This window comes from Aegilops tauschii, chromosome 7 (assembly GCF_002575655.3).
Source record: "Aegilops tauschii subsp. strangulata cultivar AL8/78 chromosome 7, Aet v6.0, whole genome shotgun sequence".
NCBI lineage: Eukaryota > Viridiplantae > Streptophyta > Magnoliopsida > Poales > Poaceae > Aegilops > Aegilops tauschii.
In genome coordinates this window covers 21,819,145-21,891,045 of record NC_053041.3, presented here as the reverse complement: position 1 = coordinate 21,891,045, position 71,901 = coordinate 21,819,145, and the positions used below count along the sequence as shown (strand labels likewise).

At 45.3% G+C, this 71,901-nt stretch overlaps 3 protein-coding genes, 1 non-coding gene and 2 pseudogenes across 6 annotated transcripts; 1 reads left to right on the top strand and 5 right to left on the bottom strand.

Annotated features, from left to right (window-relative positions):
• The first annotated feature begins 36,444 nt into the window (after positions 1 to 36,444).
• Positions 36,445 to 36,586, top strand: LOC120970114 (small nucleolar RNA Z247). Its single transcript, XR_005764860.1, has one exon. It is a non-coding gene; the product is annotated as a small nucleolar RNA Z247 (small nucleolar RNA).
• Positions 36,587 to 41,970: 5,384 nt separating this feature from the next.
• Positions 41,971 to 44,832, bottom strand: LOC109772108 (disease resistance protein RPM1-like; annotated as a pseudogene).
• Positions 44,504 to 50,702, bottom strand: LOC109772085 (disease resistance protein Pik-2). 3 transcript variants are annotated; one of them, XR_012190269.1, is made up of 6 exons: positions 50,459 to 50,627; positions 47,721 to 49,784; positions 46,266 to 46,563; positions 45,384 to 46,096; positions 45,102 to 45,262; positions 44,504 to 44,904 (listed from the first exon to the last, which is right to left on the bottom strand). XR_012190269.1 is itself a non-coding variant. In XM_073505890.1 (3 exons), the coding sequence occupies exon 2, from the start codon at positions 49,691 to 49,693 to the stop codon at positions 47,744 to 47,746; it is 1,950 nt and encodes a 649-aa protein (XP_073361991.1). In that variant the 5' UTR covers positions 49,694 to 49,784; positions 50,459 to 50,627; the 3' UTR covers positions 46,129 to 46,563; positions 47,721 to 47,743. The 3 variants fall into 3 exon arrangements, 2 of the variants coding, with proteins under 2 accessions (XP_073361991.1, XP_073361990.1); XM_073505890.1 differs by lacking the exons at positions 44,504 to 44,904; positions 45,102 to 45,262; positions 45,384 to 46,096 and having other exon boundaries at positions 46,129 to 46,563; XM_073505889.1 differs by lacking the exons at positions 44,504 to 44,904; positions 45,102 to 45,262; positions 45,384 to 46,096; positions 46,266 to 46,563 and having other exon boundaries at positions 47,512 to 49,784; positions 50,459 to 50,702.
• A 6,746-nt stretch (positions 50,703 to 57,448) lies between these two features.
• LOC141026673 (disease resistance protein Pik-2-like) lies at positions 57,449 to 58,883 on the bottom strand. The gene has a single exon (XM_073503516.1). The coding sequence runs from the start codon at positions 58,355 to 58,357 to the stop codon at positions 57,449 to 57,451; it is 909 nt and encodes a 302-aa protein (XP_073359617.1). The 5' UTR covers positions 58,358 to 58,883.
• A 4,604-nt stretch (positions 58,884 to 63,487) lies between these two features.
• On the bottom strand, positions 63,488 to 66,241 carry LOC109772088 (disease resistance protein RPM1-like). Its single transcript, XM_073503118.1, has 2 exons — positions 64,216 to 66,241; positions 63,488 to 64,152 (listed from the first exon to the last, which is right to left on the bottom strand). Exons 1-2 carry the CDS (start codon positions 66,236 to 66,238, stop codon positions 63,488 to 63,490), a joined length of 2,688 nt encoding a protein of 895 aa, XP_073359219.1. The 5' UTR covers positions 66,239 to 66,241.
• Positions 66,242 to 67,362: 1,121 nt separating this feature from the next.
• On the bottom strand, positions 67,363 to 69,579 carry LOC109772109 (disease resistance protein RPM1-like; annotated as a pseudogene).
• Between the last annotated feature and the right edge of the window lie 2,322 nt (positions 69,580 to 71,901).

The following is a 71,901-nucleotide window of genomic DNA, read 5'->3' as shown; positions in this document are numbered from 1 at the left end:
ATCCCTATTCACAGCATGATCTTCGTACGACACTGCCACATCTGATATTATATACCAATAAATAAGCGCACGACGCAACGATGGCCGTCGGATTTGCTGCTCCCATTTTTTAACGTGCTATGTATATGAAATAAATCTATAAAAATACGAGCACTAGGACTTTGACATTCTAACCATCCAACCACAGATTGGTAATGTAAATGTGTCATGCCCCTGCCCATGGGAGCTTGCCCCGGATTCTAGTGACTGGGTTGTTGTCATTCTGGATCCATGGCCAGTGCGCTCGTGGTCCCTCCCTAGGCGCGCTGGCTTTGCTCGGGTGCAGTGGTTGGTGGTTGCGGCGCCCTTGCTGGCGCTGACGTCGGGATGCTAGGCACGGGGGTCGTGGGTGTTGCGGCCAGGTGGGCTGCGGCGCCCCTCTTTCTTGGTCGCTTGCAGATCTGCCTCTCATGCGTCATCATCACGGTGGCCCCTCTCTGACCTCTCCGGGAAGGTTGGCTGGGATCTCAGGCATGGAAAAACAAGATGGTTTTCGTCCCTTTGTCGGTGGGCGTTGGACGGTGACGTAAGTTTGCGTGGTGTGGGGGCAGGGCTTCGGATGTCGCAGCGACGCCCCAATGGTGAGGTTGCGCGGATTGGCTCTGTGGTGAGCAAAGCGACAACACTTGGTGGCTCCTGTATTGGCTATGTGGGTATCAAGGAGAGGAGGCGGTGGGTGATCACAGTGTTGTTGTAGCTTTGGCGGTGACCGATCCTTGGCCCTAACCTGGGGGCCTTGAGCTGGCTGCAACGGTCCTCTCCTCGGGTTGGATCGGCGACCTTGATACCTAGTGTAGTTAAATTTCTCAAATAGAGGAAACATAAATGACATAAATTGTACCATAAATAACTTTTAATTTAGTTTACCTGGCATGCAAAACTCTAATACTGATTTAGTGTGTGTTCTTTTCCTTTTTAAAAGGTTCAAAAAACTCCAATGCAAAAAAAAAACAAATGCTAGTTTTATTTGCCAAGCTTTGATATCCTTGTCGAGAACAACTCACCAAACCGGGTCGACAATTCCAATGGTCTTTAGAAAAAACAGGATTGTGTCGCTTAGTTGATAAGAGCATTTCTAGAAGACTAAAAGTCCGAAAATTCTCTCGAAAAGGTCAAAAAATATAAAGATTTTTTTCATCCAGCAGATATCATGAAACATAATCCCAAATTATTTAAGAGATTAAAATTTTCTTCATCTAGAAGATTCCCTAAAACTTAATCTCATAAAAACATTTCAAGACAAATTCATTGAAAACACATATGTAGACGACTTCTTTTCATAATTACAAAATGGTACAATCATCAAATCTAGCGCACTAGTATGCAATACTGCAGTCTACAATGTTAAGGCAGTCGAACTGACTCTTCAGATGACCCACGCGCGCCTTCTTCACTTCTCGCCGACCCATGCACAACGAATCGACTCCCATGCCTCCTATGCGGTACTGTAGTCCGCAAACTGTAGCATTCCATGGTCCGGAACGGGCTGAGAGAGTGCTCTGAACTCCCCCTCATCCACTGCTTGATCGTACTTGCTGGAGCCGTTGATCGCCAACTAGACCCAAAGAACCTTTATCAGCACTATCATCTTAACAACCCACAGGGAGTAATTTAAGTCCGTCAACATCGGATACTGGGCCAGCACGTTGGTGACTCTTGATGGAGCATCAAGCACCATGATGCCTTCATCGTCGAGGTTGATCTTCCTGGCTGGCTGGGATGCTTACTTTTCCACCGCTGTCGCTGCTACTCTTGTTGTCGCTCTTCTTTGGAGACGTATCTACCATCGCCGCTGCCAAACGCTGATTACCACCATCGACCTTCGTATGATCCCAATGGCTCTGATACCAACTGTTAGCTCTACGACGTGATCCTCCCCCCCCCCCCCCCCCCCTCTTTGGCTGATTTGTCTGATAAAATCAAGTAATCAACACGTGCGCAAGTTGGAAGAATGCCTAGAGAATGGTTGCCGTCAACAGAGAGGGAGACAGGTTTATGCGACGTGTAATTCTTGCCTTTTCGCCTTTCCTTTCATTAAATCTACCAACAGATTCAGCGAAAACGTGCCAGTTGACTTGATACATGGACGTGGCCTATAAACAGAAATACTACGAAATGGTCACAACGTGTACAAAATATGCTTCTAACCTTTTTTTTAGGGAGTATGCTTCTCACCTATGTTTGTCTATGACTGAAACTGTCTAACATGACAACAGGGAGGGAAAACACCTAGCTAGTGGAGCAGATATGATGAGTTGGGTCTGATCTTAAACTTGAGGTGTCCGCCTTGTTACCAATTAAATCCAAAGAACAGCCAACATATGTACCTGTCTTGAAATGGCAAGGAAAACTACTCATTTCTCCATCGACCTCGTAGCTACTCAGGAGCAAAACCAAATTAAGGGGCAAGCACCTGGACCTGTGGTGACCTCCTCCTTGTGCGCTTGCTTCGGGATCTGAAATCACCAAAGCAGAGTCATGGCTTGGTGAGAGCAGGGACTGCAAGCCAGTCTTGTTGTGGGACCCGTTCCTCCCCCTCGCGTCGCCCCGCGCGCGACCGAGGGGGAACCCTAGTCGCCGCCGCCCAGGCCCCCCCCTCCACCTCTCCCTCCTCCCTCGCCGCCGCCCAAGGGCGTGGTCGGGCGAAGCCCGGTCGCCGCTGGCGGCGGCGGGGATTTTCTCATCCCCTCGTTCGGCTTCCTCGGCTCGGATCTTGGCGGCGGGCGGGGGTGCATCGCTGACCGACGGGCGGTGCAGCGCGGCGGCACGCCGGCGCCGTAGGGTGGTGGTGGGCTTCGGCCTCGTGTCGGGCGTCCTGGTGGCGGAGTACTCGTGGTGGCCGGCTTCATCGTCTTCGGCCGTTGGGGCGCGCGAATCCTGCGGTCGATGGGGTGCGCGGATCTGGCCCTCGCGAGGTACGGATCGCGGGTGGCCTGGGCTGCGGGTAGCAGCCCCCTGCCTTGGCGGTCGGCTGGTGGGGGTAGCGGCGTAGTGGTGGTGGTGATGGTTCGTGCTGGTGGTGGCGCCGGCGACGGTGTGGGCTTCGGTCAGACCTTGTGCACGGCGGCCTTTGGTGACGAGGGTGGTGGTGCTCGGCTCGGGGATGGCCCTCGAGGTCCCGACATGGATGTGGGCTGCCACGGCATGGTGGTGGTCTGGGTCGTTTCACGGTGGCGGCTGGACTTCTTCGGCGTCGGCCTGTCGGTGAGCGCCCTTGGTGACCTTCGATTCCTCTCCTCGTCATTTGGACGCTACCTTCATCGAAGGGTTGGCCCTCTCCCAGCTGCGTCCAATCGCTCGTCTCGCGCCCGACCGCAGGACCGAGCTCGTCTCGTGCCCGGCAGCAAGACCGGACTCGTCTCGCGCCCGGCAGCAGGACCGGACTTGTCGTGGTTTTGTCACGGCAGATGTCCTAGAGAAAGGACTTAGTCGTGGCGCCATCGCTACGGGTTGGCTTAAAGGGGTTAAAGCGGACAAGGGACGCAAGAGAGTTTTATACTAGTTCGGCCCCTTACGATGAAGGTAAAAGCCTACGTCTAGTTGTGATGGAATTGATGGGGTTTCGATTTCCAGGGAGCGAATACACTTTGCCTGAGTCTCGAGTTCTTGTCTGTTCTTGAACCGCCGCCGGGTCGTCCCCTTATATACATGGGTTGACGCCCGTCGGTTTACAGAATCCGAGGCCGGCTCATAATCGTGTCCGGCTCGGTCTCTGCTACTTCTATCTTACAACACAAGTTTACATATCAATGCCGGTTTATGTCTACAGGCCTTAAACCGGCTTTGGGCCCTGGGCCTACTTGAAGCGTCACCGTCTGTCTTCATGTACTTCAGATACAGAGGAACTACTCATGGGGTTAACCCGGCCTCTCCTGGCCGGTTCACGCCCAGTGGTAATATCCCCAACATTAGGCCCCATATTGATTTGAACTGGTTCATGTCAATCCTCAATACTTAAGAAATTTGCTTCTTCAACATCTTCACATAATCTTGTAAACCGTCGTGACATCATCTTCTAGGATCATGGTAAACCGCCGTGATGTCACCTGCTATTTAAAACTATGTATAATCCACCTTCATTAATGAGCCTCCGACAATCGAGGCGACAACTCCGCCTCATATCCAAAAATTCGGCTCCTAGATTTTCGCGCCTGTCGTTTATCTCCCTTATAAATAGGGCTAGGGGGTCTTTCCATTTTCCCCTCGTACCTCTTCGCATCATCGTCATCCTCGCGACACCCGAGCCTTCGACCTCAGCCGCCGCCGTCAACCTTCGACTGCTGCACCAACCTTGGCCGCTGCATCGACCTGAACGTACCAGAGCTCCTCCGCGCGCCGCCGCTGCTCGACAGCCTCCGTAAGTCTCCCCTTTCTCTTACCATAGATATGCACTTAGGGTTTCTGTCGTTCATCAGTGTTCTTCGCCGCCCTTCTTTATCCTTACTTATATCCATGGATTAGATCCAAAAACCACATAGATCTCGCGCGGTAGTAGTTTTAGCACCTGTTTGATATCCAACTCATCTCGTTTAAGTAGAAAACCCCATCTGAACCTTCATCGACTGCTTCGGTACCAATATTTAGGTCTGAATATATTTTCATTTTCTGACATGCAGTAGATCCAAAATTACAATGCCAACTTGTGAAACCTGTTTTTCCCTTCACTTATACATCTTTAATACCAGATTGGGCGGTTTAACTTCACATACAAAATGATGACCCAGTAGATACCATTAGTCCCCTGTTGAACCGCCAATGCTTTCATCATTGTACTGTTTCCATTGTCAGACTCCGGTTTACGAATAACCAATTCCGGTTTATCAATATGCTTGTATCCTTATACTGCTATATAGTTGTCCACTGTAAATCTTAAACCGGCAATAATCATGTTTCAGATTTCCATTGTCATGGGCAAGCAAGTGTATGAATGCAATTGGGCTCCTTCTCCAGTAACCGAGGAACAAGTAAACAATCTTGTTAAAACAGGCGCTTTAGCCAAGAAAGATGTCATCCACTGGAGGGTCCCTGGCCCGGAAAGTACTCCTACACCCAAGGACGGAGAGGTAGTCGTGTTTGCTGACCATCTCGGATGAGGTTTTAGCCCTCCCGGTTCAAAAAATTTCCGGGATGTACTGGCCAATTTTCAACTGCGCCCTCAAGACATCGGCCCCAATTCTGTAACCAACATCTGCCACTTCCAAGTCTTTTATGAGGTTTATCTGCAAGAGGAACCTTCAGTCGAACTGTTTAGGGATTTCTTTCACTTAAACCATCGCACAGAGTTCTCAGATGGACCCAATACGGAATTGGGCGGAATGGCGGTTCAGAAAAGGAAGGAAGTCACCTTCCCTCATCCCAAACTCCACAGTCACCCCAAAGAGTGGAACCAGACTTGGTTTTACTGCATGGATACATCTCCATCTGATGAAAATCCTTTGCCGGGTTACCGCCCTGAACGTCTTAGCAACACACATCCTTTTCCTCAGAGGTTGACAGCAAGAGAAAGGGCCAACTATGCTCCCCAATTATCAAAGCTTAGAGCCTTCATGGCAAACGGTTTGACAGGAGTTGATCTTGCTCGTTGATGGATAAGCCGGAGTATTCTGCCCTTAAGCCGGCGCCCCGGTTTGATGTGTGAGTACACGGGGAGTTTGAAGGATGCCCAGCGGCACATTGACATTCAGCTTACAGATGCAGAAGTCACTGAGGCTGTAAAAAGATATTGAACGAACCGGAGGCTGTCTATGCCGAAACCGGACTACTCCCTTTCTGCACCTTCAACAAAACCGCCAGCTGTAAGAATCATATAATCTTTTTATCTGAAGTTGCTTCTGTCCAAATATTCTCTGAAAGTGTGATTCTTTTCTGACAGGGTGATGCATGATCCGTTCTGGAACAAGAAACCGTCACAAGACAAACCGGCGAAGCCACAAGACAAACCGGTCAAGCCAGTTCGTCCAAAGACCAAGGTTATTAAAAAACCTGCTAAGAGAAGGACTACTGCATCCTTCGATCCACCAGCTGATGATGATGTGGGTAATCCGGAACTAGAGGTAGAACTTGACTCTCTTGGTTCATTTTTCGTACATCTCATTGACAATGATTATTATCAGGACGACGCTGAAGGCAGTCATGCTGAGGACGTAGAGGTAATCATTCTTTCCTCCGATTCAGATCCTCTGCCAACATCAAAAATCCGTCAAGCAAACCGGAAAGTAAAATTTTCTCACCCTCTTGCTTATTTGGACCCAAACTTTCTTTTGAAGACGCAGCAGCACGAGGCTCGCCGTATAACCCGGCACAGCAGCCAGGTAGTTACCTCCACCGGTTTACCGAACAGTCCGGTTCGGAAACGCCGATCAGAGGTCTCTTATCCCATTGATACTTCATGCCCAAAAGCAGGTTGTTTTCGCCAGCCTCTTAACCCGTGTGATTCAAATTATCAGGGTACTTCTCACTCATCCTCTGGTGAGTCATCGGCCACACAGCTTCCACCCCTCAAAACAGTTCCTGGGTGAGCTATGCACATGTCTTTATTCTTGATGTGTTATCTTTACATACTGTACTGATCCTTATGTCTATCTCTTCTCAGCGCCAAGCCAAGACCCAGCAAGAAGGCTCGGTTAAGCAAACCGGCTGATGAAAATGTAGCTGCTGAACCGGAAGCAATTCCAAATCTGGAGGAAACCGAAGCTGACGACATGCTTAATGATCCGCCGCCTCAAGACCATGACTTCCTTTGCGAACAAGTGCAAGTTGACACTACCAGCCATGCAGACCGGCCAACCAGCCCTGTCCGAACTGATGACAAACCGGCCAGTCCGGTTAAGGGTACTGATAAATCGTCAACTCCAGCGAAGGCTGCTGATGACCAAGACAATGACATTATGATTACTGGCACTGGCCACACCACTCCTGGCAACCCTGTCGCTTTGTCAAAGCATACTGCCAAGGACGAGCTTTCTGCTATCGGCAAAGGCAAATGGAATGCCGATTTATCAAGCTACGCCAATCTCAATGCTCAAGACATTCACTCTGGCTTCTTGAACCGTCTGTATACCAGCCGTGACTATGAAGCTAGTTTGGTAAACTTGATGAAGGAGCGATATGAGGTAACTACTATTTTTCTCTTTTGTCCAATTGCAGTTTATCAACTCCTATTAGCCCCCAAGTGACGGTTTATGATACCAATCTAAACCGGGACTTTTTTCATAACTTAACTTTGCATACTTAGCTTCCAGGGACCGGATTACCTTTTTAAGATGAACCGGTTCCTTAAAATTTGCCATACTGCTCTTTCACCGGTATAGCCCCCAAGGGCCGATTTAACTTTATAAAGATGAACCGGGACTGTAGAAGAATTCCCATACCAACAGTTTTTGAGCAAACACACATTAGCCCCCAAGTGCCAAGATTAATACTTGTATTGTGCTTGGGACTTGTAGAAATGTCTGATAAGGAGCAAATATGCATTAGCCCCCAAGTATCAAGGGGATAACTTGTTATGTGCTTGGTACTTCAAATATGTACTATCAACTCATTATGTATCTGTCTCTTAGGCTGAGCTGAGCAAGAAGGAAAGCCAAATCGCTGATCTGCAAGAGAACATCAAGTCCCAACAGGCCGAAACTTCTAAAGCAAAAGATGAACTGACGAGCGCCTTAGCCGCTATTGAAAAGCTAAAGGAGAGCTTTGCCAAGGAGAGGGCGGATTGGAACACAGAGAAATCCACTTTGCGGAAAAGAGCTGAAGACGCAAAAGCAGCTCTCAAACCGGTGGTAGACGAGCTGACTGGTGTAAAGCGGCAAGTACATGCGATGACCACTGCTGTGTTTGGTAAGCATCTTTTCCTTAATACTTTCAACATATCTTCCCATGTGTTGCCGGTTTACTGATGTTTGCAATGATGCAGGAACTCGCATTAGTCATCTGGGCTCTGATGTTCAGAAGAAGCTGAAGGCTGCCTACGCGCTGATAGAACAACTGTATACCGGCGCTCAACGAATTATCTGCACGGCTTCTCACAATAAGCCACCCCCAACGTTAATCAAGGATACCTTAGACAGGCTATCTATGCTGCCTGCCCGGGTAGAAGAGCTAAAGAGGTCTGCTGCAAGGGCTGGCGCTCTGACCGCTCTAACCCGGGCAAAGGCGTGGGTGCCTGATCTTGATCCGGTGGACGTGGCTAAAGGCTTCCCAAGCTTAAAAGAAGACAGATCAGTATTTGGCCAGGAGGATCTCCGCGCCATAAACCGGGAAGTACGTCCACTGGCTTGTCGATTGGCTGAAGAAGTTGATCTCTCACACTATCAGGCAAGCTATGATGATAAGAACAGATGGGTTGCGGCGCCAATTCCAGAAGCGCAAAATCTGATCCCTCCAATCCGTAAGCACACTTATGCCCCTGATATTGAACCGTCAACCCTTATAAGCGACGAAGCTGTGTTCCAAGCTTTAACTGGGATCGACTGGACAACTATTGACTTCCAGCCGCTGGGTAGAGATGAAGAAGATGAACCGGTGCAAGGTGATCCGCAGCCGTCAGGTCAAGCTGATAAGCAATCATAATCCGGGGGCCGGTTTAATATTCCACGCTACAATGCTTAGTGAGAAACAATTATCCCTTTGGGCATTGAAACGCCTTGTAATAGGCTAGTTAAAACACTTGGTCTGTTATGCCTTCGTGCATATTTTATCTGCAACTGATGCGTGTTAATCCGTCATGCTTAAGATATGATGTTCATAATCCATAGCTATTTATTTAATCTGTTCCTGCAGATAAAAAGCTTAAAGCGCCCTGGCGGTTTACCACCAGGCGGGTCATGATACCCAAATATATATATGACCAAGGTTTGTAACCAAGGTTGTAAAAGATAACCAAATATGGAAACACATGATACCTGTGACCTTTAGGCATAGTGTTGGCTGATCAACCTTGTAATGAGGGTAATAACCCTAATCCGGAGTAAAAGTAACTCCTATTATATGATGCCGGTTTACAATAAAACCGTTCCGGGTTGTGATAAACCCCGGTTTATTCCATACTGGTGACTTTGAGTCAAAACCAGACCGGGCTGATAGTCTCCGGATTATAACTTGAATATGTACTGACAACTTGTAGTAGACAGCCTAACCGGGTTGATAAACATCGGTTTGAAAACATCACAAATTTTATTAAAAGAAAGAGAAACTTAGCAAAAGGCAAATAAAACCGTTGTAGTCGAAGCTTTTCACGGGCTGCCAGGCCCTAAATTCGACAGCAAAGAATCTCCAAAAAACATTGTGAGCTGTGCTCAGTGGGTGCCTATGTTTGAGCTGTTGTTTTACAACACTCACTTTGGCCCCGAATTGATTTGGCTTTGAGCCGATCAAGATGTGTGACTGTGGTTCGGATACGACCCAGCCCCCAAGTGATGATGTGGCATTGCGCCGATCAAGAGGCGTAGCTATGGTTCGGGCTCGACCAAGCCCCCAAATGATGCTGTGGCATTGCGCCGATCAAGAGGTATAGCTATGGTTCGGATACGACCAAGCCCCCAAGTGATGCTGTGGCATTACGCCGATCAAGAGGTGTAGCTATGGTTTGGATACGACCAAGCCCCGAAGTGATGCTGTGGCATTACGCCGATCAAGAGGTGTAGCTATGGTTCGGATAAGACCAAGCCCCCAAGTGATCTAATATCAAGCTTTGAGAAGCTAAATCAAGGGGTAAACCGGACGCCGCTTTGTAAGCTCCATGTAACCACACATGATGTAAGAAAACAATAGATACCCCGCTTTAGCTGAGGTTCCGGTTTATTGTATTGATCATAATATATACAATGTCATAATATGTACATAAGCAGAGCCTGTAGCTCAAGTATAGTAGGGCTGAAGATGAGCAATATTCCACGGCCGGTTGGTCTCCTCCTCCGATTTACGTGAGTCTTTGCGCTCTCGAACATCGATTAGGTAGTATGACCCGTTGTGCAGATTCTTGCTGACCACAAAAGGTCCTTCCCAAGGGGGGGATAGCTTGTGCATGTCCGTCTGATCCTGGATGAGTCGAAGCACCAAATCTCCTTCTTGAAAGGTTCTGGTTCTAACCCGGCGGCTATGATAACGACGCAGATCTTGCTGATAAATCGCCGAACGGGCTGCCGCCATGTCACGCTCCTCATCTAACAGGTCAAGGGCTTCCTGCCGTGCCTTCTCGTTGTCAGCTTCAACGTAAGCAGCTACACGAGGTGAGTCATGACGGATGTCACTAGGAAGAACCGCTTCCTCTCCATAAACCATGAAGAATCGTGTGTATCCTGTTGATCTGTTGGGTGTGGTATTGATGCTCCATAACACTGAAGGTAGCTCCTCAACCCAACAACCCGGCGTCCGTTGCAAAGAAACCATAAGCCGGGGTTTGATGCCTCTCAAGATCTCTTGATTGGCCCTCTCTGCTTGACCATTGGACTGGGGGTGAGCCACTGATGACACGTCAAGCCGGATGTGCTCACGTTGACAGAACTCCTTCATGGCACCCTTTGACAGATTGGTACCATTGTTTGTTATAATGCTGTGTGGAAAGCCAAACCGGAAGATCACCTTTTTGATGAATTGAACCGCCGTGGCTGCGTCACACTTACTAACTGGCTCTACCTCCACCCACTTCGTGAACTTATCAACCGCCACCAAAAGGTGGGTCTTCTTGTCCTTGGACCTCTTGAAAGGCCCAACCATATCCAGCCCCCAAGTTGCAAACGGCCAGGTGATTGGAATCATCCTCAATTCTTGAGCTGGTACATGAGCGCGCCTTGAGAATTACTGACAGCCATCACATCTTTTGACCAAGTCCTCGGCATCAGCATGAGCTGTCAACCAATATAAACCGTGCCGAAACGCCTTGGCCACCAAAGATTTTGAACCGGCGTGGTGACCACAATCTCCTTGTGGATCTCACGCAAAATTTCACGGCCTTTCTCAGGAGACACACGGCGTTGAAACGCCCCTGTCACACTGCAATGATGTAATTCTCCATTGATAATAGTCATGGACTTGGACCACCGGGTTATCTGCCTGGCCAAAGTTTCATCCTCTGGTAACTCGCCCCGGTTTATATACGCCAGATAAGGAACCGTCCAATCCGGGATAACATGAAGAGCCGCCACCAACTGGGCCTCCGGATCAGGAACAGCCAAATCCTCTTCACCAGGGAGCTTGACGGACGGATTATGCAAAACATCCAGGAAGACATTAGGTGGAACCGGTTTACGTTGGGAACCCACGCGGCTTAAAGCATCCACCGCTTCATTCTTCCCCCGGTCCACTTGATCCACCTGATAACCTTTAAAGTGGCCTGCAACAATATCCACCTCACGACGATATGATGCCATTAGTGGGTCCTTGGAATCCCAAGTGTCGGACACTTGTTGAGCCACCAGATCCGAGTCACCGAAGCACTTAACTCGGCTTAGGTTCATCTCCTTAGCCATCCGAAGACCATGGAGTAAAGCCTCATATTCAGCTGCATTGTTAGTGCAGGGAACATTAAACGAAGAACATAACAAAACTTATCACCTCGTGGGGAAGGTAATACGACTCCAGCCCCCGAGCCCTCCAATTGCCTGGACCCATCAAAATGAATAGTCCAATAAGTATGATCCGGCTTCTCTTCTGGTGCTTGTAGTTCTGTCCAATCATTGATGAAATCCACAAGTGCCTGAGATTTGATCGTCGTCCGGGGTATGTATTTCAACCCGTGAGGCCCGAGCTCTATAGCCCACTTAGCAATCTGGCCAGTTGCTTCCCTGTTCTGGATTATATCCCCCAAAGGAGCGGAGCTGACCACCGTGAAAGGATGACCTTGGAAATACTGGTTAAGCTTCCGGCTTGCCATGAAAACCCCATACACCAATTTTTGCCAATGCGGGTACCTCTGCTTGGACTCAATAAGCACCTCACTGATATAGTAAACCGGCCACTGAACCGGATATTCCTTTCCTGCCTCCTTGCGCTCCACCACAATAGCCACACTAACACCCCGAGCATTAGCTGCCACATATAGCAACAATGGTTCTTTGTCCACTGGAGCAGCGAGAATCGGCGGATTAGCCAGCTGGCACTTTAAGTCCTCAAATGCTTCATTAGCAGCGTCACTCCAGACGAAGTTATCTGTTTTCTTCAGCATCTGATATAAAGGTATGGCCTTCTCGCCAAGGCAACTGACAAACCGGCTCAATGCGGCAATCCGGCCTGCCAGGCGTTGAACATCATTGATACACTTCGGTTTAGCCAAGGAGGTGATGGCTTTGATCTTTTCTGGATTAGCTTCAATGCCCCTGTTAGACACCAAAAAGCCCAAGAGCTTGCCTGCTGGTACACCAAAGACACACTTGGCCAGATTAAGCATCATTTTATAAACCCGCATGTTATCAAAGGTTTCCTTCAAGTCATCAATCAATGTCTCCTTCCTTGACTTTACCACAATATCATCCACATAGGCGTGAACATTGCGTCCGATCTATTTATGCAGACAATTCTGCACACACCGCTGATAAGTCGCCTGAGCACTCTTGAGCCCAAAGGGCATGGACACATAGCTGAAAGCTCCGAAGGGAGTTATGAAGGCTGTCTTCTCCTGGTCCTTTAACTGCCATTTTGATCTGATGATAACCAGAATATGCATCCAAAAAGCTTAAACGCCCGCAACCCGCCGTAGCATCAATAATTTGATCAATACGGGGAAGGGCAAAAGGATCTCCTGGACAAGCTTTGTTGAGATCTGTGTAGTCCACACACATACGCCAAGTGCCATTCTTCTTAAGGACCAGCACAGGATTAGCCAACCACTCAGGATGGAATACTTCAACGATAAATCCAGCCGCCAAGAGCCTGGCTACTTCTTCTCCAATAGCTTTGCATCTTTCTTCATTGAACAGGCGGAGAAACTGCTTGACCGGTTTATACTTGGGATCAACATTGAGAGTGTGCTCAGCGAGTTCTCTCGGTACACCTGGCATGTCAGAAGGCTTCCATGCAAAGATGTCCCGATTCTCACGCATGAAAACTCGATGAGCGTGCTTTCCTATTTCGGATCCAAGTTAGCACTGATGCTAAACTGCTTGGACGAATCGCCCGGCACGAAGTCAACAAGCTTAGTCTCATCAGCCGATTTAAACTTCAGGGCCGGATCATGCTCTGTAGTTGGTTTCTTCAATGAAGTCATATCTGCCGGATCAACATTGTCCTTGTAAAACTTCAACTCTTCCGTTGCACAAACCGACTCAGCATAAGCCGCATCACCTTCTTCACACTCCAAAGCAATCTTGCGGCTCCCATGCACGGTTATAGTTCCCTTGTGACCCGGCATCTTGAGTTGCAGATAGACATAACAAGGTCGTGCCATAAACATAGCATAAGCTGGACGTCCAAATAGGGCATGATACGGGCTGCTGATTTTCACCACTTCAAAGGTCAAGGTTTCTGATCTCGAGTCATGCTCATCTCCAAAAGCCACCTCCAGAGCTATCTTACCAACAGGATATGCCGACTTACCAGGCACCACGCCATGGAATACCGTATTGGACGGTTTAAGATTTTTATCTGTTAACCCCATGCGACGGAAAGTTTCATAATAAAGGATATTGATACTACTCCCTCCATCCATGAGTACCTTAGTGAACTTATAACCTCCCACCTGAGGTGCCACCACCAGAGCCAGATGACCCGGATTGTCAACCCGGGGTGGATGATCTTCTCTACACCATACAATCGGCCGTTCGGACCAACGTAAATAACGGGGCATCGCCGGTTCAACGGCATTCACCGCCCTTTTATGAAGTTTCTGATCGCGCTTGGCCAAGCTAGTGGTGAAGACATGATACTGTCTGCTATTCAACTGCTTCGGGTTGCTCTGGTAACCCGACTGCTGCTGCTGATTGCCCTGATGATTATAGCCACCTTGGTTACCCTGATTACCTTGATTGTTATGTCCACCCTGATTACCGTGGAAGCCTGAACCGGAATTTCCTCCACCATAACCCCCCATGAGACCCGGGGCCCGAACCGCCTCCTGCTCCATGATCATACCGGAAAGAATCAGAATTTTTGAACCTGAGCTGGCGGTCGCACAGGGCCTCCTGCCCCGGCCGCTGCCGCCGCTGCTGATCCGAAAATCATCGCCGCTGCAGTCGAAGAGTGGAGCGCCGGTTGCGTGCCGGCCATGAAGATCGCAACCCGGTTTGGCAGATCAAAGGAGTCCGGAATACTGTCGCCATCGGAACAGCCCTCAATCCGGCCATCTTGTAACTGATATAACGACTCGGTCTCTCCGGTCGATGACTCGTCGCCGGAATAAACGACGGTCTCATCACCAGATTCCGATCTATCCTCAGATTCCCCTCCATGGATAACTCCTACGAAGGCATGCTTCATGACAGGCTTGACCCGGGCAGATCTCGCACGCTGAGCCGTTTCGACGAGGTCGGTGCAGATGTCCGGCTTAGGGCCTGGTTCGCCGATCTTGCCAATGAAGACGTGTATGCCACCAAAGGAGACCCGGTACCCGTACTCGATTGAGCCGGCCTCGGGGCCCCAGCCTGCATCGTCGATGTAGAGCTTGCCGCGACGACTCTTGGTCATCCGGCCCACAGAGTAACCCTTGAGTCCTTCGAAGTTCCCCTCCAAGAACTTGAGACCATCGCGCGATAGCCCCACGGTGGGCGCCAACTGTCGTGGTTTTGTCACGGCAGATGTCCTAGAGAAAGGACTTAGTCGTGGAGCCATCGCTATGGGTTAGCTTAAAGGGGTTAAAGCGGACAAGGGACGCAAGAGAGTTTTATACTAGTTCGGCCCCTTACGATGAAGGTAAAAGCCTACGTCTAGTTGTGATGGAATTGATGGGGTTTCGATGACCCGGGAGCGAATACGCTTTGCCTGAGTCTCGAGTTCTTCTCTGTTCTTGAACCGCCGCCGGGTCGTCCCCTTATATACATGGGTTGACGCCCGTCGGTTTACAGAATCCGAGGCCGGCTCATAATCGTGTCCGGCTCGGTCTCTGCTACTTCTATCTTACAACACAAGTTTACATATCAATGTCGGTTTATGTCTACAGGCCTTAAACCGGCTTTGGGCCCTGGGCCTACTTGAAGCGTCACCGTCTGTCTTCATGTACTTCAGATACAAAGGAACTACTCATGGGGTTAACCCGGCCTCTCCTGGCCGGTTTACGCCCACTGGTAATATCCCCAACAGGACTCGTCTCGCGCCCGGCGGCAGGTCTGAGCTTGTCTCGCGCCCGGCGGCAGGACGGGTCTATTAGGTCTCGATGGTGGGTGCAGCTCAGGGGTGCGAAAGGCGGGGCCTTTCCACTCGTCTCTTTGGTTGGGGTAATGATGGGTGGCGGGTGAGGTGGCTTCAAGATCATGGATGCCGGGGCGGCGGCCCTGGTGGTGGTGTCGCGGTGCTCATGGCAGGGCCCGTGGCTTGGTGCTGCTCGGTGACCATGATCGTGTGGGCGACATGGTTGCCGGGGTGTGGCAATCGGTGGCGGTGAGTTCAGGCAGGGGTGAAAACTTGTTCTATCTACGTACAGACCGACGCGGCGAAGCTCGTTCCATTCTTGAAGGCGTCGTCGCGGCCATCATTGCCTGTTGTGTTGCTCCATGGGAATCTTTGACCCTCAGGTCGGGCGGTGGCGGCATTCCGATATCGCATCCTTCCTGAAGGCACCGCCTTGGAGCCCACGGTGCGTCATATGCAGCTTCATATCTTCGCGGTGGCATGTTCACGGAGGAGGACCCCGCTTGCTCTTGTGGTACTTGGGGTGTTGTTGTTGCGACCAGCGCTTATGTATCCTGCCTTGGATGTGTGTTGTGGTGACGTGTGTTTGTACCGGATTGTGGATGATCATTGCTTTTCGGTAAGCCAGTCTTGTTGTTGTAGAGGCAGCCAGCTGAAGCTCTAAGTCAAGTCTTCTCGTGGTGGCTGAAGCTCAATTATTTTCCGACAAGCTGCATTGTTTGAAATCACTGTCCCTGTGTCCACATCCAACGTTTTTGGACCCAACGCTGTGTGGTACAGGTCTCTGTGCTCAGCTGTCCGTACTGTGGCATGCACACAGTGACACAGAGCAATAGCTCCAAGCCTCCAACAGCCCATGTGCAACCATGTACTGCTGCTTGCTTCAGTGCTCTGCTTGGACGTTCGTGTGTATGCTCTTTCTGCTCTGTTTTTACCAAGGGCCTAGGAGAAGACATAGAAATTTCAAAGGTTTGGAAATGACACGAGAGACAGCATTCTTAGAATTTAAGCACATACACATCACACATACAGTGCATGTATTTTGATAACGAAGAGCACCCAGTGTTGAGTAATAATAGTGATATATTCAGATATGCCTGAGCAGTACAGTAGCTCAGAGTACACTAGCAACAAAGTAAGCTATACACCTACAGAGATCTAAAAGCAAGGAACAGCTATATTACCAGCACAAATTCTTGTACATAAGAGCAACTCCAATGGGGCGACCCATTTCGTCCGCGGCCGTCCGTTTGGGTCGGCGCGGACACAAAAGACGGCTCAACGCGCCGACCCAAACGGACGCGCGTCCGTTTTTCGTCCGTGGGCGATTCATTCCCGGTCCATTTTTGAGCCGGATTTGCGTCGGCGCGGACACGCGACGGACGCGCACACTCGCCTACTCCTTTCCCCGGGCCCGCTGGTCTGTGGCACATTGGCCTCCCGTCTCACCCTGCGGCCAACAAGCAACACTCCCGCCTCCTCCGTCGCCGACGCCGCCGCCCATTTTTTCCGACGACTCTTCCAGCTGCCGCCGCCTCCACATCCGCCCAGCAACGCCGCCCTCCCCCCGTCGCCCTCCGCGGCCATTTTGCCGCCAGGGAGCAAACTGCTTCCCACCGCCGCTTCCCCCACCGCACAGCCGCCCGCGACCAAGAAGCCGCCTCGCCGCCCCTGCCACATCCGACCGGCACACTCGTCGGACGCCGTCACACTCGTCGGACGTCGGCAAGGCAGCTAGCTTGTCTGTGGGCGCCGCGACTCCCCTCGCCGGCCGTCTCCAACGTCGACGCCCGCAAGCTGTTCGACAGTTTGCCAAGGTACGAAATGGACTCCGCCGACGAGTTCTTTTTCCACAATTTCCTTTGCGACTCCGACGATTCGTCGTCCGACGACGAGGAGGAGATATTGGCTGCCGTGTTGGTCCATCACCATCTCAACAGCCAGCGGCCATTGTTCCGTGGCTCCATTCCGGGCCACCTTCCGGCGTTGAATCGCAACCGAGAGAGCGGGCATTTCCTTCTCTGAAAGGACTACTTTGATACAACAAACCCGTTGTTCAAACATCACAAATTCCGCCGCCGGTTCCGTATGAGTAGGCATGTTTTCAACCGTATTAGAGAGGGAGTAGTCGGCTATGATGACTACTTCGAGTGCAAAGAGGATGTCGTCGGCAAGATTGGTTTCTTCTCTTATCAGAAATGCAGTGCCGCCATCCGAATGCTTGCATACGGAGTGCCCGGTGATCTCATTGACGAGTACATCCGTATGAGCGAGTCTACATGCCTAGAGTCTCTGTATGAGTTCTGCAAGGCTGTTATTGCTGTGTTTGGCCCTGAGTACTTGAGAGAGCCGACAGCTGAAGATACAGCCCGTTTGTTGGCGATGAATGCCAGCAGGGGTTTCCCGGGGATGCTTGGCAGCAATGACTGCATGCACTGGGAGTGGAAGAACTGCCCTACTGCTTGGCAAGGGCAGGATAAGGGACATGTCAGGGCTTGCACTGTCATACTAGAGGGCGTGGCGTCTCAAGATCTTTGGATCTGGCACTCTTTCTTTGGCATGGCTAGATCACACAATGATATCAACTTGCTTCAGCGCTCGCCAGTGTTTGCTAGGCTTGCAGAAGGCAACAACCCACCGGTGAACTTTACTGTCAACGGCCACAACTACGACAAAGGGTACTATCTGGGTGACGGTATCTATCCTCAGTGGACCACTATTGTCAAGACAATACCCAACACTGTCGGAGAGAAAAGGAAAAGATTTGCCCAAGAGCAACAGAGTGCTAGAAAGGATGTCGAGCGTGCCTTTGGTGTTTTGCAATCTCGATGGGGCATCGTTCGGTATCCTGCTAATACTTGGAGCACGCAGAAACTGTGGGAGATGATGAATGCTTGTGTGATCATGCACAATATGATCGTAGAAGACGAGCGCCCGGAACGTCTGTACGATCAAGGCTTTCAGTTTCAGGGTGAGAATGTTGTGCCTGAGCATGGAGTAGCGGCAACATTTGAGCAGTTCACTCAATTTCATGAAGACATGCATGATTGGGAAACTCACGTGCAACCGCAAAATGATTTGGTTGAGCATACGTGGGCTCATGTTGGCAACCAATAGATGTATCTTCTTTTATTCGTTTGAAAAACTATGTGAAACATTTTTATTTGTATTTGGCTTGTAAAACTATACTATTTATTTGGGCGCCAGACTATTTGGCTTGTTAACATTTTCATTTGACAATATATTGAACGTGAATCATGTAAAATTGGGCGACCAGCCGGCCACGCCAGCACATATGGGTTGACGCGTTGGGCTCGCTGCCGAGTCATATCAAAAACAGGGCGGGCGCCGGGCGGGCGGCCGACCCAAACGGACAAAAACGAACGAAATCGTCGTTCGTTTGGGTCAGCCGTTGGAGTTGCTCTAAACTCTTCCATCTATTGCTCCCTCTCTTTTCGACCATTCCAGCAGCCAAACACCTGCGTTGGCAAGTATGGTGAAGATCTCAGTTTAGTATGGACTCACACTTTTGTGCGCTTTAGGATAACCGCTTTCTCAAGCACAATTCGTCAGTGGAGGAAGTACAAATCAGAACAAATAATTTCCCTTGGCTAACGGTCGCAATTGGAGCTAACGGCTCAGGATGGCAATTATTTGGGGATGCTTAATCATGGTTGAAGGTAGAGCTCCAGATTTACTTAGTGCAAATTCTCTATCGGATTAATTGTAGCCCATGGATTACAAGGATAAATCATGGCTGGCTGCCTGGCTTACCTCGTCGTCGCCCCCGGGCGCCGGGCCGGAGGTTCCACTTCTCAGCGGCCGCGGCGAGCGACGTGGGGCCTTGGCCGGAGGCGAAGCATCCTCCTATCCCTAACCCTCGCCGGCGGCCAAGTCGTCTGCCTCGCCCCCTCACTCCCTGACCCGCTCTCCGGCCCAGTTGGTATGCCACAGTGCCTGGCCCAAGCCATTTTTTGATAGTCGTCAGATCGTTAACCCTGGCCCAAATGGTTACCCCTTGCGTGTTGGGCTCTTCTTCTGAATTTTGGTTTTTTTTTCTGTATGTGTTTTCAGATTTTAGATGGTTTTTAATCTTTTTGGTTTTTGTCTAGTTATCCCTAGATTTTGGAGTATTTGTTTTTGGCAAAGCACAGCTATGCTATCGGAAAGGGAAAAGGAGAACTTTTTTTGTCTTTTCTGAATTTTGTCTTTTCAGGTTGCGACAGGTGGCGCAAATTGCTTAATCATGGGAATTGCACTCGCTCGGGCCTAAACCCAACCAGACAACGGTTCTCATGTCACTGTGTCCTATCCAAGAAAGGCAATGAGCCACATTGTTGCTCACACGATGCACCGTCGTGATAAAATGTTGATGATCTAATTGGAGGAGTCACTTGATCTCACCAACAAATAGAAGGATTCGGTGATCCGACTTCAATTTGCACGATCGCTTTAGCCAACAGAATCATTCTTGGCAACGAAAGGTTTTGTAGCTTCATTCATATGGTGGTGTGACATATGGTAGTGTGTTGCCCTCCATACATGCAGCAGATTCAGCTTGAAGAGGGCTATGACATGTGTGCAGGTATCAGCAAGAAAAACACATGAGAATGAGGTGTCCCTTTACATCACACAGAACCATGCCAGCTCCCCCGGTTCCAGCCTCCTCATCAAACGCATCATCAGCATTTAACTTGTTTCATCCTGATGACAGTGTTACTCATCGAACCAGCGGTCACCCACTCGTCAAGCTCGACTCTTCTGCACCTTCTTCCGAGCATTGCAATTGTGTCATTATGCATCATAGGGCAAAATTATATGTCGCTTAACGCGGTAGGTAAGGGAGCATCGCTCATGATTCCGCTCCCGCACAAGGGAGCACTCCTGTAAGTGGAACTGGTACAACGAGCGATAAGCAAGCAAGCGTCCCCCAAAGGCCAACAAGCGGGAGTAGTTTTCCTTTCCATATTTTCACTATGTTTTTTATTTTTTATAATTTTTTATTTAATTTAATATGTCCCCCAAAGGCCCCACGTCGCTCGCCGCGGCCGCTGCGAAGTGGAACCTCCGGCCCGGCGCCCGGGGGCGACGACGAGGTAAGCCAGGCAGCCAGCCATGATTTATCCTTGTAATCCATGGGCTACAATTAATCCGATAGAGAATTTGCACTAAGTAAATCTGGAGCTCTACCTTCAACCTTGATTAAGCATCCCCAAATAATTGCCATCCTGAGCCGTTAGCTCCAATTGCGACCGTTAGCCAAGGGAAATTATTTGAAAAATAATACCGTGCATCAAAATAATGTTTCAGGTGTATACAAAAAATGTACAATATGTATGAAAAAAGTACTCATCAAAATAGTATTTGAAAAACAAATCATGTGTATAAAGTTGAATGTTTCAGATGTATATGAAACATATACAATGTATTTGGAACAAATGTGAATCATGTATTTGAATTTTTTTAAAATTCTATAGAAATAATGTTTCAGATTTATTTGAAAAAATATAGTGCATGAAAAGAAGTGGACATCAAAACATGTATTTAAGAAGAAAAACAAATGTACAACATGTAGTTTCAAAATCTCTAACATGTATGAAAATAATATCTCAAATAGATACGAAAAATGTACAATGTGTATGAAAAAATACACAACAAAAATAGCTACTTGAAAAAATCATGTATTTCAGAAAAATGTTAAATGTGTTTATCAATAATGTTTCAGATTATATGAAGAGTATACAATGTCTATTGGAAAAGTAGATACCAAAAAATGTTTTTGAAAAACATGTTAATATTGTATCTGAAAAATGTTAAACATGTATAAAAATAAATTTTCAGATGCATATGAAAAATATACTGTGTGTCTGTAAAAAATAGACATCAAAATATGTATTTAGGAAAAAAATGTACATCATGTAGTTCAAAATTTCTAACGTGCATAAAAAATAATGTTTTGGATGTATAAAAAAATTGACAAGGGTGCATCGTATTTTCTTTCCAAATCGATATAATCGTGTTTGTCCAAGCCGGTATATATTTACATGCAGCTATTTTTAAATTTTGACGTTAATTTCTATTGTTAACGGAATTTAATGGATCAGACAATTTCTTGTACGCATGCTCCATAGAAAAATGAACTTGTACGAAAGTTTATTCGTATTCTTGATTGTCTTTTTCTTTGACTTTTTTCCTTATATGTATGTGTCCACTCAGACCATTAATGGACATGTGGTTGTTAGGCAGCGCATGTACTTTGAATCCAAATAGACGCCTAACTAATTTTTATGTACGCATCTTGGACTACCCATAAAGGAACTCTAGAAAAAAGACTGGCCAGACATGTTTATTTCCAATAGTTGGTCTATATGGCAAATATTTCTGCCACCAGATGCTGAAGCTATATTGGCAATGCCGAGACCAAGAAGAGGTAGAGAGGATATTTGGGCGTAGGCGTGGGAGAGTCAATTGACAGAAAATGAAATGTGCCGGCCATGATCAGATCTGGAAGAACCGTTGGAAGTTACAAGTGCTGCCACAGATCCATGTCTTTTGGTGGCGGGTCGTAAAAAATGTGCTACCCTGCCTGAAGGAATTACAACGACATCAGGGGGAGTCCCAAGGGTCCCACTAGCTGAGGTGGTCACCCATCTAGCTTGTGCGCCCCCTAGGCACCTTGTGGTCATTCCCCGAAGCTTCCACAATCTCTTCTTGTCCATCAAAAACCACCATTCATTATTATCACGTTTGCACTTCATTTGATATTGTTTTCCAGTGAAATAAAGAAATAGGAAAAAAAGAAACTATCACTAGGCGCTAGATTAATATGTTAGTCCATAAAAATAATATAAAAGTGCACCAAAAGCATTTAGAATTACTGTAAATAAGGCATGAATACATAAAAAAATTATAGATACGTTAGAGACATATCATCTGGCACCTACACCCAGCCAGGCACGCAGCAAGACTACACCCAGGTCGGCATCTGTAGCTAGCCAGACACGGACACACAATAGCAGGATTGGGCCATCAGACAGCAGGAGAAGGAGGACGGTAAAGACAATGATATGGCTGATTATGTTGCCAGTCCAAAGAGGGGGGTATAGGAGAAAGCATCAACATTCACGAGGAAGCAAAAATGTTTACCTTAATTTGGGTGGATTTACATGACGACACAAGAGTGATGGGGCAAGCCGTCCATTTCAAGATGTTGCAGCGACAATAGCATGAGTTGGAGAGGGCAGAGAAGCATTGGCGGAGCTACATCAAGGCTACATGGGCCATGGCCCACCCAACTTTTTACCACATGCCTCTGTTACAGCTAGCACATTTGCTGAGGAAAGGCAACCATGAGTATTTTCTTGTAGTTTAGCCCACCCAGCCCGCCCAATATTTGTCTGCAAGCTCCTACACTGCGGAAAACGAGGAGATGGACTTAGCGGATAAGGGCGCGGAGGTGGAGGTAGCTTACCAGGCGGCAAAGATTGAGCGTTGTGGCTCAGAATGCTGGTCTTGCAGGGCACAAAATCCTATTTTTTGTATGGAGTACCAGACTCATTTCTTTTTGCGAGCAGGCTTGTAAAAACTAACCATACTTACCTTCTTTCGATATTAATCTGCCGATGATGTGATCTGGTGGGCGCTATGGTTCGAATTTACTTGTATTTCAAACTTGAGGATATATGAGTCATAACATTGGATGGTCGGTTCGCGCATCCGTGTTCATGAACTAGTGCCGTCTCACATCCTCTGAACACGATGTCTGTTTTGTGGGTCAGAGTTGAAGATGCCCTAAGCCGATGACAAGGGTGCATCGTATTTTCTTTCCAAATCGATATAATCGTGTTTGTCCAAGCCGGTATATATTTACATGCAGCTATTTTTAAATTTTGATGTTAATTTCTATGGTTAACGGAATTTAATGGATCAGACAATTTCTTGTACGCATGCTCCATAGAAAAATGAACTTGTACGAATGTTTATTCGTATTCTTGATTGTCTTTTTCATTGATTTTTTTCCTAATATTGTGGATGTTAGGCAGCGCACGTACTTTTGATTCCAAATAGACGCCTAACTAATATTTGTGTACACATCATGGACTACCAGATGCTGAAGCTATATTGGCAATGCCGAGTCCAAGAAGAGGTAGAGAGGATATTTGGGCGTAGGTGTGGGAGATGTCCGGTGACTTTACTGCTAGGTCGGCTTACCAAGAGTCAATTGACAGAAAATGAAACATGCCGGCCATGATCAAAACTGGAAGAACTGTTGGAAGTTACAAGTGCTGCCACAGATCCATGTCTTTTGGTGGCGGGTCGTAAAAAATGTGCTACCCTGCCTGAAGGAATTACAATGCCATCAAGGGGAGTCCCAAGGGTCCCACTAGGTGAGGTGGCGCCCAAGGTGGTCACCCATCTAGCTTGTGCGCCCCCTAGGCACCTTGTGGTCATTCCCCGAAGCTTCCACAATCTCTTCTTGTCCATCAAAAACCACCATTCATTATTATCACGTTTGCACTTCATTTGATATTGTTTTCCCGTGAAATAAAGAAATAGGAAAAAAAGAAACTATCACTAGGTGCTAGATTAATATGTTAGTCCCTAAAAATAATATAAAAGTGCACCAAAACCAATTAGAATTACTGTAAATATGGCACGAATACTGGAAAAATTATAGATACGTTGGAGACGTATCATCCGGCACCTACACCCAGCCGAGCACACAGCAGGACTACACCCAGGCCGGCACCTATACCCAGCTGGGCACGGACACACAACGGCATGATTGGGCCATCACACAGGAGGAGGAGGAGGAGGAGGAGGAGGAGGAGGAGGACTGTAAAGATGATTATCTGGCTAATTATGCTGCCGATCCAAAAAGGAGGGGTAGAGGAGAAAGCATCAACATGGACGAGGAAGCAAAAATGTTGACCTTAAATTCGGTGGATTTAGATGACAACATAAGAATGATTGGGCAAGCCGTCCTTTTAAAGATGTTGCAGCGAAAAGAGGATGAGTTGGAGATGGCGGACAAGCACTGGCAGAGCTACAGTAAGGCTACATGGGCCATGGCCCTCCCTTCTATTTACCACATGCCCCTGTTACATCTAGCACATGAGCTGAGGAAAGCCAACCATGAGTAATTTCTTCTAATTTGACCCACCCATGCCGCCCAATATTTGTCTGCAAGCTTGGCCACTACGGAAAAGGAGGAGATGGAGTCAGCGGAGAAGGAGGCGGAGGTGGAGGTGGCCTACAAGGCTACTAAGAATGAGCGTGGAGGCTCAGATTGATGGTTTGGCAGGGCACAAAATCCTTTTTTTTATGGAGTACCAGACTAATTTCTTTTTGCGAGCGGGCATGTAAAAACTATGCATACTTAGCTTCTTTCGATATTAATCTGCCGATGATGTGATCCGGCGCGCGCTATGGTTCGAATTTACTTGTGTTTCGAACTGGAGGATATATGAGTCATAACATTGGATGGTCGGTTCGTGCATCCGTGTTCATGAACTAGTCCAGTCTCACATCCTCTGAACACGATGTCCGTTTTGTGGGTCAGCGTTGAAGATGCCCTAAGCCGATGACAAGGGTGCATCGTATTTTCATTCCAAATCGATATAATCGTGTTTGTCCAAGCCGGTATATATTTACATGCATCTATTTTTAAATTTTGACGTTAATTTCTATGGTTAACAGAATTTAATGGATCAGACAATTTCTTGTACGCATGCTCCATAGAAAAATGAACTTGGACGAATGTTTATTCGTATTCTTGATTGTCTTTTTCCTTGAATTTTTTCCTAATATGTATGTGTCCACTCAGACCATTAATGGACATGTGGATGTTAGGCAGCGCACGTACTTTTGATTCCAAATAGACGCCTAACTAATTTTTATGTACGCATCTTGGACTAACCATAAAGGAAATCTAGAAAAAAGACCGGCCAGAGATGTTTATTTCCAATAGTCGGTCTATACGCCAAATATTTTTGCCACCAGATGCTGAAGCTATATTGGCAATCCCGAGACCAAGAAGAGGTAGAGAGGATATTTGGGCGTAGGCGTGGGAGAAGTCCGGTGGCTTTACTGCTAGGTCGGCTTACCGACAGTCAATTAACAAAAAATGAAACTTGCCGACCATGATCAGACCTGGAAGAACCGTTGGAAGTTACAAGTGCTACCACAGATCCAGGTCTATTGGTGGCTCGTAAAATATGTGATACCCTGCCTGAAGGAATTACAACGACATCAGGCGGAGTCCCAAGGGTCCCACTAGCTGAGGTGGCGCCCAAGGTGGTCACCCATCTAGCTTGTGCGCCCCCTAGGCACCTTGTGGTCATTCCCCGAAGCTTCCACAATCTCTTCTTGTCCATCAGAAATCACCATTCATTATTATCACGTTTGCACTTCTTTTGATATTGTTTTCCCGTGAAATAAAGAAATAGGAAAAAAGAAACTATCACTAGGCGCTAGATTAATATGTTAGTCTATAAAAATAATATAAAAGTGCACCAAAACCATTTAGAATTACTGTAAGTATGGCATGAATACTTAAAAAATTATAGATACGTTGGAGATGTATCATCTGGCACCTACACCCAGCCAGGCACGCCGCAAGACTACACCCTGGTCGGCATCTATAGCTAGCCAGGCACAGACACACAACAGCAGGATTGGGCCATCAGACAGCAGGAGCAGGAGGACGGTAAAGACAATGATATGGCTGATTATGTTGCCGGTCCAAAGAGGGGGGTAGAGGAGAAAGCATGAACATTAACGAGGAAGCAAAAATGTTGACCTTAATTTGGGTGGATTTACATGACGACACAAGAATGATGGGGCAAGCCATCCGTTTCAAGATGTTGCAGCGACAACAGCATGAGTTGGAGAGGGCGGAGAAGCATTGGCGGAGCTACATCAAGGCTACATGGCCATGGCCCGCCCAACTTGTTACCACATGCCCCTGTTACAGCTAGCACATTTGCTGAGGAAAGACAACCATGAGTATTTTCTTGTAGTTTAGCCCACCCAGCCTGCCCAATATTTGTCTGCAAGCTCCTGCACTGCGGACAACGAGGAGATGGACTAAGCGGAGAAAGAGGCGGAGGTGGAGGTAGCTTACCAGGCGACACAGATTGAGCGTGGTGGCTCAGAATGCTGGTCTGGCAGGGCACAAAATCCTATTTTTTGTATGGAGTACCGGACTAAATTTTTTTTTTGCGAGCAGGCAGGTAAAAACTAACCATACTTACCTTCTTTCGATATTAATCTGCCAATGAAGTGATCCGGCGCGCGCTATGGTTTGAACTACACTTGAATTTCAAACTGGAGGATATATAAGGCATAGCATTCGATGGCCGTTTCCTGCATCCATGTTCACGAATTGGTCCCGTTTCAGGTCCGCTGGATACGTTGTCAGTTTGTGAGTCAGCACTGAAGACGCCCTTAGCTGATGACGAGGGTGCATCGTATTTTCTTTCCAAATCGATATAATCATGTTTGTCCAGCTGGTATGTATTTATGTGCATCTATTTTTAAATTTTGACGTTAAATTCTATGGTTAATGGAATTTAATGGACAAGACAATTTCTTGTACGCATGTTCCATAGGAAAAACAACTTGTACGAATGTTTTTTCATATCGTTGATTCTCTTTTTCCTAGACATTTTTCCTAATATGTATGTGTCCACTCGGACTATTAATGGAGAAGTGGTTGTTGGACTGCGCACGTACTTTTGATTCCAAATAGACGCCTAACTAATTTGTAACTACGCATGTTGGACTACCCATAAGGCAAATCTAGAAAAAAGACTGGATATAGATGTTTATTTCCATTAGTCGGTATGTATGCCAAATATTTCTGCCACGAGATGCCGATGCTATATTGGTGGAGAGGATATTTGGGTGTGGGCGTGGGAGAAGTCCGGTGTCTTTACTGTTAGGTCAGCTTGCCGAGAGTCAATTGACAGAAAACAAAACTTGTTGGCCATGGAGGGGCGCTCTCAGGTAGATGATCAGATTTGGAAGAACCTTTGGAAGTTACAAGTGCTGCCACAGATCCAGGTCTTTTGGTGGCGGGTCGTAAAAAATATACTAACCTGGAAGGAATTATAACGATGCCAGGGGAAGTCCCCAGGGTCCCACTAGCTCAGGTGGCGCCCACGGTGGTCGCCTCTAGCGCTTGTGCACCCCCTAGGCACCTTCTGGTCATACCCCGAAACTTCCTCGGTCTCTTCTTGTCTATCAAAAACCAATACTCATTATTATCACATTTGGACTTCATTTGATATTGTTTTCCCATGAAATAATGAAATAGAAAAAAAGTAACTATCATTAAGCGCTAAATTAATATGTTAGTCCATAAAAATAATATAAAAGTGCACCAAAACCATTTAGAATTTCTGTAAATATGGCATGAATAGTTTAAAAATTATAAATACATTGGAGACGTATCATCCGGCACCTACACCTATGTGTACACGCTGCAAGACTACACCCAAGCCGGCACCTATAGCCAGTCGGGCACGGACACACAACAACAGGTTTGGGCCATCAGACAGGAGGAGGAGGACGGTAAATACGATGATCTTGCTGATTATGCTGCTGATTCAAAGAGGAGAGCTAGAGGAGAAAGCTTCAGCATGCACAAGGAGCCAGAAATGTTGACCATAAATTCGATGGATTTAGACGACGACACAAGAATGATCGGGCAAGCCGTCTGTTTCAAGATGTTGCAGCGACAGCATGATGAGTTGGAGAGGGCGGACAACCACTGGCGGAGCTACAGGAAGGCTACATGGGCCATGGCACGCCCATCTTTTTACCAAATGCCCCTATTACAGCTAGCACATGGGCTAAGGAAAGCCAATCATGAGTAATTCCTTGTAGTTTAGCCCACCCAGCCTGCCCAATATTTGTTGCAAGCTCCGCCATTGCAGAAAAGGAAGAGATGGATTCGGCGGAGAATGAGGCGGAGGTGGTGGTGGCCTACAAGGCGACGAAGATTCAGCATGGAGGCTCGGATTGCTGGCGTGGAGGCCTGCTTCGGTACACCCCCCTAAACACATCAATGGCTGAGATTAACCCATACCCCTTCATAATAAAGGGCAGGATGGTCTTTTTTGAAAGTACGTGATATGCGCCGATACACTACATTTCCACCTCCGCCATGGGCTGGCCCATTTACGCACGCTTTACTTTATGGTTAAAATTTAAAAAATCAGCGTCCAAACGTGATTCGAACTCAAGACCACCACACAAAAATACTAACCGTCGTAACCAACAGGACACCTTAGTTGTGTTGACTTTATTACTCCCTCCGATCCTTTTTATCTTGCCTATAGTTTTCTTTTTTGCCTATTTACTCTGCTCGTTCCCGGTTTGTAGCACCTTTTTCCCAAGCCTGCTCCTATTGTTGTGCATGCGGTTGGACTCATGCATCCATGCTTCGAGTAGAAGATAAGAAAATTGTGGGCTGCTTTGAAAGGAAGGAAATCAATATATATTTCTTGTTTTATTTCTTACCATGCAAGGAGTACAACACGTACATGTTCTGTTGGCAACGAATACTCCCTCCAATCCTTTTTTATACTCCCTCCAATCATTTTCATTTCTTACCATGCAGATTTTTGAACTTGGCATGCTGCCTTAGAATGGTGATGCAAGGCCTTCGAAAAATTTCGTAAATTTGAACAATGTCAAAAAACTGTACTCTGAGATGGAACCTTCCGCCCGACCCGAACGCTCTACCCGAATATTTTTCCATTTAAATTTGTGAACATTTTCTTAAATTCGTAAACTTTGTTTTTAAAGTCATGAACTTTTTTCCATATACGGGAACCCTTTTCAACTTTTACAAACGTTTTATAAAAGCCCATATTTTTTTCAAATTCATAAACATTTATACAAGCACGTTGCGTCATGTTCGGTTAGTGTTTTGGTGCTTTTCACGGGAAAACCCCTAGAAAATGCAAAAAATGCCAGAACTCAATGAAATTTATCATGGATGCTTGGCATGGTGATGCTAGTGTGTGAAAAAATCTAGGTCTATTTTTTTGATGTAAAAAAAGTACATCCAGACTTGCCCTACCGCCAGCCTACCCGAACCACCACATTTGAACAGGGCGGCCGGAGGAGGAGGGGGGAGGAGGGAGGAGGGAGTACCTCGGCGAGGAGTAGCACGGCGGCGGCGGACGACGTACGGGTTCGGCGCGGGCGAGAGCGAGTGAGAGGGTGAACCGCTCTAGGATAAGGTAAGTAAGTAGTAGCACGTTTCAGAGAAACGCGCTACTGCTACGGTCCGTAGCAGTAGCGCTTGTCAGTGGTACGCGCTACTGCTAAGTGGGGCTAGCCATCTGCGCCCAGTACAAATATAGCAGCAGCGCAGTTTCGCAGAACGCGCTACTACTAAAGTCGTAGCAGTAGCGCGGTCTATTTAAAAACACTACTACTAAGTAGCAGTAGCGTCCTGTTTTGTCCAGCGCTAATGCTAAGATGATGTGTATAATGTTTTCCCTAGTAGTGATGTATATATGCTACACCATCTTATTAATTTTGTATCGCACATGTCTCTATTTTACTTCCTGCCCAAAAGCATGAAGCTTGGGTTACACAATAACCAAGAGGTGTAGGTTTCACGAAACATTTACGCTTCTACACAGTTCAACAAAATTTCGGTTAGATACCATGCTTCAAACAACAGCACACTAGGCTTCCTATGCGCCCAAATAAATGAATTTCTCTTACACACTAATCACGTATACTTCCAGCATTACTGCCTGATGCTTCAAGGGATTACATGTTGCCAACAACCCAATGTTTCAGTATATATGTGCATCAATGGCAGTTTTCAGTTTAAGAATCACCACCTTAGGGTAACTCTTGAACACTTTTTTCACATGCATATTTCTTAAATATATGAAGAGTTGTTAAAAAGATACATAATTTTTAATCATAAAAAGAGATTTTTATTTTGAATGGAAAAGAACATTTTTGTGTGATTTCCTATGGACGTGGGTACTTGCGCCCCCTATTTCATCACTATTTATTGACATACATGTCATAGGTATTGGACCCTGTTTCATCACTATTTATATCTTATCAAACTTGTCTTTTATTTTAATTTTTGTCATGCTTGCCTTCTTTTTACTTTTTGCATGTCCCGTCTTTTTTCTTCTGATATAGGAGAATAGTGCAACATCTCATCTTTATCGGATCTCATCTACATTTTTCTTTTTTATTTATTTTGTAGCGGACATCCCATTTTTATTGGATCCTTCTTTTATTTCTTGTCATGCATATCCTTATTTATTGGGTGTCGCTAGCAAATGTTCTTCAATTTCATGTCTAATCTTGATTTTGCTAAGGTGTTCATCCCCAATCTGAATCAGTACCTGTATGAAAAAAAGAATAGCGCAACATCTCATGATTAACATTGCAGCCTAGATAGTATTTTTTAAATTGTTAACAGGTAAAATAACATCATATTCAGATTCTACATATTTTCCTAATCAAATTATATATATAACATGTTAAATTTGAAGTTACGGTTTAGAAGATATAAGTATTTTAAAAAACATTTGATATCTACTACGGGTTTAATGTTAGAAAAATCAAGGGGTTTTATATAAAATAGCGTGATGGACTAAGAATACCTATTTCTTTTATTAGTAGGTATAGATAGTCAGACTGTTCTCAGTGACGTACTTAGGGCAACTTTAGCCCATCCCCCAAAAATAGAGTAGTAAAATGGCGGAGTAAACTTAGTGGAGGATATTTACTACACTATGTTTTGTCCTGACCTAGCCGTTCTCCAAAATAAAATGAAGTAAAAGAAAATTGTCATTACATTTCATTTTCGGCCATCGAAACAAATTTCATTGCTTCTCTATTTCATGGAATGACATTTTCATACATTGCATTACATGATTCACCAATTATTCGCTATGAGAACGAAACCAAAGAAAACAAGAACCACAAATAGATAGATATTCAACTTCCATAACTTCTCCCACTAGTTGGATTAATATTTTCACTATGTTTTCATCGTTGATTCTCTCGATTGGATTCTCAGCTTGCACAATTCTTTCTTCTTCGGTTCCGGCAAATTCGACATTGCGTCACATTTAGTCTCATCTCTAGTTCCTACTCTAGCAAGGATTGCACGAACATCTATCATATTTCTCTCTATCAATTTATCAATGTAATCTTCTTCCCAATACCAAAAGATGCATCCATCCTAAACACAAATTTGAGCAAACAGTGAGCTACAAATTGTGTCGAATCTAACGAACAACCGAAACAACACAAACACTCAACCCATATTTTTGCACTTGAAGAACACCCATCCGAGATGCTCTGGTGCGGTCAAAACTCGGCGCACCACCTGTCGCCGGAAGTCGTCGCACTTTATGACCGGCAACAAGGAGCTGACGAGCTAATGCGCCACTGCGGGCAAGCCGATGGCCGGGCGTATCTTTGCCGCCGACGAGTGAGATCCGGACGGCTAGAGGAGGAGGCGATACATACATCCAACGCAGAGGCATTGCCGGGGTTGTGTGGTTCGGAACTTGGCCAATCCATGACAAAGGCACCGCCGCCGCCGGCTGGATGCGTCAAATCCGGCATCGACGGCCGTATATATGCCGATTTCGGCACCGACGCCGACGAGAGAGGCTCACATCCAGGTGGACGGGGCCTATGGAACGTCCACGGTGGTGGGTGGTGGCCTGCAGGGGCAGGAAGGATGGCGCCAGCGTAGATGCGGCGTGGGAGTGGGGTAGGTGAGGCAGCGCCCAAGGGAGCAAAAATTTTCTCTAACGGTGGGCAAACAAGTAAATATTGGTGTCGGGTAGGAGGCAGACTAAAAAAATACTCCTCTATTCGGTTTAGGTGATCGGCTATGTGCCGGTTAGAGGAGTAAAACCAAATTTTAACTCTAATGCTTAGGGGACAGATAGAGTTGCCCTTAGAAAGATGAGACTCCCAATAGTCATGTCAACAATGGAATGTGTACATGCTCTATACTTTAGGTAATCTTTTCAGCTTTTAATATTAAATGTTAAAATAAGAATCAATGAAGTATATATTTTAGCCGTGTCAACAAGGGGGGGGGGGGTGTACATGCTTTATTCTCCAGCGGTGGGCAAACGAGTACTTTACCTAACTTTTTCAACTTTGAATCACAACAGTTAAAATAGGAATCAATGCAATATATATATTTTTGCCTTATGTGGACGATTGTGGTGGCTCGTTTGACTCTTGTTTAATAATATAATTGATTCTCTTGCAATAACTTGTTAGAGCCATTGTCATACTGCACATCCTCTCGTAGGTTCGATAAATCAGGGTCACTTATTGGGAAAAAGGCAAGGAAATTTTCGGCAATCCAAACCAGATCTTCCAGGGAAATGGCAGTCCATGGCCCAGCTCGGAGCAAGGAGATCATCTTGGTGTACAAATCGAGAAGCCCTCGATGCAAGGTCGGTTATGGACTTTTTAGACCCTACTCTCATCCCCTATATAAGGAGAGGTTAGGGGTAGACATTCCCATCTATTACATAGACCATACTCTCGGTAGTCACATTCATCATCATGTTGTAACACCCTCAGATGAGGTGCTCCCACATAAATACAAAAAAGTAGGACGTAGGGCATTACCTTACCATGAGGGCCCAGACCTAGGTAAACCTGTTGTCCAAACTTCCCTCTGGTACTTTCGACCACATTCACCACCCTACCGAGGGTACTAATAGTTTTCTGCCACCGTGAAACGTAATTATTTATTTTATTGTAATACTTATTTACCTTTACTTTTATACTTCACGCAACCTTTTCAACTTTTAATATTAACCGTTAAACTAGATGATTATGCTACAGATCCAACGAAGATGTTGACCTTAAATTTAGTGGATTTAGATGACAACACAAGAATGATCGGGCAAGCCATTCGTTTCAAGATATTGCAGCGGCATAAGGATGAGTTGAAGAGGACGGACAAGGAGGAGATGGAGTCAGCAGAGAAGGAGGCGGAGATGGAGGTCGCCCACATGGCGGCGAAGATTAAGCGTGAAGGCTCGGGTTGCTGGTGGCACAAAATCCGATTTTTTGGATGGACTGTCGGACTAATATTTTTTGTTATTGAACATGTAAAAACTAAGTATACTTGCCTATTTTTCGTTGTGATCGACCAATGGTATGATCTGGCAGTGATGTGATCCGGCGCGCACCATGGAACGGACTTATTTGAATTTCAAACTAATGGACATATAAGAGATAGCATTGGAAGACCGGTTCCCGCATCCATGTCCGCGGACTAGTCCCATGTTCCATGGACGGATGAGGTTTCCATTTTACGGGTCAGCCTTGGAGATTCCCTTAGCCAATGACAATGTTTCATCATATTTTCTTTCCAAATCGGTACAATCGTGTTTGTCCGAGCTGGTATATATTTACGTGCATCCATTTTAAAATTTAGCCGTCAATTTCTATGGTTAATGCAATTTAATGAATAGGTAATTTCTTTTAAGCATGTTCCGTGAAAAAAGGAACTTGTGTGCATGTTTTTTATATTCTTGATAGTCTTTTACGTAGCTATTTTTTTTAACATCAGTATAGACAAGTGCTCATATACACGCGCATACACTCATCCCTATGAACACACACACGCACACCCTACCCCTATGAGCACCTCCGAAAGACTGGGCCGGCATATCATCTTGAGATTTATGAGCAAATTGTCAAGCTGGCCATAAAAGGAGACCCACACAAAAATGCCGAGAAAAGTGAATCAGTGAAAACAAAAGCAAAAAACTGTATGTGAACAAGTGGAGTAGGCAGTAGGTAGATGTAGCATTTCAATGAAATTGGACCTAGTACCTTGTGGGCGGCCCCTTCGCCATTTAACGCACGACCAGACCTAGACTATAATCCAATTAATTCTTGTCAGGTCCTAAAGTGTGGGATTATGTCAAACAAGAAAAAAAATCACATTAATGAAGCAATTATCAATTGAAGTGATCCAGAATTGAAGACTGCTAAGGGCTAACCATCACTCCCTTGTCCAGAGATCACATTTTGCAACTCCTAAAAAACAATACAGAAACCAAAGTTTCCAGATTGCAGGGGAAATTGCACTGCCTACAGCAAGATGGCAGCACATCTAAGATTTAACTACATATATGAAGAAAAAAAAACAATTAAGCATACTCGGTCTCTTCTCGGCTGTGGCTACAAAGAATTGTTTCATGCAGAACATCTAAGGAATCGAGGAGAGGAGAGGAGGGCTTTACCGCCGCCATTGTTACTGAGCTGGCTGGAGAGCAAAATCACCCGTCCAAGTCCCTCCGTGCGAACCAGAAAAGGCATCAAATTTAGGGCGGCCGACGACGGACGGACACAAGTCCCGCGAGATCCACGACGTCCCCGTCCCGGAGAGAAACCCTAGCCTACCAGAGACGGCCACGAGAGAGAGAAGGCAGGAAGCCGGGGAGAGAGGCTGCTGACGTGCAATGATGTGATGGCGGCCGGCATCGCCGGGGACGGCCGCGTGCGTGGACGGGGAGGGGGAGGGGGAGGAGGCGGACGGTGCTTGGTCAGGAGGGCGCGGGCTCTGGGTCGGCGGGTCCGATGGCACCGCTGTCCTCGCCTCGTCGATGGCCCTCGGAGCGGCGGGGTGCAGCGGAGCGGAGGTGGCGGAGTGGGAGGAGGGGGGCACGAGGTGGAGAGGAGGCGGCGCCCCAACCAGAAGTGGAGACGGAGGAGGAGATGGGGGCGATTGGGGGAGAAGGAGGAGCAGAGGTGGGGACTGGGGGAGGAAAGGAGGCGGCGGATTGGGGGTGGGTGCGGGGACGAAGGTGGTCTAGGTGAGACGGGACGCGCAGCTGGTTTTCTTTCGCTCGCTCGCTGGCTCTGCTCTCCGTGCACACGGTTCATGGCGAATAAAAGGAGACGTGGCTGGTGCCGTTAGTTGGGCGCACTAGCTCATCCTTTGTATGTTCAATGATGGATGGTCGATAGGAGTGGCTAAGTCAGCCCCCTGACTTTAGGCTCCAGCAAGTTAAGAGCCCTAAAAACACAATCAAGATCTGCGTTTGCAAAATGCTTCCTGCTGAGAACTGAAACAATTGAACTATAAAGAGGCATACATCCAACCACACAAAGAAATACCACACATGTTTATGAGAAAAATCCAAGGCAATGGGCTTTTAACCAAGAGGACAATACAATTTTCACTCGCACTGTTAGACTTCCAATGCATCAAGAATTTGCCGTCGCTGCTACATGCGAACCCCTTGTACCAAAATGAACTCACTGGGTAGATCGGCCAACACGGAAACAATGACCGAGGTTAGGCAGTTCATGTTAGAAAGAGTTATGTATAAGGTATACGGTATTGTATAAACCGCATATACCCGTAGAGAGGTAGATCGCGTGCATGTGTTCTGTTGTAATCTAGGTAGTTAGGTTGTTAGGGTTTATCCTCAGATCTTGTATAGGTTTTCTTGAGGATCAATCCATAACCTAACTACCGCACCTTGTAATCTATCCTTGGCTATATAACACGTACGCGTCCCTGCCCAAAGGCATACGCTTCCACGCAATCTTTCATGGTATTCAGAGCCTAGTTCCTCTACCGCATCCATCCTAGTAGTCATGGCTAGCTCCAGCACCGCCGCCGCCGCTCTATATGCCCTCATTCCCATCGCTGATAAGCTTCACCGTGGCAACTATCTCGTATGGCGCGCGCAGGCCTTAGCTACCATCCGCGGAGCCCAACTGATCGACCACCTCAACCCCGATCACCCGTTCCCGGAGCCCAAGCTTGCCGACAAGGACGGCAAGCCCACCGATGTGCCGAACGCGACGCATCACATCGCTCTGGTGCAAGACTCCCAGGTGCTCAGCTTTATCTTCAATTCAATCTCTGCTCCTGTGATGATCCAAGTCGCCCACTGCACCAAGGCCGCCGCGGCATGGACCGCGATCAGGGAGATGTTTCTCTCCCAGACGTAGGCCAACATCGTCAACACGCGGATCGCCCTCTCCACCACCAAAAAGGGCACGGCGACCATCGCCGAGTACATCGGGCGCATGAAAGCGCTAGGCGACGAGATGGCTTCAGCAGGGAAGCCGCTCGACGATGATGACATGGTCTCCTACATCCTCGCCGGACTCGACTTCGACTACATCTCGTTTGTCTTGTCCATCTGTGCTGCAAGAAACGAGCCCATCAAGGTAGCTGAACTTTACTCTCAGCTGATCGGTTTTGAAAAGCGTCTTGCCATGTTTGAATGGGGAAATCAGTCCTCTCAATCCTCGGCCAACGCCGTGTCCCGTGGCCGTGGTGGTTTCGGTTGCGGAGGCGCCCGTGGCAATGGACGCCGTGGCAACGGAGGCGGCCGCGGCAATGGACGCCGTGGCAATGGAGGCGGTGGCCGCGGCAATGGAGGCCGTGGATGGCAGTGAAGGAGGCAATGATCTCCCTGAGGTTGTTTGCCAGATCTGCAAGAAGCCAAACCACACCGCCGTTGAGTGCTACCGCCGCTTCGACATCTCATTCGCCAAGAACGAGAAAAGTGCAGGATCGGCCACCACCTCGTCCTATGGAGTGGATACGAACTGGTACCTCGACACGGGGGCCACGGTCCACATCACCAGCGAGCTCGACAAGTTGACCGTCCGCAACAAGTACAACGGCAACGAGCAAGTTCATACTGCAAACGGAGAAGGTATGGAAATTTGTCATATTGGTCAATCCACTGTTCGAACCCCCACTCGTGATCTTCATCTCAAAAATATATTGCATGTACCCGATGGCACCAAGAATCTTATTTCAGCTCATCGCTTATCCACTGACAACAATACCTTTCTTGAAGTTCACCCACGTTTCTTTTTCGTTAAGGAACACGGAACAAGGAGAACCCTTCTCCAAGGCAGGTGCCGACGTGGTCTCTACCCCCTATCATCGGCTCCGTTGAACTCCAGCAAGCAGGCGTTTGGTGTCAATAAAGTGTCCACAGACAGGTGGCACAGTCGGCTAGGGCATCCTTCATCAACCATAGTTCGTCATGTCCTTAGCCACAACAACATTCCCTTTTCAAGTAGTGAGTTGAATAAAGAAGGTGTTTGTGATGCTTGTCAATTAGGAAAGAGCCACCAACTAGCTTATCCTAGTTCGATCAGTGTATCTAAAGCTCCTTTAGAGCAAATTTTCTCTGATGTATGGGGGCCTGCCCGTGATTCTATCAATAGGAAAAACTATTATGTGTCCTTTATTCATGATTATAGAAAATTCACATGGATCTATCTTCTTAAGCATAAATCTGAAGTTTTTAAAATCTTTCATGAATTTCAAGCATTAGTTGAAAGGTTGTTCAATAGGAAAATTATCACCATGCAAACAGACTGGGGTGGCGAGTATGAACGCCTAAATTCCTTCTTTCGTCAACTAGGAATCACCCACCATGTCTCCTGTCCACATGCTCATCAGCAGAACGGATCAGCTGAAAGAAAACATCGTCACATTGTCGATGTGGGTCTTTCCCTCTTGGCTCATGCCTCCATGCCTCTCAAATTTTGGGATGAGGCTTTTCTCTCTGCCACATATCTGATAAATCGCACCCCTAGTAAAGTCATCAACTATGAAACTCCCCTGGGTCGTCTGTTTCATGAACAACCAAACTATCATTCACTTCGAGTTTTTGGATGTGCCTGTTGGCCCAATCTCCGTCCCTATAATTCTAAAAAATTAGAATTCCGATCCAAACAATATGTTTTCCTTGGATACAGCAATCTTCACAAAGGTTTTAAATGTCTTGATGTTGCTGTTGGCCGAGTTTACGTATCTAGGGATGTCATCTTTGATGAAACGATTTTTCCTTTCAAGGCTTTAAACCCTAATGCAGGCACTCCCCTTCGATCTGAGATCTTGTTGCTACCTGAAACTACACCTTCTGAGCCTATTGATCATGGGGGTGAACGTGTGCTTGATCAACATGCAAAATTTCCTGCTAATTCTGGTGAAAATCCAGCTCTTATGCGTCATTTTATGCAGGCAGTACAGGACAAAAATGGCGCAGAGCACGGAGGAGATTCAGGTGCTGCCGCCGCTGATCCCGAGGATGACAGCGCAGGTGCAGGCGGCAGCCCAGGGGAATCCGCCTCGGATCGCACCCCTCCCAGGGGGCGCATGGGCGCGTCGGGTGCTGGCTCCCCAGGTGGGCCAGAAGGGCGCGTGGGCGCGTCGGGCGCCGGTTCCGCAGGTGGGCCAACTCCTGATGGGCACACGGTGCAGGACCAGCCGACTGGTTCCTCGCGCCGCGCGCTGCCTCATGATGACCGCCAGGTGGACCAATCTGGTGCGGGGGCATCGGCCAACGCAGAAGTGACAAGGCGGGATGTCGGATCCCCTGGTGCTGACGACGGGATCGACACGGGATCTCGTGCAACTGACGGCAGGATCGACGTGGGATCCCGTGCGGCTGTGATTCCCTCGGTCGGATCTTCTGCGGCGCAGCCTCATGCAGCTCCTGATATGTCGTCTCGCAGGACAAGATCACAACATGGTATTGTAAAACCGCAAATTCGTACAGACGGTATGGTCAGGTATGACAAGCTTAAACCTCGGTTTGGAGGCTTAACGACTACTGGTGAGCCAAGTAGTTTGCATGAAGCTCTAAGTGACACAAAATGGAAAATGGCTATGAATGATGAGTATGGTGCTCTTATTAAAAATAAGACATGGTATTTAGTTCCACCAACACAAAACAAGAATGTCATTAATTGTAAATGGGTCTATAGAATTAAAAGGAAGGCAGATGGTCAAGTTGATAGGTATAAGGCAAGACTAGTAGCCAAAGGTTTTAAACAGAGATATGGTATAGATTATGAAAATACCTTTAGTCCTGTTGTGAAGGCAACCACTATCAGACTTGTTCTCTCTGTTGCAGTATCAAGAGAGCCTAAGGCAATTGGATGTTCAGAATGCGTTCCTTCATGGCGTTCTAGAGGAAGAGGTCTATATGAGACAACCACCTGGGTATGAGGTAAAAGGAAAGGAGAATTATCTATGCAAACTTGATAAAGCTCTGTATGGACTAAAACAAGCGCCTAGGGCTTGGTACTCCAAGTTGAGTGAAAAACTTCAAATACTTGGTTTCAAATCATCCAAGGGAGATACTTCTTTGTTCTTCTACAGAAAGGGAAATATCACCATTTTTATGTTGGTTTATGTTGATGATATTATTGTTGCTAGCTCATCACAAGATGCAACTTTAGCATTACTAGAAGATCTTAAGAAGGATTTTGCCTTGAAAGATTTGGGTGATCTTCATTATTTCTTGGGTATTGAGGTGAGAAAGGTAAAAGATGGAATAGTTCTTACTCAAGAAAAATATGTCTTGGATATGCTTAAGCGTGCAGGAATGGTAAATTGTAAGGCTTCAAACATGCCTCTCTCCACGTCAGAAAAGTTGTCAAGAGAAGAAGGGGAGCCTTTAGGGGCCGAGGAATCAACAAAATACAGGAGCATGGTAGGTCCTTTGCAGTACTTAACACTGACAAGACCTGACATTTGTTTCCCTGTTAATAAAGTATGCCAGTACTTGCATTCTCCCACTTCTCAACATATGACAGCCGTTAAGAGAATTTTGAGATATCTCAAGGATACTATGATTACGGGTCTGAAATTTACCAAGTCAACTTTCAATGTTGTTAGTGCTTTCTCTGATGCTGACTGGGCAGGATGTCCAGATGACAGAAGGTCAACAGGAGGATTCTGTGTGTTCTTTGGTCCAAATTTGATCTCTTGGAGTGCACGTAAGCAAGCTACTGTTTCTCGGTCTAGTACAGAGGCAGAGTACAAATCTTTAGCCAATGCCACTGCTGAGATTATTTGGGTTCAAACTTTGCTACGTGAACTTGGAGTCATGCACTCACCAGTTGCACGTCTCTGGTGTGATAGTATTGGTGCTACATATCTGTCAGCAAATCCAGTATTTCATGCAAGGACAAAACACATAGAAGTGGACTATCATTTTCTTCGAGAGAGAGTAGCTAACAAATTGCTGGATATCCGTTTTATTCCCACAGGTGATCAAGTTGCAGATGGATTTACCAAAGCTTTGTCATGAAAGAAGTTAGAAGACTTCAAGGGCAATCTCAACTTGGTGAAGTTGTGATTGAGGGGGCGTGTTAGAAAGAGTTATGTATAAGGTATACGGTATTGTATAAACCGCATATACCCGTAGAGAGGTAGATCGCGTGCGTGTGTTCTGTTGTAATCTAGGTAGTTAGGTTGTTAGGGTTTATCCACAGATCTTGTATAGGTTTTCTTGAGGATCAATCCATAACCTAACTACCGCACCTTGTAATCTATCCTTGGCTATATAACACGTACGCGTCCCTGCCCAAAGGCATACGCTTCCACGCAATCTTTCAGTTCACAGAAAGCCTCTCTGCAGTGAGCTGTAAAGAGGGAAAAGGCACTTGCTTCATATCCAGTCTTCATGTTGATCATGGACTTCACTCTTCTTCACACACAAAAAACTGAAATATCGAATCTGGGATATATAGGTCAGGAAGAAGCTAAAATACAAGATGGGCACTCAGCACCTTAACATACGGAACTCCTCAATGCTATCTTATATATGCGCCTTATGTGCTTACCTTGGCTGACGGAAGCGACGAACAACAGGCATCCACGACATGCCTTCCCCCTCTCGACGACAGCCAGCAGCGAGATCATCGGAGATTTGCTTCTCAGGGACTGTTGTGTTGCACAAAGAACACAATCCAGAAAAAAAAACAGTACACATAAAACGGAACAAGGACAATGCGCCGAAACAAGCAATAGGCAAATATTATGACAAGCAAAAGCACACGAACAACAATAGTAGCAGGAGGCAGTTGTAGGTGGAGGTGGAACTAGCAGCAAAGGGAGCCATAGGGCGCGCTTGGATTGGGTGTATTTGAATACACCAGTATTTAATTTACAGGTGTAATTTATCGGACCAGTAGCGATTTCCAGCCGGAAGCAAAACGACGGACGGAGAAGTGTATTGTTTACAGGTGTATTGCTAAGCGAAACGACATTCCAAACACGGCCTTAGTGCATCTCGAGACAACAGAGGAAACCCGGACGGTATAGTAGATCAGCAACAGTTGTAGACCTTGTGCACATCAGGTTCTCAACCGATCTTTGGCAGAACCTATTTTCAGTTGTGTAAACGATCAGCCCATACGAACAGATTTTTCCCTGTAGTTTAGTCGCTAGCTCATTTCATTTACCAGGGCTTTGTAATCCATGCTATAAACTGCTGTTGAGCTGAATACATGGCACCTTTGGCGGCTGATGGCTCTCGACTGAAACCGACATGCGTGGTCATTGAACAAAATTGAAAATGGCATAATAACCATCCAGCAAGAAGCATCTATATTTACTTCCCTTGTATAAACATCAATCCATGAAAAAGTGCTTGTTACGCGCTCATTGATCGCCTCTTGATTGTACTGATGAAAATTATGTAGTACCCTAGCACTTCATTTCCTTATAACTCCAAAAACATCTTCATGATCCATAAGTGTGTGTCTCCATTTCATCAAATGTATTGCTCAAGAAAACAAAGAAAACAACCAAAAGAAAAAAGTAATCCAGAATGGAAAATGCGCAGATCACACTTGAAATAGGAACAGAAGGAAGTAAAACAAATATCATTACAAATAATTACTATCAGAGCATTGCAAATTACAAACCTATTCTTTTATTTTACAGACACAACTGAAGTAGGAGCTATCTTATATGATTCACAACAAGCAGACACGAATAGCGGTACATTGTTCAAACAGGTAATGCAGAAACTAGTCGGAAAACAAAAACACAATAAAGCCACAGCCAGGCAATACCATCACACTTGAGAAGCAAAAGCACACGAACAGTAGTGGCAGCAGCACACACCGTAGTGGAGGTGGAACCAGCAGCAAGTTGGAGCAGTAGCAAGATTATAGAAGCATACACCTTAACTCACTGAATCGAATCCTTCCTTTTCCTTGACATATGCATACAGCCCAAACAATTACCTACATAACCAACATCAACATGTTATCGTAAGATTAGAGAAGAAGAAACAACTAGTGCCAATTAACGATTGAAAGGGGAGTGTATATCTTGCGTACATAAACATTTCACGACCAAATAATCAGGTCAACTCCGGAGAGTATGCTGCCACTGCTTCCCTCGAGTTGCAGAACATTGGTGCAGCAGTATCAAGAAGTCACTGGTGATTTCCAGAAAGCTTAGATACTGGAGGGGCATAAGGAACTCAATTCCAGTAGGGACCTCGGTCATGCTGCTCAGGTTGACTAGTGCTAAATCTTCTAGGCTCGCCATGGCACCTTGTTGTATCTCTAGCTGATTCAGATTAGGCAGGTCTACTAAGTGAAGAGTCTTCAGCTTGGGAAACCACCCCGTGAGAAACGCCAGCCGCTCTCCATTGTATGCTCTAATGAATCGTAGAAGCGTCAAAGTTGACAACCGAGAAAGTGTCGGCAGTGGGTCTTCTATTAGCTGTGACCAACGTAGAGACAATTCAAACAAGTTCAGGTCTCCAACAGCTTGGAAGAGAGTAGACTTATCCAACACCCTTTCAGCTAACCGTCCACTCAAAGATAGGCATTGTAGATTTGGCAGGCAGACATCCAACAAGAGAACCTCGTCCTCATCACTTGCATTGACATATAGGCTACACAAATACTGCATCTGAACTAGAGACTCACTGATGCGTTCGCAGTAGATTCCCTTCACATTCCATAACCTCAATCTTCTCAGTTGCTTCAGCTCCCCTAAATGTCTGATAGACTCATCTTGTGCTTCCAATGCTTGTAGCGTTTGCAGGTCTGATAGATTTTCAAGACCATTGGGGAGATACATACAACTGCAAGAATGAAAATTTCGCCAATTTGTATCAATTATTTTCACAGCAAATAAGTGCCTAAGCTTCTTCAGTTTCACAATTCCTCTAGGCAGCTGATGTATGTCAGATCCAAAAAGGTCTAGTGTCAACAAATTTGAAAGCTTCTCTACAGATTTCGGTAGAATCTTCACCTTTGAATTACGCAAACCCAAATAGCGGAGATTAAAGAGATCTCCAATCGCATCTGGAATCTTCTCGATGGCCAGATCACTTAAGTCTAGGACGGCCATATATCTCGAATCCTTGCATAGCAGGGTTACTAGACTGAAAGATGGCATGCTATCATCCAGAGTAATGATAGTTCGAAGTCGGTGGGTGCTAGAAAGTGGTTGATGATGAATATCCTTCTTTAGTTTGTGCACCATCAATCGGCGTATATCCATCTCAAGTGACTGCCCACACTTATCCTTATATGTAACACCAAACTGTTCTTCTGGCACAAGTCAATTGCCAATTCACGTAAGATATCGTGCATTCTGAATTCAACTGTTGCGCTAAATGCGTTCCTCTCAACAAGTTGTAACATGTTTCTGTCAGTCAGCTCCTTCAGATAGACTTCTGCCACTTCTTCTAGTGTGCTTTCGCCCCTCTCCTCGATGAACCCCTCAGCTATCCATAACCTTCCAAACAATTTGCTTCTAAAAAGATAGTCTTCTGGAAATAAACTGCAGTACAGAAAACAACTTTTCAAATGTGTTGGAAGGTAGATGTAGGTCAGATGCAAAACATTTCTTATGTGATCGAGACTTGAATTATTAATTAGCTCCCAACTCAACTGAACATTTATTGTTCTCCATTCTTCCACAGTTTTCTCACGCACACGCAAGAGGCTACCAATTAACACAATAACAAGAGGCAAGCCTTTACACTTGCTAACTATTTCTTTGGACAAAGGCTTCAACTCCACGGGACATTCATGATTTGTATCTCTCGGAAAGGCTTTCATACAAAAGAGAAACCATGCATTGTCTTCTGGCAAAGCTTCCAGTGTAAAAAATATTTCCTCGAAAGGCAAGTGCAGCAACACGACCTTCTCTCGTTGTTATTATCAGTCTACTCCCCTTATGATTACAGATAAGTGCCCTAAAGATATCATCAAATGCTTCTGGAGTCCAAACATCATCCAATATGATCAAATACTTATGTTGCACCAGAAAAAGTTTTAGTGTCTCTTCAAGGCATGTGATCTCCATGGCCGTTGTGTCAAATAGAACACCGACTTTATCTTTGGAAAGTTCCTTGATTATATTCCGCAAGACATCTTCTCTAGAATAAGTTTGTGAGATGGAGACCCATGCGTGGCACTCGAATTTATCTCTCTCTTTCTTGTAGACATTTGCAGCCAAAGTTGTTTTACCAAGCCCTCCCATTCCAAGCAGCGCTATCACATTGCGTTCCAAGTCACCACCTGCCAACCACTGCTCAAGTTTTTCTCTGTTTTTATCCACCCCAACTAGTTCTTCTTCATCAAGGGAACGTGAAACATTTGCTAGATCTTTGGACTCTTGACAATGTAATTTGAGCTGCTAGTATCCCCACTGTTCATCATGGGAATCCAACGTTTTTTTGTCTCAGACAGGTGAGTAAGGTCTTTCTCTATTTCCTTCACCTTGACAGCTATCTGGTTAATGGAAAACAGAGATCTTAATTGAGATGTCCTTTTTTTTTACAGAACCAAAGAACAGCCACCTACTGGCCTATAATGGCAAGCAAAACTCATTAATTTTGCATCAACCTACTTAGGTTGATAGTTCTAGCAGTACAACCTGGGATATTGGCAGGAGTACTAGGGACAGAACCAAATTACATGAAACGCACCTGCCTTGTTGAAAACTTTATGAGCGCTTCCCCAAACTCCGGCCAGATTTGGGAACGATAGTCTCTTTAGGGTCTCTTTTGGGAACGATAGCTGGATTTAATCTTCAACTCGAGATGTCCTTGTTTTTTTTTACAGAACCAAAGAATAGCCACCTACTAGCCTGTAATGGCAGGCAAAACTCATTAATTTTGCATCAACCTTCTTAGGTTGATAGTTCTAGCAGTACAACCTGGGATATTGTCAGGAGTACTAAGGGCAGAACCAAATTACGTGAAACGCACCTGCCTTGCTGAAGAAAACTCTATGCACGGTTCCCCAAACTCCAGCCAGATTTGGGAATGCTAGTCTCTTTGGGGAAGCTCTTGCTATACACACCTTCTGGCTGGTTAGCACCGCTTTTGCGTCCCTTACCAACCCAATAATTGGTCTTATGAACTCTTCAGATTTCTTAATCTAAACTTTGGAGAAACACAGAAGTGAGCAATTCAAGGAAGGCAGCAGAAAGCATCTTAAGTATAAAATGTTATCACTGAAATTGTTGTTAAATAGACAACTTGGGGTCCTTGCCAATTAGTCATGATAGTTGGTGCTGGTCGGTATAGTTGATATGGACAAACTGATGGAGACCTGTTAACAGGTGAAGGTATACATACAAAATGAGCAACCCAGATGATAATTGCTGACTGGTTCTTCATGAGGAGTTTGAAGAGAGAACAAGCTGGCCATCTATGGCCTCTTTAAGCTGGTCGCCGTCGGCCCAGTCAACACCGGTATATATAGCAGGCTTGCTTGCTGTTAAGAATGGGCTAATCACCACAGATGATGCTAATTGATGACATTGTTTATATCTGAACTTGTTTCCTGGTGAAAGCATTAGCAGTTGAGATCTAATGATACATATTACCAGCACAAATTCTTGTCGCTGTACACAAACGCTATCGTCTATTAATGGATGGGCAATACTCCATATCTGTTCGATCATGCTGCCAAGGATCTGCGATAACACAAACAAGTATGCCGGAAATCTCAGTTAAGTATGTACTCACACTTCTCTGAGCCAAACTCAGTTAATTTAGAGAGACTGAAATTCAGTGTTGATACAAGATAAACACAATGGTTGCTAACTTCAGAATTTTGACTGGAGAGCCAGCTCTCATGCTGACCTGAGATATGTTAGCTGGCAACTTGAGAGGAATAACAAGGAAGGGTTCCAAGATTTTCCTCTAAAAATATTCTGAATGTCATGAATGCATCCCCAAATTAATTGATTGATTAATTAAGAGGTGTCGCTCCGGTGCAGAGAAGATCGAGGGCGCCAATCTGCTGGACATGGGCCCCCATGGTCAAGAGTGACGCCAATGAGACGAACTCCAGCTGCTTGGGAGCAGCCTGGGGCGAGCAACGACGGTAATCCCTTGGCAGATGGTGCCACACTATTTTTGGCAATGACAGCTTGCAACCCTGCCATATGTACAACAGCTCAACATCAGCCATCAGGGTGTGAGTGCTTCAGGGCTCATTTATGCAACCAGTAATAAGAAACTCTTTGCAGACGGTCGGCTGTAATGAAGTCAGAGAACTACGTTAGAAGCCTATGCGTGTTGACTACTTAACTGACCAACCGAAAACTTGAAACCGAAAAATGGTGAACGCTCTCAGGCCCATCAAAGAAAACAAAAAGACAGGTCTACAGGGACCTACACGTGTTGAATTATCCTTTGTCAGAGGTCTGTTGTTGACAAGGAGCAACAGAAAAAACATGTATTCAGTAGTGACCTGTAAAATCTGTGGCCAATAAACAGGGATAAATAATGCCACCATTAGCAATACTACTAACAAGATGCAGGGACCAATCTGTCAAAGGTAGCTAGCCATGTAAGAATAACGACGGGCACTCTAAGAAGTTCCCAACCCCAGTAGCAATCATGCACATTTTTCATCATTGAACTGTTGGGCACAACCAGAATATATAGGCAATCACTTGACATTTTGCTTTTTCTGTGGAAGCAACACCACACCAAATGAACAGAACAATTTCATGTTAGCTAAAATCGAAGCCAACAACTAAGGAGCCGTTCGGTAATCCTCCGGCTCTAGGAAATCTGAGGAGCTGCGGAGCACCTCTTTCCCAACTCCGCATTTTTTAACTGCTGCTCCACCAGCTCCGCGAGTGGAGTTGTGGAGTGGAGCCCCTCCGAACAGGCCTTAAAGATGGCAATGCTAGGTCGAGTCCATGGATGCAGGTTCGAATTCTCACCCACGTGCTACGAGCAACACTGAAAGGGCACATATACCTGTATTTGGCGACTTCGCTAGCAGGGAAGTTGGCTGGCTGACTAACCTTTTTGTCGCCGCCTCAATTGAAATGTATACGACGCCAAAATTGAAATGCAAAAAAACATAACCTTCTTTCTGGGAACAAGAACATGCAGTTATAATGCATACTGGTACATGGATCGCTTGTTTTTGTTTTTCCTAGACCACAGTCCAATTGGTCCAGGTTTATTATTTATTACAAACCACAATGCTTAAACTGCTGTAGGCTCCAAGGTTTACAAAGCAAGAAGCAACCACACCACAAACACCAACAGGAACAGAAAGGGTAACAACAAACTTACAGCAAGCAAGCAGAGCGACAAGGTTAGTCGTACTTCACTCCAACTGTGAACTGATTGGGGTGCCTTCCACTCTCCACCTTTAGCTGCTCCAGAGTTCGGTCCAGCGCAGGGTTCCCTCTCTTACCTGCGAGCTGCACCTCTTTAAGGCTTGTCAAGTGCTCAATGCCCACAATGCTCTTCTCACTCCAGTTGTCGAAATTCAGTGAAAGTTTCTCGAGCTTTGTCATGGATCCTTCCTCAAATTTGTAGACTCTGGGCATTTCGTTATCACAGGTCCCTCTGAGATTCTTGAGCGCTGGAAAGTTGTGTGCAGCGCGTGCAATCAGCTCTAGACCGGTGTAGCAGTTCCGCTGCATCCAGATGCTCTTCAGGTTGGGCAACTTACACAGAACCCCAAATAGTTGGTCATCGATAAAGTGTGCCCATGACATGTGAAACTCAACAAGATATGTGAGCGATTCAACCCAGTTGGGCAATTTGTCAATGCCACCAGCGATCCTGAGGAATCGGAGGAGGCGTGGCGGCGAGGGGAGCTCAAGGAGAAAGTTCAACGCATTGGCCTCATAACTCATGGTGCCCATGTCGAGCGACCGGAGAGAGTGCGTCCTGCTCAGGGACAGGGCAAGCTCTTCAAGAACCTTGGGACCATTGGGCCTCTCACAATCGACGTAGATACTTAACCTTTGCAGATTTTCTAGTTCACCTACCTCTTGGGCAACCTCAACAGCATCATCTTCCAGCAATATCCAGCCCACCTCCCGCAGCGCCTTCATTTTCCAGAGACCCTGAGGTGGCTTCCACATGGTAGACCAGACATCCTTCTGGGAGAAGAACAAGCGCTCAAGTTTCTCTAGTTTTATCAGAGTTTCTGGAAGTCTAGCAAGGCCGGTGGCACGTACATCAAGTGTCTGCAAATGCTCCAGGTCACAGACTTTCGGAGGCAGCACACTGATATCTGTACCTCTCAGGGACAAATACCTCAGAAGGTACATCCGACAGATGTCACCCATATGCTTGTTTTCTACGCCCTTGCAGTCTTCCAGGTCAAGTACTCTCAGCAGGGTGAACTCACCCAGACGATCAAGCAGCTTGTTCCCTTGGAGCTGAAACATACTCAGTGATCGGACATGCTGCACATTAATGTCTTTTAAGTCATTCTTCTTAACCATTTTCTTGGATGTAGATTCCTTGGGTCTTTTGGATGGAGAGTACTTCTTGGATGGAGATTCCTTGGGCATCTGCGCACCACCATGGAGGGAGAGGCGGCGTATTGTGTCATAGGACATCCCATCATACTGCCCACCTATCAGGCTGACAAAGTTGGCCTCCAAGGATTTGGACACCATGACCTCCAGCATCAAGTCATGCACCCGACATGTCTCCACAGCTCCATAGACATGGCTGATTATTTCGCCAGCGGGATTAATCATGCCCCTACTCACCAGCTCGTCATAGTAGGCTTCTGCAACCTCCAACAGGGTCATCCCCCGCTTCTCCTCAACCAATCCTTCAGCGATCCATCTGTATACGAGCCGGTCCTTGTTGATGAGAAAATCCTCCGGGAAAATACTAAGATACATCATGCAACCCTTGAGGTGATAGGGCAGGTGGTCGTAGCTGAGTGTGAGTATCTGCCTCATCCCGTCAAGGGTGGGATTGGTATCCATATGATAACTAATTGATTTGCAAACCCTATCCCACATATCCTTGTGCTCCGGTGATTTATAGCTGGCCAAAAGGCTGCCAATGCTGACAATGGCCAATGGCAGCCCACCACATTTCTTGAGAATTTTGTTCATTTCATCTTCCAGCTCTGTGGGGCAAGTGGCATCCTTGGAGCCAAATGCTCTGCTGAGGAACAGCTTCTTGGAGTCTTCTGAATTGAGGGGCTCGATGTGATAGATGTTATCTCCACAAATTTCACTAGCATCGCTGCATGCTACAGCCACAGCCTCTATCCGAGTGGTCACCATGATTCTGCTGTCGAGGTTGTTGTCTGGCAGCGTGGATCGGATAGCATCCCACGCTGCTATTGTCCATACATCGTCAATCACAATGAGGTACCTGATTTCGACATAAGTATGCCAATGTTACAGAAGTTGCACAAGCAAAAAAGAAAGGAAACTACCTAAAAAAGTCTGGCATTTTAGAGAATACACAGTAGTTATACTTACTTTGAACTTTGTTGACTAGTATTTCCACAAGCAAATTTTGATTAACAAGGTGAAAATACTTGTGCAATACACTGTTTTGCAATTTCGTGATAAAGACAAGTTCCAACACAAGTTCTACATTGATACTAGTACGAATAAAGTGCAACTCAAACCACTCTTCCCAGCTCGGAAGTTTCATATATAGCATTTCAATCTAATTAAATCTTACAGTGGTAGTTGGGACCAGAAATGGATCAAGCATGGCTGGCGTTGCTGCTGACTCGGGTCTTGGCAGCGCAGCAGAGCACACACACACAGAGAATGTTTTCCCCATCCCCAACCGCTTTCGATTCAATCGATTAATTTGGTTTGTCCAGATTATCAACCCTTGCAGAGCAGAGATTCACTACTCCACTTGCCTCACCGCATCCACCCCCCCCCCCCCCCCCCCCCCAACACACGCCGGTAGAAAGCCCAGATCAAAACGGATCGAGAAACGAAGCAATTCCATCCCTAACTTGCGGTTCGAGCTCTAGCGCAGTAGCAAACACCACCAGATCAAAATCGATCCAGAAACATACGTACCTGGCAGAGGAACAGGGGGCTCGCGGCGGCAGCAATCAGGTTGGGTTGGGAGCTGTGCCGCCGGCACTAGATGAAGTATCCCATCCCATCCAAAGAGGAAAGTGCTTTTGGTCGGGGAATAATCACAGAGAGGTATTAAGGGGAATATTGATCCCAATCTCTGGTTTTCGGGTGTCTAACAGCATCTCTAGCACACTATAACACCGTATCTGCGGCCTGACTCGTAAATTTTTTACGGTGGCCCGGAAAAAATCCCTCGCCACCACTATATATGCGGTTTTCACCTTCTGGATACGGGTCAAACCCTATCCGCCTCTGCCGCCGCTCTGTCATGATTCCCCTTCTCCTCCACCCCAATTTCTCGCCGCCGGCGAGCTTAAAAAAGGCCTAACGATCCATGGATGGCTACGAAAGCGGGGGATGGCGAGGAGCGTCGCCGCCGCCGCAGATCCGACGCCGCACGGAAGCGGGGGGCGCGGAGGTGGCTCAACCACGGGAGCCGGCCACCGCCTGCGTTCGAACACCGCAAGCTCGCGGTCCGCCGCCACGCCTCCTCCGGCTCCTCTGCCACGGGGAGCTCGTCCGCGGGCGCCTCAAGCTCATGGCTCACTGCGGTCAAGAGAGAGCTGGAGGAGCTCGGGCCGCTTGCCGTCAAGCTCGAGGCCGACGCGCTGCCGTGTCGAGGAGTAATCGGCCCCGAGGACTACCTCCTCTGGGGGCAGGAGGAGCACCTAGAGCGCGTCATCATGGAGCGCTCGGCGAGGGAGGAGGAGGAGGCCGACGCGCTCCGCCGCCGCGAGCTTGACTACGAGCGGATCTTCCTCGAGCAGGGCGTCGCAGGCGCACACATCCAAGGAGGCGGACCTGCGCGTTATGAAGGCCGAGCAAGCCAAGGTCTTCATGGACCTCGACTCCGGACTGAGCTCCTCCGGCTCCTCCGCCGCGTCGTCACCGTCGCGAGCTCGTGGATTTTGGTAGCATAGGCTCAGGTCCACCGCCGCCTGCAGATTCCCCCTAAGTAGTACAATGTAGTATAATGACGAACTATGTATGATCAATGTCGTTGCAAGTTTCTCCTGCAAATGCTTTTTTAAAAATTTTACAGTTTCATATACGGGGTCTGATCTGCAGCGCACGAATTCGCCCCGCAAATCGGATCTGCAGCGAACTGTAAACAAGTTTTGCGGGTCGGCATTATACGGGCTCTGCTAGAGATGCTTTAAGAGCACCTATACTCGATCCCATAAAACGGGTCATCTGACAAAATAATCGTCGATTAACAGGATGAGAACATTTTTTTCATCCCAAATAGATTTCACAATTCATCCCGTAAAAAAAATTGCGGGAACTTGCATATTCTGGCGAAGTAAATCTTTAGTGAAGTATTTTTACTTCATTAAATTTTGATGGACGTAGCCAATATAACGGAGTAAACTTACGCTTAGCTCATACGCTTTGTTGAACACTTCTATGCGTCTCCAAGGCTAGTGATTAGCATTTTTTTCCAAACATACTTTTTATGTCCATCATCTGTACTCTCATTCGTCCCAAAATAAATGACTCAACTTTGTACTAAAGTTAGTACAAAGTTAAGTCACTTATTTTGGGATGGAGGGAGTATATTTTTTTATACATTAGGAACCTTTTTATGCATGTTAATATTTCCCAAATACATTATTAATATTTTTAAACTTATATTTTTATGTCTACTTTTCTTGGAAGCACTGTACCTTTTCGTTATACATCATGACACGTTTAAAATTTTCCAAATATGTGGTTAACATTTTTCAAAACTTGCACTTCTTTATGTCTACTTTTTCCATACATATTCTTTATTTTTGTATACATCAAGAACATTTTATATATACATTTAAATTTTTTGAAATAATGGTTAACATGTTTTAAGATATGTATTTTGATCTGTAATTTTTTTTCATACACATGGTACATTTTTTATATACATCAAGAACATGACTTTATACACGTTTATCATTTTTAAATACATGATTATCTTTTTTAATTCGCTACGTAAAGTGACTTTATAATATATATCACTTAGAATATTTTGAAATCTAAGTAAAAGTAAAAAAATTGAAAATAAAACGGAAGAAGAAAAAAGCGCTAAACCCTGTGACCTTGCTGGCCCGGCCCATTTTGGGAGGCTGCTTATAGGCAAGGCTATTCTAGGTTCGCGAGAACTATTTTTCGCTTTAAGCAAGGGAAATGTTTGGGTACGGCGACGCTCGGCCGGTCGCGTATCACGTTGGATTTGACTTAGATTGTGCGTCTCCCAGCACCCTGCGCTAGACACATTTCCAGTGGACCACACACACGTCATCCTATCTGTTACGATCTGAAGAATTCGCCTCGTTCCTTCCACGCTTATCGCTCTTATCCTCTCCTCACACCCCAACTTCCCTCGTGATAGATCAATCTGGGCGCCGTTGGCACCGCACGCTGCTGCAAATTCCCCTCTCTCACCTCCATTCCTTTATCCCTGCCTCCCAGGAGCAACCGAGCGCCGGTGTCGGAGCTAGGACCGGCGCCGCCTGGTGCTGGGACAGATGCTATGTGGTGCCGGGACGGCAGCTACAATACTCAAGACGATGGCGGCAAGTGCTGTAAACAGCAGCCACGGGTGCTGGAGACGGTGGCGATAAGTGTCAGAGACCCGCGGCGACCAACGTTCAGGGCGAAAAGTGCTCGAGATCCGGCGAGTTTTTTGCAGCAAGCAGCCCCGATTTTTGCTAGCATCGTCTTCACTTTTTGCTGGAAGCAGTCATTTTTTTGCTACCGTGTTGTGTGTTTTGCTGGAACCAATGTACCAATCTGCTACCACCATCTTCAATTTTTGCTGGAACTATCGCAAAATTTGCTACCATCATTTTTTCTTTGGTGTAACCAGTGTACCCATTTTGGTACCACCATCTTTAGTTAGTGCTCGAACCAATCAAAGAAATTGCTACATGTCTTTGTTTGGTGGAAATAGTCTACCACTTTTTGGCTACGACCGTTTTGAGTTTTGCTACTATTCGCGTTGTCAATTGTTACATTTATTTTTCATGACGCGCCGACACCCGTGACGATGTATTTTTGCTGTAACCGTTGTAGTTTTTCACTACTATGGTGTTTACAATTGATACATCTGGGGAAGGCCATGGAAATGTTGCTACAATGGCGACCACATGCGGCACCGGCAAGCTTTATATATTTTGGAACCGATCCCTTTTTTGCTACAACCGGCTGATTTTTTTGCTGCTACCGGCAACCTGAGGGAGAGTACAGTTTCTTCTACGAGCTTGTCGGAGGAGGTGCTGCGACCTGCAACCGACTCACGCCAAAGTTGCGCCCGCCGCCACCAGAGTTGCGACCGTCATCACGGGGAGCTGCAACTACGGGGACACGCTACTGCATGCACGGAGCCGGCGAGAAACACAGGAAACAGCGGTGGTGAGGGGCGGTGACCGCGAGACACGAGCGGTTGCTGCAGGCCACGACAGCAGCGCTGCGTTTCCACGAGGAAGGAGGAACCGAGATCAAAAGAGGAGCGACGATGCACTTTTCTTTTCTATTACGAGACCCAGATCAAACGGGTCAAATTTGCTGAATCGAACGCTTAATCGGCCTAACTGTTCGGCCGACGCGCCGGGGCCTATGAGCGCCCTTTAAGCAAGACGACAACTTTTGCTCTTGCTAAAGCATTAACTGTAATCGGGCCGGCCCACTATATATTGCATATATCAACAAAAGAGGAATAAAAAGGGCGCTGCCAGGGATCGATCCCTGCACTGATGGTTCAAACGTACAATGCGGTTTTCACAGATTTTTAATTTTCTTTCTTTTTTTTCGCTTTTCATTATTCTCTGATTTCTTTCTTTCATTTTGTTTCTTTTTTATTTTCCTTTATTCTCATTCTTTTTTGCATTTTGTTTTTTATTTTCATTCTAGATTCTAATATACATGATCAAGATTTTTCCAAATACTTCTTCAACATTTTTATGTACATGATCAATATTTTTTCAAATACTTTTCAACATTTTTCAAATACTTATTCAACATTTGCATGTACATGATCAACATTTTTTCAAATACTTGTACAACACTTTTTAAATACTAGTACAACATTTTTAAATACTTGTTCAACGTCTTTTATATACACAATCGACATTTTTTCAAATACTTTTTCAACATTTTTTCAAACAATTGTTCAATATTTTTTTCAAATACATGTTCAACATTTTTGAAATACTCATTCAACATTTTTTAATACTTGTCTAGCATTTTTAAATACTCATTCAACAATTGTTAATACTTTTTCAACATTTGTCAAATACTTGTTCAACATTTTTAAATACTCGCTCAACAATTGTTAATACTTATTCAAAATTTGTCAAATACTTGTTCGACATTTTCCAAACTTATTCACAAATTTCAAATACTAGTTCAACATTTTTAAATACTTGTTCAACATTTTTAGTGCTTATTCAACTTTTTTCAAGTACGTATTCAACAATTTTCTAATACTTGTTCAACATTTGTCAAATACTCATTCAGTGTTTTCAAATACTTTTCAACATTTTTCAAATAATCATTCAATATTTTCAAATACTTGTTCAATATTTTTCAAATACTAATTCAAAATTTTCCAAATACTTGTTCAACATTTTAAAAATATTTTTATAGAGTGTTTTTCAATATATATTAGAATATTTTAAAGTGTAGAAAAAAATAAAGCAAAAAACATAAACATAAAACATAAAAAACGCAGAAAACAGGGTATGGTTTTTCGGGCACGTGGGCCGGCCCACCTCCCCTTCAGTGAGTCTGGAAGTTAGACTCGCTGAAGGTGACGAATAGGGGGCCGCTAGGTCTCGCTAGAAGCCAGGCATAGTGTGCTCCTCACACCTCGTATTTCACTTTCTTTAGTGGCTCGACCCATGTAATATCTCCTTACATGGAGCTCCAAACCAGTTTTCTGAAGCTTCCAGAATCTTTAATCTGTTTTTATGAAGCTATCAACCGGTTTTTTCTTTTCTTTGTTTTTACCGGTTTTTTGTTTGGTTTACTTTCTTTTCTTATTCGTTTTCCATTTTTAATTTCATGATTTTTTCCAAATATACCAAATTTTTTGAAAATTTATGAACTTTTCTTAAATTTGTGAACTTTTTCCCAAATTCATGGCCACATGCACCTAGTCGGCCCGCAGCAAGCCGACTGGAACTAATTGGTTCGCAGCAAGCCAATTAGTCCCAGTCGGCTTGCTGCGGGCCGACTAGAAGCTAATCGGCCTGCGGTGGGCCGACTAGGCCCAGTCAGCCTGCAGCAGGCCGATGGTATATTATTTTCAAAAGTAAAAATATCGGCGTAATATTTATGCAAATTAATTTAAAAATGTATTATTTAAAAAAATTAGCAAATTCATGAACCTTTTTTGAAATTCATGAAAAATTTCACCTTTTTTCAAATAGTGAATTTTTTAAAATTCGTGATTGTTTCTTAATATGTGAACATTCTTTTGAATTCATGATTTTGTTGAATTTATAAACATTATTTTAAATTTATGAACATTTTTGAAATTCTTGGTTTTTTTCTAGAAAACCGGGGTTGATTGTTTTTTCCAGAACTACTAGCTCTGGTGTTCTTTCTGGCTGGTGAGCCAACGAGCAGGCAAGTGACAAGCTACTGCCCTAATGGATCTGGCCTAGTGTGCGCTGCAGGCATTATAGCGACTACTTGGCGCTTGAAGCACCGAGCTCTCCAAAGATATGGCACAGGGGAAGAAAGGGAGAACACATTGATTGGGTGGGATCTACTACCTTTGTCCTTGTTTATTAGTCCCCAACATAGTTTGGGTCAAAATTTGATCACATTTTCCGTTCATTTTGTTCCTAATTGTCTTCCTCCTTCATATAGACAAAACTATCACCTAAGTAGGCCATAATCCCTTGTTATACTTTTTTTTTTGAGAAACCCTTATTATACATTCTCTAACAAAGTCGGAACGGAGTGAGTACTTCAACATAGGCTTCAACTCATGTATTTGTCACATGTAAAGGGAAATGAAAACCCAGGCATTTCTTGGACATAGATTCATCCTGGCTCTATGTATACATTTTTAGAATCTCGATAGCAATTAAAGTTGGGTCAAACACGACATAGGATTGATGAATTGATGATTCAAATTATATGTTATCATAAATTATTACACTCCTAAAATCTTATATTAACATAAAATATTAATTGACACTGCACTCCTAAAATCTTATATTATCATAAATTATTACATACTTTCTCTGTTTTATTATCATAAATTATTACGTAAAATCTTGTTTTATCATAAATTATTGATTTTTTTCTAAAAGTGAAGATTTGCCAACTTTATGTTAGCCAAGTTTATAAAAAAATTATGTGCATCTACAGTACCAAATAAATATCCATATATATATATATATATATTATGAGACACACTTTCTTATTGTTGTTATTTAAACTTGGTCAAACACTACATTGTTTGACTTCTGCAAAAATCTATACACACTACATGTTCATAGAGGGAGTACAACACGGAGAACTAGGCACACTGGTTTTCTTATTAAAAGTTAAAACTTTAAAATCAAGCATCATAAATTATGACCAAGTGTTTAGAGAAATTATCCAGACCTACAATACCAAATATATACGAAAAGAAAAGATCTTTCATAATGAATTTAATGTTATGGATTTGGTAGTCTAGAAATTGATTAAGTTTTCTACAAATTTGGCCAAATTTTCAATTACTGACTTCAAAAAAAATCTAATACACCACTATAGTTCAAATGGAGGACGTACTGGCAGCTTTAAATATGCATTGGCGATCAGAGTTAATTTCTGTACTACCTCAGATCCACATATTAATTGAAGCACACTTAAAACTCGGTAAACAACAAATGTAAGACATTTTAGATCACTGAAGGATATTTCTTTACCGAGGGAGTAGAAAGTAGAGTAATGTTAACATGCATGTGTATGTGTGTACCTCTTGTCCTTGAGAAGCTCCTTGAGCGTTTTGGCGAGCGTGTCCGAATCCATGTGGTCGATGTCACCCGCAGAGTCTTCTTCCTTGATGCCTTTATCATTTCCCGCCTTGGGCTTGACGATCTGCTGCAGCACGCGCTTGAGAAGGCCCCCGACGTCGTTTCGGCCGTCGAACGCCTGCGACACGGACACCTGCGCCTGGCGTTGGAACTGTGTGTCCAGCCGCCGGCACACCTCCATGGCCAGCGTGGTCTTCCCGAGCCCCGCGAACCCGACGATGGAGAACACGCTGAGCTTCCGGTCAGCGCCGTCGCCGACGATGTCGTTGCTGTCCACGGCGCCCTTCACCCTCTCGGCCAGGGTGCTAGCCTGGTCCGTCATGCCGACGAACTGGTCGGGGTGGTTGGCGGCGCGCAGCGCACGCGCGGAGGCAGCCGATCCCGTGGAGACGGGGGCCAGGTGCAGCGAGCGGCGCAGCGCCTCGCGGCTGACGCCGTACCGCGCGTGGCGCTCGCTGATGATGACGGCGCGGGCGCGGAGGGCCTCGACGTCGCTGCCGAGGCGGCGGCGGAGGGAGAGCGTGGTGAGCACGCGCCTTAGGCGGGCGAGGAAGGCGTCGCTGAGGAGGCAGCGGATGCGGAAGACGTAGAGGTCGACGCAGTCCTCGGCGTCGTAGGCGAGCTCGCGGACCTGCTTCATCCACTCCCGGACGAAATGGTCCATGGCGCTGTCGTCCGCCTCGGACTGCATTCGGAGGATGGCATTCATGGTGGCCAGCTCGTCCCTCAGCTGGGCCACCTCGCTGCCCACGCCGCGGAGCTTCTGGAACTCCGACCCCACCAGCTGCCCAAGGTTGCCCACAAGGGCCTGCGCCACGCCCTCCATTCTTTTCACCCCTCTCTTTCTCTAGTTAGTTTCTCTCGAAGGGTGGCATGGCAATGGCCTTTTGTTGTTGGATATCGGGACGGGAGTAGTAGCTGTGGATAGCTAGCTAGCTTGATGGAAAAGTGATAGATACTTCCAAGAGTTTTCTTCCCAAAAAACGATTAGCTGCTCAGTTAAGACTTTCATACTCAAGGTATCATACCAGCAAGTATCATGCATATCAACTAATCAAGGTGACATACAATTAAATGAAAAAAAAAAGTGTTCACTATCATATGGTAATATTGTATCATATATAATAACTAATGTATTACGATGTGTCATGAATGACAACAAATAAAATTATCTATGCACGACGGAGATAACATCATATACTAGTATATATGCATGATATTTGTGTAAGATACTCTCCTCTACAAACAGCTTTAGGCGATTAAAATACTCCCACTAACCGAAATGATTAACTGATGGTGCAATTTCATTGGGAGTAACATATGCATCTGGTCCACTGTAACCACGATGATTAATGTCCGACATATGCGCATATAATATGACGGTCTTCGTACCCGGACTGCTTGCCTCATATGTGTTGCTGTCAAATCTGAAGAGTAAGACAACCCCGTGGGTTCAGCAAAGCATCGTTTATCATGTACTACCTTCATTCAAATACATAGGGTCTAATACGTATTTATCGAGCAAACGTTTCTTCTGAGTTGTTTTTACGAAACGCTTTATGATGCGTCCAATCCCACACGTGAATCTCAACATGACACGTGTGGCAATCCCCATGGGTGCAACATTCGTTCCCATGCATCCTCCTGAACGAACAATGTAAACGTTCGCTCCCATACACCCTCTGAGCGAACAACCTCATGTGTAGCATGGCACTCTACATGATGTAGCGTGGCAATTATTTAAGTATATATGTATGACAATTTCTCTACGTAGCATCATGGAAATTACTTATATATGTCTGCCTGTCTGACAACTTCTCTATGTAGCATGACAACTCTCCCTGCTGTAGCATGGCAATTACTAGTGGGCAACTTCCTCTTTTCTTAGGCATGGCCAATCCTTGAAATGCATATCAATTTTCACTGTTATAGTAATAATAATTCTTTCTGCTATAACATGGCAATTATTTTTTGTTAGCATGGCAAATCTCTGTTATAACATTGCAAATCTCACCATCGTAGCATGGCAATTACTGAAATGTTTCCAGGGAGTGATTTTTTTTTTATTACTGATGCGATGCGAGGGCATCTTCAACCGCCGAACCATATACGACTTACCTAGCAAATCGCTTGTCTAGTTTGCTCAATACTATTTTTGTATGATTTTCATGTTAAACCTAATATAGGCTAACCGCTAGGTTTATGTAATCATACCCAATCTATCGGATGGATCATGTCACATAATGTTTAACCGATTAGAAACAACACATTGAGAACCAATCTACCGAATATGGAGGTTAAAACCCCCTGACCTGCATCACTCGATGTGGAGAATAAACTTTATGAAACCAACATAGCAACCATCCGAATACTTTTTTAAGTGGAAAAAGGCCAAGCACAACAATTCGTTGATAAGGTTACATGACACATTCAAATATCCTATACTAGACTGCCATCTGTGTTTTGCTAGATTTTCCTTCATACGACCAGACCGCTGTCTAAGTACCACGTGAAAATCTTTATTCTTAACGGCATTTTGATCTTCCAAACATATTCCTTTTGGAGAACAACCATGAACGCATACGATTCCTCTTCTATTGCCTTTAATCATAAAAATAAGGGCTAAATCTCCCTTGGAGTCAATCGAGAAATCAATAGATAAAATAATACATTACTGATTTTGAATATGTACGGATATGCTATACGGGTGCAACATGAGATGTGGCTGGATTCAACACTCCCTCTTTTCCAGAAAGTAAAATAGTGAGGGCGTGGCACTTAAGGAAGATACATAGCGAGTTTTCAGAAAGTTGTCTATTTACTAGTCCTCTCTTCGATAGTGTGTGTGGGTCTTGTGGGTAGCCATATCGACCAGTTGCCTATCTTTGTGGGAATATTGTAACAATTTTCTTTTGTGTTTCTGTTAATTAACTGGGCAACTCTCTTCTAACCTTTTTAATGAATCTGGTCCTGAGGGACCGCGCTTAAAAAACAAAATGAGGTAGTACAACCTGTTGGATTCTTTTAGGGTATTTGGGACAAAAGGATGTATTTTTAATAGTGTGTAGTGTACTACACTTTTCAAAAGAAATTAATGGTAAAAGCAATATAGTTATTAAGGAAGTAATTACATAACTACGGCAACGAAGTAAGATATCTCTATGGCTGTAAGAATGTGCATGTTCTTATACTTAGTACCTTGTCTTAAACAATAGATAATTAAGATGCTGCCCTTGCTTATATGGGTGATCCACTGTGCTAGTTTGTTCTAAATACCTAGTGGTTCCAAGATGACAACATCTCGTAGGCATAAAAATAGTACCGTGGACTTCGGCATTTATTTGGCACATATAGATAATCTCCCGATCGCCATCAATTGCCAGTAGGCTCTAGCTAGCGTCTTTTGATCAATTTTCATTTGACTTGAATTTACAAGGAGACGATGCTGGTCCATTGTCTTTGTTTAGGACTACATATTTAGCAAGGAAGGTGCGTCTTCTGCTTGTTTCCTTGTTTTATGCAGTCAATTGTAACTACAAAATTGTTTCATACATACACAAATACGGCAACTTGTTTCGGTTCCCGTAAAATAAAGGGGAGATGTGTCAGCATCTAAGAAAGAGTAGTACAACATGGTTGGCGCTTTTGATGTCTTACTCTCAATTTCAAATTACCGTTTCATGAGACTTGGATACATATCAAGCAATGGGTTGAAAGAGAAAGACTTCATAGGGTGACCAAATATATATGTTCATATTTGTGTGTACTCCCTCCTTTCCAAAATGTACAGCTATACAACTAAAATTTGCTATTCCCTGCAAAAAATTTTTTTTGACATGGATGCAATAGCAGAGGTGGTCATTTGCGAGCACGGGGCCATGGCCTGATGGTCGCTGGCCTTCCTGGCAATAAAGAGATTGACGAAAGATTGGCTGCATTCAAATTCTACGATCTGTGACGAGTTACTATGTGCATGCATGGAAGGCCTTGCCTTTATCTGACTTAGAAAATGACAGCAATAGATATCTGATTGATTTCTGGCAAACCTCACAAGTTACTATGTGCATGCATGGAAGGTCTTATCTTTAACAAGTATCGAGTGGATCACTAGATGGCATCTCAACGAGCTAGTTGTAACACATAGAACATGTCCCATGGGCGTTGAATTAATTAATACACATTAATTTTTTTCATTTTGTAGCTCTACTAATTGCCGTTGCCAGCAAGCCACCAGCAGGCCATCTTAATTTGTAATGACTAAGTGTTCTCTACTCAAGTCTTTCTGTTTTAAAAAGTCAACTGTAACCATTAATTGGTCCTTGGTACTTAACCATCATAAATAAATATAGTACATGCATCGCTCAAAACGAACCCATAATAATTTCAGCACTCAACTTGATCATACATTATTTGGTGTACATTACAGGGTAAGGCCAGATCTATCTGATAGCCAACCTGTTCATCATTTGATCTGATCTGACTCACCCGATTGACGAAACCCTGTAAAGAGTTGTTCAGACTTGGATCGGTGGTGCTTGGCAGTTTCGTTATTATCTTACTCTCAAGTTGGAATTAATAATCTCTGTAAGCATTGTTAGGCCTAGATCCGTCACGACTGATGGAGGAAAGGGTAAGACTTCACAAAGTGACCCAACATACAAGTTCACTCTTTATATGTCCCTGTGTAAGACTTTGAACTCTTAAGAGTTAAAAGTCCAGTTCCATTTTCTCTTTCCCAAGGACAGGTCTCTTAGATTCATCGTTTTTTAGATGTTCAATTTACACCTTGGTGACCATTGCAATCTTAACACCATAGTAAATTTGTGGAGGTGGGGCCTCCCAGCTGATTTTGCATTTCCTTCACTTCACATGGCCGATATTGTACCGGCCCAGTGAAAGGCACACCATACCAAAGTTGCGATGGTACTTCTTCTCTTACCAGGTTCGTTTGGTTTGATGAGTTTTGCCATGGTCGTCCTTTGTAAGAAGTGGTTTTAGCAACTGAAGCATTCAGACAGTGAATGACATAATAAACATCAACTAAGCTTCTAGGCACTGATCCCTGGGAAAACTGCATCTTAATTGAACCCATGGATTGCCTCTCTTTCATGGAAATTAATGACATAAGTACACTGGCTTTAGCCTTAGCATGTATTGGCATGATGATCCATAAGTAAACAAGTATGCATTGCTCAAGAAAACACGGGACGTACTCCAGAAAGGAAGTAGCGTGCCCACGTGTCCAAAATAAGAACCAAGGAATGGAGGAAGGCTAGCTGCAGAGCAGACAGGCATATGTACACTGGTACAACATTTCAAGGATTCCCCCAGCCAGCAAGTGAGTTACAGCAGTAACCGGCAGGACGACGAAAGACAGGCATACCTGAGTCAGAATTATGGATCACAAACCAAGTGTTTTTATTCAACAGCCACAGCTGAAATAGGTTCAGAGCAAGCACACTCACGAAATATCAGTACATATATAGCTGAAAGAAATCATGCATTAATTAATCAGTTTCTGAAATAAAATCTGGAGCGGAGAGCTCCTTAATTCGTAAAACAAACAACACGAAAATAAGTCTGAATATGGAAATATAGCTCGCTCGCAGTCATACAACAAGCATCGTTTTTATTTAATAAAAGCACGAGGCCGCAGCACGTCCCATAAAAGCAGAGGAGACGCAGGTTGACCGAGGTATAGTGGCATATCAGCAGCAGCAACACGAATATAATGCACCTTCAGATGCATTGACCGCCATCACACACTGAATCGAATACGCATGCGGCCCAAACAATGAAGCATCCCCCTTCCGGCCGGCAACCTGCATGACCAACACCATATCACCGTCAACATCTTAAAGTACAGTAGTAAGATTAGAGATGAGGGAGTAAGTAGTGGTACTGGCTAGTTGGGAGATTAGTGCGTACCTACACATTTCCTGGCTAGTGTCGCAGGTCAGTCTCGGAGAGAATAGTGCCACATCTGCTCTTCAAGTACAGAACATTGGTACAGCATCGTCAAGAAGTCATTGGTGATTTCCAAGAAGGATAGATGCTGGAGGGGAAGGAGGAACTCAATGCCAGCTGGGACCTCCGTCATGCTGCTGAGGTTGGCCAAGAATAGTTCCTCCAGGCTCGCCATGGCACCTTGCTGTACCTCTAGACGACTCAGATTAGGCAGGTCTCTTAGAGAGAGAACCTTTAGCTTGGGAAACCATCCCACGAGAAATGACAGCTGCTCTCCGTTGTATGCTCTGGTGAAGTGTAGACACGTCATGTTTGCCAGCCGAGAAAGGGATGGTAGGGGGTCTTCTCTCAGCTGTGACCAAGATAGATAAAATACATACAAGTTCTGGCCCCCATCAGCTTGGAAGAGAGGAGACTCGTCCAACGCCCCTTCCGCTAGTCGTCCTCTCAGACTTAGCTTTTGCAGGCTTGGCAGGCAGACATTCAACAAGAGAACCTCGTCCTCGTCACTAGCATTCACATCTAGGTTGGACAGATACGGCATCCGAACTAGAGACTCACTGATGCGTCCACAGTACATTCCCTTCACATTCCATAACCTCAAGCTTCTCATTTGCCTCAGCTCCCCTAAATGCCTAAGACACTCATCTTGTACTTCCAATGCCTGTAGCGTCTGTAGGTTTGTCAGATTTCCAAGACCAATGGGGATACACACACCACTCCGACATTCAAAATCTCCTTCTGCATCAATTACTCTCTCAGCAAACAAGTGCCTAAGCTTCTTCAGTTTCACAATCCCACTAGGCAGCTTATGTATATCAGATTCATAAAGGTCGAGTGTCAACAAATTTGAAAGGTTCTCAATAGTCTTCGGGAGCATCTTCACCTTTGAACCCCGCAAACCCAAATGGCGGAGATTAAAAAGATCCCCAATAGCATCTGGAATCTTCTCCAAGGGTAGACCACTTAATTCTAGCACTGTCAAATATCTTGACTCCGTGCAAAGCAGAGGTAGTAAGGTGCATGATGACTTGCTATCGCCCAGTGTAATGACAGTACGAAGTTGGTGCATATTGGAAAATGGCTGTTGAATATCCTTCTTTACTTTGTGAAGCACCAACCGACGTCCATCCATCTCAAGAGACCCCCCACACTGATCCTCATAACTAGCACCAAAACAGTTCTTCTTGCACAAATCAACTGCCAGTTCACGTACGAGATCGTGCATTCTGAATTTCTTCACCCTACCAAACGAGTTCCTCTCAACAAGTTGTAGCATGTTTCTGTCAACCAACTCTTTTAGATAGCCTTCTGCCACTTCTTCTAGTGTGCTTTCACCCCTCTCCTTGATGAACCCCTCAGCGATGAATAACCGTACAAGTTGTTTCCTTTTGAAAAGATAGTCTTCCGGAAATAAGCTGCAGTACAGGAAACAACTTTTTAAGTATGTTGGGAGGTAGATGAAGCTCAGATGCAAAACATTCCTTATGTGGTCCAGACTTGAATTGTTAATTATCTCCCAGCTTAGTTGATCATTTATTCTTCTCCATTCTTCCACGGCTTTCTCACGCGCACTCAAGAGGCTACCAACTGACACAACAGCAAGAGGCAAGCCTTTGCACTTGCTAACTATTTCCTTGGATGATGGCTTCAAATCTGTAGGACATTCATGATTTGTATCTCTTGGAAAGGCTTTCTTACAAAAGAGATCCCATGCCTTGTCTTCTGGTAAAGCTTTCAATGTTAAGCTATGTCCTTGAGAGGCAAGTGCGGCAATGCTGGCTTCCCTTGTTGTAAGTATCACTCTACTGCCCTTATCATTATGAGTAAGCATCCTTGACAAATCATGAAATGCTTCCGGATCCCAAACATCATCCAATATGATCAAGTACTTTCTTTGCTCCAGATATTTCTTTAGTGTCTCTTCAAGGCTCATGATGTCCATGGACAGAGTGCTACATAGAGCACTAGCATTGTCTTTAAAGAGTTCTTTGATCATATTTCTCAAGACATCTTCTCTAGAATAAGTTTGAGAGATGGAGACCCAGGCATAGCACTGGAATTTCTCCCTCTCCCTCTTGTAGACATTTGCAGCTAAAGCAGTTTTACCAAGACCTCCCATTCCGAGCAGAGCTATCACAGAGCATTTCTGATCATCACCCCCCCACCATTGCTCGAGTTTTTCTCTGTTTTTATCCACCCCCACTAGATCTTCTTCATCAATTAAGCGTGAAATGTTTGCTAGCTCTTGGGATCTCTTGACAATGTAACTGAGGTTGCTAGAATCCCCGTTGTTTATCATGGGAACCCAACGGTTTTTTGTCTTTGACAGGTGTGAAAGGTCTTTCTCCAGTTCCTTCACGCTGAGAGCTATCTGATTCAAACAAAGCAGTGATCTTGGCTTTTTGAACCCTTTCTTCAGGAAGAAACAACAACCTATATCATGTTCTCGACCAACTAGATACAAGTACTCATCCACCATGTCCTCCATCACATGTGCTACTTTGCGTACCTCCTCTAACCAACCCTCATATACTTGATTGCTGCGGTTTCGAATGTCCATTTGACAAAGAACATCATGCATTACCCTAAGCTCCCTGGGAACACGACCCATGCTACCCTGTAGCTCCAGTAGTTGTGCCCCATACTTCGCAAACTGCACTCTGGCCTGGTCTGCCGCTCCTTTTGCCAAGGCAATTCCAATCTTTTTAATGGCTAGAAGGATCACAATCTCCGCCATTACTTTCTGTTGATTAATTAACACAAATGTATTATACATACACAAACATATCCCTGTATCTGCGTTTTCGAAAAATTGGCGTGTGTAGTGGTGTCCATATATATCCGTGCAATATAGGTGTAGAATTTATGTTTCTTCGGATTTCTTTCACGCCTGTTGTACTAGTTGCTAAGTTGAAGAATCACCGTTTTCAGGATCAGGTTTATCCTTTCGGATTCTTATGCAACAGAAGGTTCAAACACAGCACATTATTGTGTCGCACTTTCTCATGTAGGCCTAGAAGTGACGAGGTTAAGAAACAGATTGAGAATGACAGCTTTTAGACAAGAAGAGAGCGAGGAAGGTACGCAAATCAGATCGGCAATCAAAGGCATCTAATCCTGGCTGCTCACAAAGAGAATGCATAATATGGGGCAGCTGATGGCTCTCAGCTGAAACGACATTCAAACAAACTTGGTAGGTAGTAATGAACATCAACTAGGAAGCGGCTGTACTGGAAAACAGTTGACGCTGACATACATGATGCTGTAGCCTTCAGATATATGGCCTCTCAATTCTACATTCAGAATGGATACCTGAGCATTAACGGATCACAAGCTAATTCTTTTTCTCGAATACCACAAGCTAATTCTTTGAAAGGAAACTAATAGCTGGGCATTATGAATCACAAACCAAAGTCTTAACATACTGTACATACCACTTCACAACAAGCACACATAAACAAATAGCAGTAAAAGAGGTCTGAAAATGGAAACAGAACTCAATCTCAGTCTTACAATAATCAATAGGAGAAGCAAAAGCAAACGAACAGTAGAAGTAGAGCAGTAAACAGAGGCACCGTCATAGACAGCAGAGTGGTAGCAGCCAAGGGTGCAGTAGACAGTACGTAGTACGTTTTGAAACAGCAGAGGAAACACCTCAACTCACTGAATCGAATCTGCATGCGGTCCAGCTAATGAAGCTTCTTCCTTCTGGACGGTGACCTAGATTGCACTTTGCAGATCAACATGTTAAAGTAGCAAGATTAGAAACGAGGAAACAAAGAGTAGTGGTACTAGTTGGCACTTTGCAGGTATAAGTGACTGTACCTTGCGTAGGCACGCATTTGCGGCCAGTCTGGCAAGTCAACGTTGTCGGAGAGTATACCCGAACCTCCATCGAGTTGCAGAACATTGGCGCAACAATGTTAGGAAGTCTCTGGTGATTTCCTGGAAGGATAGACGCTGGAGGGGCATGAGGAACTCAATGCCAGCTGGGACCTCCGTCATGCTGCTGAGGTTGGTTAAGGATAATTTCTCCAGGCTCGCCAAGGCACCTTGCTGTATCTCTAGCCGACTCAGATTAGGCATGTCGTATAGATAGAGAACCTTTAGCTTGGGAAACCACCCCGTGAGAAGTGCCAGCTGCTCTCCATTGTATGCTCTGGTGAGATCTAGATGCGTCAAGTTTGACAGCCGAGAAAGGGATGTCAGAGGGTCTTCTCTCAGCTGTGACCAAGATAGATACAACATATACAAGTTTTGCCCCTCAGCAGCTTGGAAGAGAGGAGACTCGTCAAATGCCCCATCTGCTAGTCGTCCTCTCAAACATAGCTTTTGCAGGCTTGGCAGGAGGACATTCAACAAGAGAACCTCATTCTCATTACTTGCATTCACTTCTAGGTAGGACAAATACTGCATCTTAACTAGAGACTCACTGATACTTCTACAGTAGATTCCCTTCACATTCAATAACCTCAAGCTTCTCACTTGCCTCAGCTCCCCTAAATGCCTAAGAGACTCATCCTGTAATTCCAATGTTTGTAGCGTCTGAAGGTTTATTATATTTCCAAGTCCATTGGGGATACGCACACCACTGCAACTTGCAAGCTCTCTCCAGTCTGAATCAATTGTTTTCTGAGCAAATAGGTGCCTAAGCTTCTTCAGTTTCACAATCCCACTAGGCAACTCTTGTATGTCAGATTCATAAAGGTCGAGTGTCAACAGATTTGAAAGATTCTCACTTGTCTTCGGGAGCATCTTCACCTTTGAACCCCGCAAACCCAAATGGCGGAGATTAAAAAGATCCCCAATAGCATCTGGAATCTTCTCAATGGGTAGACCACTTAATTCTAGCATTGTCATATATCTTGACTCATTACAGAAGAGGTAGCAGAGTGAATGATGACTTGCTATCACCGAGCGTAATGATAGTTCGAAGGTGGTGCATATTGGAAACTGGTTGTTGAATATCATCTTTTAGTTTGTGCAGTACTAATCGCCGTCCATCCTTCTGATGAGACCCTCCACATTTATTCTCATATGGAACACCAAAACAGTTCTTTTGGCACAAATCAACTGCCAATTCACGTAAGATATCATGCATTCTGAATTCCTTCATCCTACCGAAGTGGTTCGTTGTAACATCTTGAAGGCATGTGATGTCCATCTCCGCCGTGTTAGATAAGTTTGAGAGATGGAGACCCACACATGGCATTGGAATTTCTCCCTCTCCTTCCTGTAGACATTTGCAGCTAAAGCTGTTTTACCAATCCCTCCCATTCCAAGCAGCGCTATCACAGAGCGTTCCAAATGATCACCTGCCAACCACTTCTGAAGTGTTCCTCTTTTCTCATCGACCCCCACTAGATCTTCATCAAGGGAACGTGAAACGTTCGCTAGATCTTGGGACCTTTTAACAATGCAGTCTGAGCTACTAGTATCCCCATTGTTCACGGGAACCCAACGGTTCTTTGTCTCTGACAGGTGTGTAAGGTCTTCCTCTATCTACTTCACCTTGATAGCTATCCGGTTCAAAGAAAGTAGAGATCTTGGTTTTCGGAACCCTTTCTTCAGGTAAAAGCAACACCCTATATCAATCTCCTGACCAACTAGATACAAGTACTCATCCACCATGTCCTCCATATTATATGCTACCTTCCGTACCCCCTCCAGCCAGCTCTCATAGACTGCGTTGTTGAGGTTTCTTATGTCCATTTGACAGAGAACATCATGCATTACACTAAGCTCCCTCACAAGACAATCCATGCTGGCTTGTAGCTCTAGTAGTTGTGTCCCATACTTCGCAAATTGTGTGCTTGCCTGGTTTGCTATTCCATTTGCCAAGGCAGTGCCAATCTTTTTAATGGCTAGTAGAATCACAATCTCCGCCATTACTTTCTGAGAATTTCTAATGTCTCACTTTTGATTGGTCGCCTAGTTGTATATTTTCCTCAATGTAATTCGAACGAACACTGCAAAATGAAGTGAATGATGTATTAGTTAAACCATGAGCGTATCCTGCTAGTACCAAAACACTTCAAAACTCTCCAGCCACAATGATGAAATTAAATAAGAAGAAAAGTTTCACGAAATCCTCCTAAACTCTTATTAGTTATTGTTAACCTATCCAACTCCAACCCAAACAATCAAACAAAACAGTACTTAAAATAGGCAGGTAAATGAGAAATTTAAAACACTTAAGATTGTGCAATAGTCCACTGCGGCAAACTTAATGATATTATCTTACTAGCACGGGTGACATTGTACCGAATGACCCACCATGCATGATCCGCTTCCATATAGGGACATCTGAGCTTGAAATGACCCAAATGTTGAAATAAAGATCTTCCCCTGGGCTCTGGCAGATGTTTCAAAATCGCCTCCCAACAGCGGATAACGTTGCGATTCGCAACGGCCCATCCGACGGATCTTGTGCGTTGTGCAACAGCATTGAAGATGCTAACCATGCTTTCTTTCACTGCCACCTAGCCAGATTTGCGTGGAGCGCAGTGAGAGCTGCCTTCCAGCAGAATTGGAACCCAGCGTCGGGTGCTGACCTTTTACATATTTTGCGTTCGCAAAAAGGCGCTAGTGCTCGGATAGTTTGGCGCTGCGTAGGGGCGCTGCTTTGGTCTATATGGACTATTCGCAATAAGATGACCATTTAGAAGAAGTTCCCTTCTCACCCAGCTGATAATCTGTACAAATGCCATCTTTTCTTGCAGACTTGGGCTTCGTTGGGGAAACCGCGTGATGAGGAGCGCATGACCGAGACGATGGCAAAGATCCGTTGCATTCAGACGGAAGCGAGACAAGCTGCAGGCCAAGACTGATACTTTGCATCGTCCTTCCCCTCGACACCTTTTGCACGTCATTGTAGTTTCAGAACTTCGTAATGCCAGCCTGCGTGCTGATGTTGGTGAACTATTACCTTCTTATCTTTTGGTCGTCCCGATGGCCTGTCGTTTGATGACTTATGAGAACTATGTGGTTACCGTCTGTTGGCTTTATTAATTTAAAAGCCGGACGCCGTTGGCGTCTATGTTCCAAAAAAAAATTGAACCAAGTAAGACAAGAAGGAAGCAAATCTGATATACATGCTAGCTCGCCAATATGAATATTCTACTATCAGATAGTTGGCTAATGTGACAGTTTCAGGTAACTTAGTTCCACGCTTCAATATCCATCTAATAATATCTCCAGATGTATGGAGTAAAAAATAGCCAGAGTTGTTTAATTAAGCCTATCACGTCATAAGAATCATGAGGAGAAATCAATATATTATATTCTTATTAAAATACTTTAACTAATAGGAGCCATCCTGTTCACTTTAGGAGATCCTCACCCAACAAGATTTCGACTTTGGGAGGCTAGTATACAACCACTAACGAGCGTTATCAACAACTATGAATCTGTGATACAGAGTAATTTATGTTATCTGTGAATCCAAGGGAAACAATGAGTGGCAACTAAAACAAAGTATCCCCACAAATTAAGAAGCCCATCCTTCTTCCAGAAGAAACTTTTATTGTGCTTAAGGTGCTAGAAGAAATCGCCACGCAATACTCACAAAGTATAGTAGGCTAGTCAACTTGAAATGATACAACAGAAGTGGATTTTGTTTGCACCCAGGAACATTGTTCTGAGTGCAACCTAACATTGCCAGAAAATTAGTGAAGGACGACGCACCTGCCTCGTAATAGCTTAGATCTGATCGATCTTCGTAACCTCCTCGTACAATTTTGAATCTTAAACCACCAGAAGAGTCTTCTCCCAACAGAAGAGACCTCGTGGCTTGCCTGGTCTTGTTGTCATTGAATCTTAATCATGGAAATCCTTAAGTCTCATGGAGCCATGGATATGACTGAGAGTGTGCTAACTTCTTGTTGCTGACAAGTAGTTGGATTCCATCTTTAAACTGAGGTGTCCTCTTTGTTCCTTTTACCCAATAAAACCAGAGAACAACCAGCTGCCTGGCCAATAATGGCAAGGAAAACTTCTTATTATTGTCAAACAACCTGACACGTTACATCTATGAGCCGGATCAGGGTGCTGCACCAACCTCATGCGCCGCACCAGGAGTCTTCATATCTTGGTAGAGATAGGCTAGGTAGTTAGTTGATATCTATCTATTGTAACCTACTCTGTCCCTTCCTCTCCAAGTCTCCTGTAGGATCTCATGTATGCGCTACAGGGTTGTTGCGCCCCTGCCTATAACATGAACCACGTCCCCTCGCACCGAGGTTAAGAGACGTTTCCGCACATCGCACATGGTAATCAGAGCGATCCTCTCCAAAGCCATCTAGCGATCCAATCTCCAGCAATGTCTTCCTCCGGCGCTTCCCAGACCAACCTCAGCGGCCAAGTCACGGAGAAGCTGACCCGCACCAACTATGTCCTCTG

Excerpts from the sequence above, each read along its gene's own strand:
- LOC109772085 (XM_073505889.1), bottom strand. The coding sequence starts at position 49,693 with ATGGTGACCACTCGGATAGAGGCTGTGGCTGTAGCATGCAGCGATGCT.
- LOC141026673 (XM_073503516.1), bottom strand. The coding sequence starts at position 58,357 with ATGGAGGGCGTGGCGCAGGCCCTTGTGGGCAACCTTGGGCAGCTGGTG.
- LOC109772088 (XM_073503118.1), bottom strand. The coding sequence starts at position 66,238 with ATGGCGGAGATTGTGATCCTTCTAGCCATTAAAAAGATTGGAATTGCC. Across the intron at positions 64,153-64,215 it reads AGATTTTGAATGTCGGAGTG|TACAAGATGAGTGTCTTAGG; the intron begins GTGTGTGTATCC and ends AGGCATTGGAAG.